General features: G+C 53.7%; 4 protein-coding genes across 6 annotated transcripts in view; all 4 read left to right on the top strand.

Moving 5' to 3' along the window:
* Positions 1–2,016: 2,016 nt before the first annotated feature.
* On the top strand, positions 2,017–13,379 carry PER1 (period circadian regulator 1). Its single transcript, XM_081109153.1, has 23 exons — positions 2,017–2,145; positions 3,688–4,112; positions 4,234–4,332; positions 4,426–4,580; positions 4,673–4,794; positions 4,887–5,088; positions 5,240–5,291; positions 5,420–5,562; positions 5,951–6,029; positions 6,106–6,212; positions 6,359–6,512; positions 6,600–6,708; positions 6,798–6,929; positions 7,154–7,262; positions 7,364–7,541; positions 7,630–7,766; positions 7,962–8,138; positions 8,702–8,932; positions 10,036–10,646; positions 11,079–11,265; positions 11,458–11,647; positions 11,965–12,115; positions 12,482–13,379. Exons 2-23 carry the CDS (start codon positions 3,838–3,840, stop codon positions 12,749–12,751), a joined length of 3,870 nt encoding a protein of 1,289 aa, XP_080965279.1. The 5' UTR covers positions 2,017–2,145; positions 3,688–3,837; the 3' UTR covers positions 12,752–13,379.
* Positions 13,380–23,359: 9,980 nt separating this feature from the next.
* Positions 23,360–28,761, top strand: HES7 (hes family bHLH transcription factor 7). Of its 2 annotated transcripts, none has more exons than XM_081110709.1 (4): positions 23,360–23,496; positions 26,725–26,820; positions 27,398–27,485; positions 27,800–28,761. In XM_081110709.1, the coding sequence occupies exons 2-4, from the start codon at positions 26,725–26,727 to the stop codon at positions 28,249–28,251; spliced, it is 636 nt and encodes a 211-aa protein (XP_080966835.1). In that variant the 5' UTR covers positions 23,360–23,496; the 3' UTR covers positions 28,252–28,761. The 2 variants fall into 2 exon arrangements, with proteins under 2 accessions (XP_080966835.1, XP_080966834.1); XM_081110708.1 differs by lacking the exon at positions 23,360–23,496 and adding an exon at positions 25,786–25,842.
* A 3,289-nt stretch (positions 28,762–32,050) lies between these two features.
* On the top strand, positions 32,051–53,694 carry LOC308531771 (hydroperoxide isomerase ALOXE3; the record flags this gene model as incomplete). Of its 2 annotated transcripts, none has more annotated exons than XM_081108875.1 (15): positions 32,051–32,197; positions 32,808–33,012; positions 34,050–34,131; positions 34,646–34,765; positions 35,097–35,222; positions 37,914–38,017; positions 38,173–38,345; positions 38,759–38,902; positions 38,992–39,195; positions 39,282–39,368; positions 40,100–40,269; positions 40,896–41,017; positions 45,833–45,933; positions 46,524–46,694; positions 52,852–53,694. In XM_081108875.1, 15 exons carry the CDS (start codon positions 32,051–32,053, stop codon positions 53,029–53,031), a joined length of 2,136 nt encoding a protein of 711 aa, XP_080965001.1. In that variant the 3' UTR covers positions 53,032–53,694. The 2 variants fall into 2 exon arrangements, with proteins under 2 accessions (XP_080965001.1, XP_080965002.1); XM_081108876.1 differs by having other exon boundaries at positions 35,100–35,222.
* Positions 53,695–61,307: 7,613 nt separating this feature from the next.
* Positions 61,308–68,215, top strand: part of LOC308532509 (arachidonate 12-lipoxygenase, 12R-type) — a gene marked incomplete at both ends in the record, with an annotated part of 11,825 nt that continues 4,917 nt past the window's right edge. The window contains 8 exons of the mRNA XM_081110036.1: positions 61,308–61,454; positions 63,254–63,458; positions 66,520–66,601; positions 66,705–66,791; positions 66,893–67,015; positions 67,319–67,422; positions 67,720–67,892; positions 68,155–68,215. The exon at positions 68,155–68,215 is cut by the window's right edge and continues 83 nt beyond it. Coding sequence (XP_080966162.1) covers positions 61,308–61,454; positions 63,254–63,458; positions 66,520–66,601; positions 66,705–66,791; positions 66,893–67,015; positions 67,319–67,422; positions 67,720–67,892; positions 68,155–68,215 — 982 coding nt within the window. The remainder of the gene's footprint in view (positions 61,455–63,253; positions 63,459–66,519; positions 66,602–66,704; positions 66,792–66,892; positions 67,016–67,318; positions 67,423–67,719; positions 67,893–68,154) is intronic.

A 68,215-nucleotide genomic window follows, 5' to 3' on the forward strand; every position in this document is an offset into this window, starting at 1 on the left:
TTGTGATTGGGCCAGCATATGTGTACAGTTTGGGAGAGGGGAAAGCCAGTGCCAGGAGCTGTAGGAACAAGCCCGGGGCGGGCGATGCGTGTCTGGGAAAGAGCAGGGGAAGGGGGCCCCTTCTAATCCTCTCTCCAGGAATCCCTGGCTGTGGGACAGGACGGCTGTCGTTGGGTTGTGGGAGGCGCGCGGGCTTGGTGCATGTCCTGGGCCACCAGCCAAAAGAACATGATGTTCCCAAGTGCGCTGGCCGCCGCCCTCTCGGTCTGGCCGCCATCCAAACCGCTGCCTCCCCAGCCTCCCTGCCCCACATTCCCCGGCTTCCTCGCCCCGCCCCGTTCCTCCGCTTTGACGTCACCGCTGCCTCCCGCCCCCTCTCCTCCATTGACGGCAGCAGGGCCTGGTTACTGTGGGGACCATGAGCTGGACAACCAGGGCTGTGGGAGCCGGTGAGGTCTGCTGGAGCACGGGGCCCTTTTGTCTATGCAAAAAATAAATATGGAAGTGTAGGGGGGGAGAGCAAGGACTGTCGGTGTCAGGAGAGATTGCACCTTTACCCTGAGGAGAGCCGGGGTGGAAGAAAAATGTTTTCAGAGAAGAGAGGGCCACAATTTGTGAGTTGGGGGGTACACTTTCAAGTAGAGAAGACAAAATCCAGGTGCTTCCTGTGTTTTCTTGCTTTGGTTTTTCTAGGTTATTTTATATCCTCCCAGCTTTTCCACAGAGCCTTCCCCCTGGCACCCAATGGGGAACAGTGTTGTTAAGGAAAGCTTAGGCCTGTGACAGCGAGGAGAGTGATTATGTCAGCATCAGCTGGGGGCGGGGGCTCTTCACTTGCCACCCACATCTTCAGGGAGCCCTGAGAGGAACTACTCATCACAGTCCTGGATGGAGGGATCCTGTGTAGCTGCAGCTCTCCTGGGCCTAGCCCGGTGCTTTATTCCCCCAATCAGGCCTCTGTTCTGTTTTTAGGACTCAGTGTTCTGCTCCTCCTTCTTTTAAAAAGTTGTAATTTTCAGTCCCTCTCCGGTGCTGAGTCCCTTTCCCCTCCCCCATCATTGTTAACAACAAAACCATGGTTTCTATTGATCACCTGCCATGTGTCAGGTTCTGTCCTAGGGTCTGGAATACAGTGAAGTAGAGAGATGATGTCCTTGGCTTTCTCTTTTCCTCATGGGGGAGCTCTGAAGCCCTTGCCACCAGACGTTTTTCTCTCTAGGTCCCAGTTGGTCTTTTTTCTCAGGTATCCCTTTTCTTTCCCTGTAACCCTGGGTTTCTAGCCCCCCACTTTTGGGGCAGCCCTAACTGTGGGTGGCTGCATCCTGAGTAAAGAAGCACTAGTCACCATGTAGGCTGCCTAGGGTAGGCCCTAGAGACCTTTTCTCTGGCCACAGAAGCCCCTACCATTGTTTCCCTTCACACCTCCTATTGGCTCGGGCTGCCCACTGTATTGTTTGTATCCTCCACCACCACCACCACACTTCCTAATATAATATCTGGATTCTCAATTGCCTTCCTCTTAGCTGTGTAAGGATTTGAAATGTCAGAGGAAGGAGTGGGGTAAAACAGCTTTATTACAATGACAAGGCTGAGAAAGGGAACCCAGGAGAAGTCAAGCCGGGTTTCTGTTTGGCCCCCTCCTCTCGGGGACCAGCCATCTCATCCGGTTTGATCCTCCTCCCAGGGTCCGCATACGTTTCTCCCACCCCTAGCAAGGCTGAGGGGTCCGGCAAGGCTGATCAGTTCAGTTGGTGAACATCTCTTAAATACCTAATGTGGCCTGGGCATGTTCCCGGAAGAGGAGCAGCTGACTCCCCTTCCTTTCAGTATTCACTGCAGAAGGCGTCCCGCGCCCATTGGCTGGTCGGTAACGTCTGGGGCCCTTCAGCTCAGTGCCAGCACCCAGATCCACGTGCACCCGCGTGTGTGACACAGCCCTGACCTCAGTGGGGGCCAGTAGCCAATCAGGTGCCAGGACGAGATCCTCAGCCAATCGGGGGCGGGGCCTGTGGCTCCGCCGGCAGGAGGCCAATGAGGGGCAGTGCCTGGCATTATGCAACCCACCTCCTGGCCCCGCGGAGCTTCCATTCGGCTGCGGGCTGCAACGGCGGCAGGCAGGCGGCTGAAGGACGCTCGCGCGGACAGGTAGGCGTCTCCGTGGCTCCCCCTCCCCCCGGGAGCCGGTCACCAGCTCCAAATCGGATCGCCCCTACTTTCAGCCTGATATGCTGTTTCCGGCCCAGGAGTTCAGACAGCACACCAATAATCCACCTTCCTTTACCGCTGTCCACGCCCTCTCAGTCCCCCTGGGGGCCAGGTGTGGTTCCTTGCAACCCTGCACCGGCTGTCCGTACTCATGACCCTCTTACCTTACCTTACCTCCCGCTTTGCCCCCCCCCTCCCCGCTCCGCTCCCAGCTCTTCCGGTCGCACGCCCGACCCTCAGCAGGCACGACCCCTGCCGTCTTTCTTGTCACTCGGGGGTCCTCGGTTTTGCCGCGGTCCCAGGACCCCTTCTGGGTTTCTGTGCTCTCCGCACTCCCCCCTCAACCCCTGGCCCAGCGCCGGCCGTGATGTCAGGCCGTTTCGGCTGGAACATCCCGTTCCCGGTGCTAGTTCTTGCTGTTGGCCACAGCCTTCCCTTTGCTCCTGGCGCTCAGAAAATGCTTGGGGCTTGGGGGTGTGGTTGGACCGGGAGTAGGGGAAGAAATATCCGCTGGCTATGTGCATCCCGTGCTCAGAGCTGAGTGTGTCTGCCTCGGATGGGCGGGGGCGGGGGGTGGCGGGGGGGTTGGGGGGGGGGACGGTAGGTGTCTAGAAAATTCGCGGGCTCAAGTGAAAGGATTCTTGAGTCCCTGACAATGGCAGGTGCCAGCTTCGGTTTGTGCGGTTGGATGAGGGTGTAGGGGCCAGAGAATGTAAGGCTGAGTGGTCTTGACCAGAATGAGTGGGATCCAGGCGAGTGCCAGGCTGTGGGGAGGGCAGTGGCAGTTGTGTTGTGCCCTGGGGAGCAGGCCAGCCTGCGGAGTCCCGATAGGCTACATCTCTCAGGAAACTGGGGCTGTGCTAGAGGTGGGCGAACCCTGGCCACACTCGCCTGTGTGCCTGTGTGGGAGTAGGTCCATCCCCTGCTTCCGCTGGGAAATGGGGGAGGGTCGCCCTTCCCGCCCTCCTGTGGTCCCTCCAGCAACCGCTGAGCTCAGCTGCTGACGTCGGTTTCCCTGGTGACCGCGGTGGTGGCGGAAGCGCCGTGGTGGGGCTGTGCAGGTCTCCGCGCATGTGCAGCGGAGGTGGCACCGCCCACTGATAAAATTAGCCGGGAGACCTAAATATAGGAGGCGACGGGCTCACCGGGTGCCCAAAGGCCTTGGAGTCTTAGGCAGAGTGGGAGCCAGATGGGAATTTGGGGCTGGAAGGTGTCCAGTTTGGCCCACAGCGTGGTTTTGGTAGACTGCCCAGCCTCTACTTACCCAGGCCACGCTGGCAAGAGTCGTGGGGAAGGCCAAAGAAAGGTCCCTTCCCACCTCCCACCCCCTACCAGGACAAGAAACAGAATTTACCTAACTTCCTACTAGAAGCCCGGGTCCCAGGAGCCTGGGGGCAGGCACGGGGAGGATCTGAGTGTAGGGGTTACTGTCAAGTTTACAGCCCAGCTTTCTCAGCCCTCCTTTCTGGTCTTCCTCTTCAGGTGCTGACTGTGACCTGTGACGGAACTTCTCAATCCTCAGAGACTTGAGTCTCCCACTTCACTCCCTAGCCAGGCCTCCTGGCCCCTTGTGCATCCGTGGTGGCCTCTCCATCATCGCTGTTTTCCACCTGCCTTCCCCATGACCCAGACATGAGTAGCTCCCCAGAAGGGGCTGATGGGGGAGGGGACCCCAGGCCAGGAGAATCCATTTGTTCTGGAGGGGCGCCTTCCCCTGGGCCTCCACAGCACAGGTCGTGCCCTGGCCCCAGCTTGGCTGATGACACAGATGCCAACAGCAATGGCTCAAGTGGCAATGAGTCGAACGGGCATGAGTCCAGGGGTGCATCTCAGCGGAGCTCACATAGCTCCTCCTCTGGCAATGGCAAGGACTCAGCCCTGCTGGAGACCACTGAGAGCAGCAAGAGGTGTGTATAGATGTGTGTTACGTACGGTCTGGGAGTGGTCTTGTGAACAGGCTGAGCTAGGAGAAAGGCCCATACTACTAGTGACTTTCTCCTCAACTTGGGCCTATTGCTTTTCCCTTAGCACAAACTCTCAGAGCCCATCCCCACCCAGCAGTTCCGTTGCCTACAGCCTCCTGAGTGCCAGCTCAGAACAGGACAACCCATCTACCAGTGGCTGCAGGTTAGTGGGGGGAAGGCTGGGGAAGAGGCTGGGGGGTTGGGCCACGCTTTGAGGCTAATGTCTATACCCCCTCCCTTCCTCTGGCCCTTGCAGCAGCGAACAATCAGCCCGTGCAAGAACCCAGAAGGAACTCATGACGGCCCTGCGGGAGCTCAAGCTTCGGCTCCCGCCAGAACGCCGGGGCAAGGGCCGCTCTGGGACCCTGGCCACACTGCAGTATGCACTAGCCTGTGTCAAGCAGGTGCAGGGTGAGTGGTGCTTCCTAGGAGGATAGTGGCCAGGTCCTGGGTTACTATGGTGGGGCCATCTCACTGAATGTCCCACTGCCCTCACCTTGTAGCCAACCAGGAATACTACCAGCAGTGGAGCCTGGAGGAAGGTGAGCCATGTGCCATGGACATGTCCACCTACACTTTGGAGGAGCTGGAGCACATCACGTCTGAGTACACACTTCGCAACCAGGTCAGCTGCAGCCCTGCCTCTCCCTCCTAACTCACCCTCATTCCCACTCCTATGGCTTCTGAATCCACTCTTGTCTTCACTTTCCTGCCCAGGATACCTTCTCCGTGGCTGTCTCCTTCCTGACAGGCCGAATCGTCTACATTTCGGAGCAGGCAGGTATCCTGCTGCACTGCAAGCAGGACGTGTTCCGGGGTGCCCGCTTCTCAGAGCTCCTGGCTCCCCAGGATGTGGGCGTCTTCTATGGTTCCACGGCCCCATCTCGTCTGCCTACCTGGGGCCTGGGGGCTTCGGCAGGTGAGGTCCCCAGGTGCTTGGGGGACGGATGAGCAGTTGCAGGAAGCTCATTCTGTGAGGAACCAGAAGCCCAAGATTTTCCTTACTGGGTTCTTCCCAGCCCAGGAAGGGTCTGGGGGCCTGTGCTCACCTCTCTCCTGGTCTCTCTCAGGTTCAGGCTTCAAGGACTTCACCCAGGAGAAGTCTGTCTTTTGCCGTATCAGGTAGGTGGGAGCAGACCCCTTCCACCTCCCACACATATTCCTTCTTTACTGTGTGAATCCTGACTTCGAGGTGGAGGGTGGGTGGCCCTTCATTGATAGTCACTAATGCCTTTTTTCTCCCTTGCCAGAGGAGGTCCTGACCGGGACCCAGTGCCGCGGTACCAACCATTTCGCCTAACCCCATATGTGACCAAAATCCGGGTATCAGAAGGGGCTCCCGCACAGCCATGCTGCCTGCTCATTGCAGAGCGAATCCACTCGGGTTATGAAGGTGGGCAGGCCAGGAGCCTAGCCTGGTGGGGGTGGAAGGGAGGGTACCCTCTCTGGTTTGGGGATGAGGCAGGATGAGTTTGGGAGGCATGGCTCAGCCCCTTGGAATTTTGGAACAGAGAAGGTATAATAAAGATGAGGGTTTGTAGCCTCCTTTAGGGATAGAGTTGGCTAAGAGCCCCAAACCAGGAGAGGGCAAAGCAGTGTGCTTGTTCTCGTCCATTACTAGTGTGGGTCACAGAATGGTCCAGACCGTCTTTGTAGGCCAGACGGCCTAGGGCAGAGCTGTGGGGAGGATTGCCAATCAGCCTGGGCCCCAGGCAGCACGGAGGGCTGGGGACCTGGACCATTTTGGATGAAACCCATTGGCCCACATTTTCTGTGCTCAGCTCCCCGGATACCGCCCGACAAGAGGATCTTCACTACACGGCACACACCCAGCTGCCTCTTTCAGGATGTGGATGAAAGGTGAGGTCAGGACCTGAGGAAAAGTGGGTGGCCAGGGCTGAGGCCAGGGCCAGACTCATGCCTCCTCCCGTTTCAGGGCTGCCCCACTGCTGGGCTACCTCCCCCAGGATCTCCTGGGGGCCCCAGTGCTCCTGTTCCTGCATCCTGAGGACCGACCCCTCATGCTGGCCATCCACAAGAAGAGTGAGTCCTCACCCTGCTCTTCCTTCCGGCTGCCTCCAAGGCTTCTTAACAGATGCCAGTCTCGGTGCCTTGCTCTCCTGAGTCTCCAGCGGGGTGGCTTTCGCCTTAGCTCCCCCTCCTGCTGACCCCACCTTATTTCCCTTCAGTCCTGCAGCTGGCTGGCCAGCCCTTTGACCACTCTCCCATTCGTTTCTGCGCACGTAATGGGGAGTATGTTACCATGGACAGCAGCTGGGCCGGCTTCGTGCACCCCTGGAGCCGCAAGGTGGCCTTTGTGCTGGGTCGCCACAAAGTCCGCACGTAAGTGGGCCGTGAGCCAGAGCTGGCACTGGGAGGTGAGAGGCTTTGGAGGGGGTAGGGTTTGACTCGCCCTTCCTCATCCCACAGGGCACCCCTGAATGAGGACGTATTCACTCCTCCAGTCCCCAACCCTGCTCTTTCCCTGGACCCTGATATCCAGGAGCTATCTGAGCAAATCCATCGGCTGCTGTTACAGGTGAGAGCTGAGGAGAGGAGGCTTGGGAGAGGAGGAAGGGGTGGGCTGTGCGGCTATAGACACCTAACCTGTTCCTCTCTCTACCTCAGCCTGTGCACAGCCCCAGTGCCGTGGGGCTCTGTGGAGTCGGCCCTGTGACTTCCCCAGGCCCTCTCTTCAGCCCTGGCTCGTCTAGTGACAGCAACGGGGGTGATGCCGAGGGGCCTGGGCCCCCTGCCCCGGTGAGTGTTCTTTTCCCACTACACCCTCTAGTCTCCCAGTCCCCTTGCTTTTTGGAATCAGCATGGCCAGTCCCAGAGGAGCTCTGCCTCGTTCCCCCTCCTTTCTTCTGCTCTCGTCATGGCCTCCATGCTTCCCCGCTGGTATCTCTTGTTGCACTGTGCCCTGCACCCTGACACTGGCCAGGCCTGCCTAATGCTGCCCACTGCCCTGCTCTGTCCCACAGGTGACCTTCCAGCAGATCTGTAAGGATGTGCATCTGGTGAAGCACCAGGGGCAGCAGCTTTTTATCGAGTCCCGGGCTCGGCCTCCTCTTCCCCGGCCCCACTTCCCTGGTGAGTTGGCAGGGGTGTGGGTGTAGGTGAGGAATGAGACTGCTGGTCTCCTGACCTTCATCCCAACCCAGAGAAGCTTTATTCTCTTTTTTTTCTCCTAGGCCCAGCTGTAGACACAGTCAAGGCCAAGACCCTTTACTGCCAGTCCCCAGACCCAGCGCTGGAGGCAGACCCTGCTCTAGTCCAGGCCCCACCAGCCGTGGCCCCTGAGGAGGCTGTGAGGAAAGAAGCCTCCAGTTGCTCCTACCAGCAGATCAACTGCCTGGACAGCATCCTCAGGTAAGGCTAGTCTGGCACCTACTTCCACGTGGACACTGGTCTTGCCCCACTCTAGGCCCTGCCCCCATGTCCTCTTGTGCGTTGCCAGGTACCTGGAGAGCTGCAACATCCCAGGCACGATCAAGCGTAAATGTGCCTCCTCCTCCTCCTCCTCTGGTACCGCCTCCTCGGCCTCTGATGAAGACAAGCAGGGGACAGGTCCTGTCCCTGTGGGGACCAGGAAAGGTAAAGACCAGTGCATGTCCCGCTCCCACTGCCCTGTGCTGGCCCGCTGGCCCTGTGTCTCCCCCCTTCTGCCTGTCCCCCTCCCAGCCTCCAGATCTCCAGATCCTCCCTACCATCCATCCCCCCCTCCTCCCTGGGATTCCTCTCCTGATTGGTGGGGCAAGTGGTGGTAACTGGTGCCATCTCTCTGCACAGATCAATCGGCAGTGCTGTCGGGGGAGGGGGCCACCCCTCGGAAGGAGCCGGTGGTGGGAGGCACCCTGACCCCGCTCGCCCTGGCCAATAAGGCGGAGAGCGTGGTGTCCGTCACCAGTCAGTGTAGCTTCAGCTCCACCATCGTCCATGTGGGAGACAAGAAGCCCCCGGAGTCGGGTATGGGCTTGGGCTTGGAGTCAGGGGGAGGACCCCGCTCCCTTTGGTCCCCTAGTCAGAGTTCCCTTCCACCTGCCTTTTCCGCCCCCTCTGCCCTAATGGAGAGGAGCCTCCGTCTCAGCATGGGCTGCCGCTCCTTGCCTCCATCCCGCCAGCCTTTGCTGCTTTGTCTTTCCCCCTCCCTGCTTCCTCTGTCTTACTGTCAGTTCACAAAGTATGGGGTGGGCGCCATCCCCAAGGTGCTGACCACAGAGGGTCAGAAGGCAAGGACTTGAAAAACCCTGAAGGACACCGGCCTGGGAAATGTGGAAGAGAAGCGCAAGGGGTGGGCTTCCCTCTGAGAGTCGTGGAGGGCGTCATCCTCTGTCCTCCCGGGACAGCTTTGCATAGAGAAGAGGGCCCAGAGCTAGTCCCAGCGGGGAGGAGGCGGAGAGGTACACACAGGGCCCAGGTTCATGGGGCAGAGGCCAGGGGTTGGCTAAGCTATTGGGCAGGGACGGTGTGGTGTGGTGTTAACCCTTGAGGTGATTCTGATGATCTTTCTCCCATCTCGCCTTCCTCAGACATCGTCATGATGGAGGACCTGCCTGGCCTGGCTCCATGCCCAGCCCCCAGCCCCACAGTAGCCCCTGACCCAGCCCCAGATGCCTACCGCCCCGTGGGCCTGACCAAGGCCTTGCTGTCTCTGCACACACAGAAGGAGGAGCAGGCCTTCCTCAGCCGCTTCCGGGACCTCGGCCGGCTGCGAGGACTCAATGGCTCCTCCATGGCTCCCTCGGCCCCTGGAGAGCGAGGTAGCCAACCTTTACCTCTCTGAGCTGCCCTCTGCTAGTCTAGGATCAGACTGTTGCGGGGAGGGGATTTTTGAGGGGGATGTTCCTGCTCCAGAGACCCAGGTTGCTGTTGCCCAGGCCCTGGGCCCTGCCTGGGGATGGGCCCTTCGCTAGCGTCTCCCCACTAGGCCAGGGAACCAGGCTGCAGCCAGAGGAGGGCAGGCTGGGGGGCTGGCACTGAGCCAGGCGGGCAGAAGTGCTCTGCTTCAGGTAAGCTACTTCAGGTCCAGCCAGGGGGCAGGGGCAGAAAGTGTGCCCCCTTAGACGCAGTTGTCACTGATTAAGAGATGTATACAGGCCCTGGCAGTGTGGCTCAGTTGGTTGAATGTTATCCTGTGCACCACAAAGTCGCTAGTTCAATTCCTGATCAGGTCACATGCCCAGGTTGCAGATTTGGTCCTAGTCAGGTGCATATAGGAGGCAACTGATCAATATTTCTCCCACATCGATGTTTCTCTCTCTCTCAAATCAATAAAAACATATTTTAAAAGAGAGAGAGAGAGATCTATACAGACTCAGGGCCAAATCTAGACAAGGATGGCTGGGACCACTCCAGGTGGGGTCAGGCTTCAAGGGGCAGGCGACAGTCCAGCAGATGCCCGAGGGAGGCCGCCTGTAGGCAGACACAGGGCTCAGGACCCGGCTTTCCTGCCCATCTCTTCGCTTCATCAAGAGCTAGGCAGAGCATGGCCTTGACTGGCAGAAGGAGCGCCAACACTGGCAGTGCCTGAGGGAGTTTGACGCATGGACCGAAGCCTCCCACCCATTCGTTTATGGACCACCCTGCTCCTCCCATCTGCACACCCCCAGCTCAACCCCTCAACCCCTCATGTACCCTTTCCTTTCCCCGCTCCTTTCTCAATAAACCCCCCTGTCCCTGCCTCCTGTGATTCTTGCCTGGAGGCTCCCACCTCCCCAGAGTCCCCTCTGTTCTGTGCAGGCTGAGAAGCCAAACTCTCTAGGGCCTTCGCCTGCCCTCTCCCTGGTTAGAATGGCAGGGCAGTAAGTGGCAGGAGCGCTAAACCTAGGTTGAGGCCCTTGCTAACCCTAGTCTCTCCCTACAGGCTGCCACCATGGCCGCACCCCCCCCAGCCGCCGATACCACTGCCGGTCTAAAGCCAAGCGCTCACGTCACCACCAGATCCCTCGGGTGGAAGCCCCCTGCTATGTGTCCCACCCCTCATCTGTCCCACCCTCTGCCCCCTGGCCCCCCCCACCAGCCGCTACTCCCTTCCCAGCCGTGGTACAGCCCTATCCCCTCCCAGTATTCTCCCCCCGAGATGGCCCCCAGCCTCTTTCCCCGGCCCCCACATCTGTGTCCCCTGCAGCGTTTCCTGCCCCCCTGGTGACCCCAGTTGTAGCCTTGGTGCTACCTAACTATCTGTTCCCTACGCCACCCAGCTATCCCTATGGGGTACCTCAGACTCCTGCCGAGGGTCCTCCTACTCCTGTGTCCCACTCCCCTTCTCCATCCCTGCCCCCCTTAGCCCCCAGCCCTCCCCACCGCCCAGACTCTCCACTATTCAACTCGAGGTGCAGCTCCCCACTCCAGCTAAATCTGCTGCAGCTTGAGGAGTCCCTCCGTGTTGAGGGGGGTGCTGCTGCAGGGGGCCCCGGGAGCAATGCTGGGCCCCTGCCTCCCAGTGAGGAGACTGCTGAGCCAGAGGCCAGACTGGTGAGCACGGGTCCCCCCGCATCCTCTTGCAGCCCCACACAGCCCTTCTCCCCTTGCGCCTCCTCTGCCTTGTGCTGCTGCCTGCCCTCTGCCTGCCTGCACCTCATCTCCAGAAGGTGGTGTGGCGGGTGGGAGACCCCAGCTGAATTTCTGAATAAGGCAGAAACCAGCTGCCTATCTATGAGGGGGACAGTCCTGTTTGTCTGACAGGTGGTGCGGACATCCCAGTAACTTCTGAGAGTGCATCTGCCACTTGGAAATGGTTCAGCATCATGTCCCTACTCTTCGCCAGCTCTCTGCTCCCTCATTCTGGTCCCAGTGTCATGGAGTAGGATCAGAGACCGCTTGGGTTGGGTGTGCTCTCCAACCAGTGGAAGCAGTTGAAGGGAAAGCCAGGTGTTGATCCCTTAATTTTCCCGGTCCCCCCACCAGGTGGAGGTAACTGAGTCCTCCAATCAGGATGCACTTTCGGGCTCCAGTGACCTCCTGGAATTGTTGCTGCAAGAAGACTCTCGCTCGGGCACAGGCTCTGCTGCCTCAGGCTCCTTGGGCTCTGGCTTGGGCTCTGGGTCTGGTTCAGGCTCCCATGAGGGGGGCAGCACCTCAGCCAGCATCACACGTGAGTGCTCCCCACCAGTACCCCCTAAGGTAGAACAGTGACTGGGGAGTTAAGAGTCCAGGCCCCACGGTAGCTGAGCAGCCTGGGCCATGCCCTGCTTAGGTTCCTGAGGCCAGTGGGCTGGATATGTGGCCTTGAGGGAGGTGGGAGTACCAGCTGGCCTGACTTCGTTGGCTGGCACCTGCTTTATAGGAAGCAGTCAGAGTAGCCACACAAGCAAGTACTTCGGCAGCATCGACTCCTCTGAAGCTGAGGCGGGGGCTGCCCAGGCCAAGGCTGAGCCCGGGGACCAGGTCATTAAGTACGTGCTCCAGGACCCCATCTGGCTGCTCATGGCCAATGCTGACCAGCGCGTCATGATGACCTACCAGGTGCCCTCCAGGTGAGGAGTCTGAGGCCGCCTTGGCACCCTTGCAAAGAAGTGGAGAGGCTGGCCCAGCCTCACTTCCCAGCCAGCTTGGGGTTTTCTTTTCTGGGGCTGGCTCTCCCCTGTGGCTTTCTGTCCCACCCCTGCCTGGTGGAGCCTCTCATTAGTTTCTCCCAGGCTGAGGGCAGCTCTCCTGGTCTCGCAGGCCCTGAACGCCTCAGGGGAGGGGCATGAGGCAGTGGGTGGGGAGCTGTGGTAGAGGAAGAATGCCAGCCTCATGGGCCCTGCTCCCACCTCCCAGCTTTTACCGTCTGCACCCCTTCCCTGGGCAGGGACATGGCCTCTGTGCTGAAGCAGGACCGGGAGCGGCTCCGGGCCATGCAAAAGCAGCAGCCTCGCTTTTCGGAGGACCAGCGGAGGGAACTGGGTGCCGTGCACTCCTGGGTCCGGAAGGGCCAGCTGCCTCGGGTCCTTGATGTGATGGTGAGAGGAGAATTCTGGGGTAGGAGGGAGAAGAAAGAATTGAACTCAGGTCAAGAGGATAGAGGCTAAGGGCTGATTCCCTTTACTGTCATTGGATTATTCTAAAGGATCTTAATTTTACTGAGTTTGCTGCTGGTTTATATAGTGTTAAACCGCATGAGTTTTTGTAGTCATGCTAATGAACATTGTGACTATCCCATAGTGAGGTCTGGATACAGGGCACAGTGGATTTTCCAATCTTGGCCCACATGCATCGATGTGGACTAGTGTTTTCTCGGAGTACATTTTGGGAAGTACTCAGGGAGCTGGGGCAGTGGGTCATCGGTGGGAGAACCATGCCTGACTCACCCCCTCTTTCTCTCCAAGGCCTGTGTGGACTGCGCTAGTAGCACCCAAAACCTTGGCCACCCTGAAGACCCACTCTTCTCAGGACTGGATGGATTGGGGCTGGAGCCCATGGAGGAGGGTGGAGGCGAAGGTGGCGGTGGCAGTTGTGAGGATGAGGGCAGAGATGAGGCCCAGGCCCAAGCTGGGGCTGGGGTCTCAAGCTTTCAGGACCTGGCCATGGAGGAGGAGGAGCAAGGTGGGAGCTCATCCAGTCCAGCCTTACCTGCCACAGGAAATGGCACCAGCTAAACTACATCTGGAGGCCACCTCTAGGAGTACATGAGAAGCTTCTTCCACATCCAACTCTCAGAACTCAGATGTGGCTGGACCAACCAATAGCAAACTGTCCCAGCTTCTCCCGCTGCGGGGGCTGGACCCCCGTCACCATCCCGCCCAGATCCAGGGGCTGCCTCTGGCCTCTAGGGCACAAAGGGTGGAACTCTCCAGAGAAGCCGCAGCTCCCACCCTTGTTGAGTCCTTTCTTCCCTGGACAGGGTTGCTGACAGGCTGCTGACGTGGCCTCTCCAAGTCCCAGCTGAGCCCTAGTCTTGGGAACTAAGGGTGGGGGCTGCACTTATTTATTGGGGGAGGCAGTCCTCTCCTACCTCTTCCCCAGGTGGGAGAAGAAGGGCCCCGGGCTCAAGCAGGAGCCAGTGGTCCAAACCTCTAGCTGCTCCAGGGTGGGGGAGGGTGGTGGGCCACGGGGTCCCTGGTGCTGCCCCTCAGGGTGGGGGAGGTTGGTGGACCATGGGGTCCCTGGTGCTGCCCCTCAGGTGGGACCCAGGCGTTCTCAGCTGTACCCTCTACCTAAGACGTTTGTGTTTTTGATATTGTGTCTGTTAATATTTTTAATACAAAAAATAAAAATTAAACCCAGGGCTTTGTGGAATAAAGTTTGGGGTTGGGTAAGAGGAGGTCTTTGTGAGGAGGTGTGGCTCTGCTTCCAGGAAGGTTGTAGTGAGAGTGAGCAGTTCCTGTCCCTCTTCTCCCACACCCGTTCCCGCTAAAGGGCTGTGCTGAGCCTGCTAAATCTTCACCTAATTCAAACCCTGCTCTCACCGCTAGCGTTACCTCGGCTGCCTTTGTCCACGGAAGGAGACATGAGAAGCAACCTGTGGCTGGGGGCTTGGCCAAGCACCACCGTGGGTCAGCCCCTGAGACAAGGGGAGACTCAACCTGCCGGTGTCCTGAAGCAGTTGAGGATTCTGACCTCTGTCACCACACAGGAGAAGGCCTGAAGGTGTTAGGTGGCTAAGGGAGGAGGAGTCACGCACCCATGCCTGGTCAAGTTGGCCCCTAAAAGTGTGGAAGGAGGAGGGGCGGAGCATTAGCTTTAAGGTTCAAATCACAAAACCTTTGGGAAGGGAAACCTTTGAAAGGGCTGAGTCACTGCGTACCTGAAACAGCCATTGTTCTGCAATTAGTTTTCGCTATTTCCCACATGAATAGCTGCACAGGTACCAGCTTGGCATCGCGCCACGGCCTAGCTGGTTAAAGCTCCGGTCCCGCTCTGGCTGGGTAGCGCGGTTAGAGCATCATCCGGGCACACCAAAGTTGCCCTTGGATACCTAGTTAGGGCACATACAAGAATCAACAAATGAACGCATAAATAAGTGGAACAACAAATCAATGTGTCTCGCTCTTCCTCTCTAAAATCAATAAAGTGACTGCGCCAAAAGGAGATCCTGGATTCGAATCCCAGCGGTACCCGGCCCAGTTGCCAGTAGTAGATTATCGCTGAGGGGCGAGCGCATTTCCGCCTCCTCCAAAAGGCTTCTCGCAATCGGGCATCCCTTTGCTTTCAAGGGTTTGGGGCCGATTTGGGCTTATTTTGATGGAGCCATACTTGGCTCCGTGCGAGGAAGGAGAAAAGGAAAGTTGCGCCCACAGGGCTGCTAATGCCTGATGCAAAGCAGGCGCGGCCAGCAGCATCCAGTCCAGGTCCATATGCAAAATATCTCGAGATAACCGGGTGGGAGCGGGGCGGGATCGGCCAGGGGCAAACCTCTTTATAGACAGCTATAGTTGTGCAGAGGCAGGGCCCCTTGTGGCTGTGATGGCCGAGTGGTTAAGGCGTTGGACTCGAAATCCAATGGGGTCTCCCCGCGCAGGTTCGAATCCTGCTCACAGCGCCAGTAGTTTTGGGAATGTGAATACTGCCTTCAGAAGAGGAGTAATTTGTTTTCCCAGTCATTTCTTTCCTTGGAGAAGATCCTGCATTTATTCTCGAACTCAGAGACTCAATCACCCGTGGCCACCCCATGAACGCCCTCTTGCAGGCTTTAGAGTCCTTCCTACATTTCCGAAGGTTGTGTCCTGCAGAAGCCTTTTAACTGCCAATTTGAATTCGTAATTCCACCAAACTCAGGTGATTCCTCAAGTCCATTGATCAATCGTATTATACATTTCCGTAATTCATTCACCTTGCAACCCTTCTATACTACTTTGTTTCCTTTCCTTTCACTACATAAATCCCTGCATCCCCCCTCAATTTTATTTCCTGTTTCACCGAGAAAATAAGGCATTCTGAAGAGATTTTACCATCGGTATCCACAATCGCACCTACCTGCCTACTTACCTACCTACCTGTCTGTGGCCACAGACCCTTCCTTCCTTTCCCTCAGCACTGTAGATGAATCCTTCCACTCACCACCAACCTCTACCCTTACTAAGTAGATCTCCATTTCCCTCTGACCCACAAGGGCTCACGAACATTGCTCTCTTCCCCATACCATCAGATTTTCCCTCTCTAACTGGATTATTCCCACCAGCCTACAGACTAAAATGTATTCCAATTTAGAATAAGCAAGACAACAAAAGCTATCTTGACCTCATGCTCCCCCTTCGTCTATCCCTCCATTTCTCTGTTCCCCTCTCCTGCAACATGTTATACCCACTGCCTCCAATTCCATTTTCCCAGTCTCCTTCGAACTCTCTCCAGTCAGGTGCTCCTGCCCCCATTCATCAAAGCTGCCTTCCTGAAGGTTACCAAATGACCAATTGACACAGATGCTTACTCCCTCTGAGAAACTTCTCTTCCCTTCCCTCCCAAGACACCACACTCTTCTGATATTCCTTCTAGGCCATTAGCGGTTCATTCACAGGCTCCTTTGCTGACTCATCATCTCCTGGATCTCTAAATGTTGGCTTGTTTCTGAGGCTCAATTTTCCAACCTCTTTTGTATCTGTACTCACTCCTTTAGTGATCTCCAGTCTCAGGGATTTACATATCAACTAGTAATACATTCATACATCCAACATTCTCTTCTCTAGCTCCAGCACTGTTCCCTGAGTTACAGATGCATTGCATATATAGTATTGCCTACATATCATTTCCACTTGAACATCTAGTTGGCAATAACAAACTTAAAATGTCCAAACCAAACTCCTGATGTGTCTCCTAAAACCTGCTCCACCTGTAGTCTTTCCACCTGGGTTAATGGACATTCCATTTCTTCAGTTGGTCAGACGAAAAACCGTAGGATCCTCTCTGATTCTTCTCTCACACACTGCACGTTGAATGTCAGCAACTTCTTATTTAAAATGTGTAAAAAAAAAAATTGACTACTTCACCACTCCACCCTGGCCCAAGTCACCCTCATCTTTCACCCCGATTATCTGCTCTTGTTTCTTGTTCCCTTACAGTCTATTCTGAACACATTGAGCAAAGTGATTTAAAAAAAAAAAAAAAGTTTTTTTGGTTAATCCTTACCCGAGGATATTTTTCCATTGGTTTTTAGAAAGAGTAGAAGGGAGGGAGGGAGAGAAACATAGATGTGAGAGAGACATATTAACTGGTTGCTCCCTCCCCCTGCACTTGCCAGTGGAACGGGGATTGAACCTTCAACCCAGGTACATGCTCTTGGCCGGGAATAGAACCCAAGACCTTTTGGTGTGTGGCCCGGTGCTCTAACCACTGAGCACCCAACCAGGGTCAAAGTGATTCTTTGTAAAAAATAAATGATTTTCATTCCTCTCTTCTTTCAATGGAGTATCTATGAATTTCTTGCTTTTAATATATAGATAAAGAAATAAACACAACCCTAGCCAGTTTGGCACAGTGGATAGAGCGTTGGCCTGTGGACTAAAGGGCCCTGGGTTCTATTGGTCCTGGGTTCAATTCCGGTCAAGGGCACATGCCTAGATTGCAGGCTCTATCCCCATGGGGGGTGTGCAGGAAGTAGCTGGTCAATGGTTCTCTCTCACCATTGTTGTTTCTATATCTCTCTCCCTCTCCCTTCCTCTCTTGAAATCAATAAAAATATATTTAAAAAAAAGAAATACATGCATTCACATACACACATACATATATTTCTTAGCTCTGCCCACTGGGAGAGCCTCAAAGGAATGATACACAACTAGTGATAGTGATAAGTACACCAAGTGTCCAGATCTTGATTACTGAATATCACGCTATTAAAATGAATCAGAGCTCCTTGGGGAAAAAGGCTGACTTCAGGGCTGGGGTTTCAAAATTATGAGATTATCTTTTAAACATTTTGTTGCCAGAAAGTAAAGAGATACTCAAAGAATATTGGGTATATATAAAAAAGACACAATAGCTAGGGACTGAAGTCAAAATCTGGGACAATCTGAGCATAAAATAAATAATGATTGTGGTGGATTACAAATCATTGAGTCAAATAAGAATCTAAAGTTCATATCAGTATAAATAAATAAAGGAGAGGAAAACTGAAAGTTCTTTTTACAGTAAATTGCCAACTAATAAATATAGAGGGAGTACTAAAGTTGGAAATCAACAATGGACACTAAATTAGTGGGTGAACTTTTTTGATGAGGCGTTAAGGAATCTCAAAGTATCTTCCCACAAATTACATGTTAATTACTACTAAAAGGAAATAGTTACTTTACGGTGAAGAACCCAGGCAAACACCACTTTAACCACATGATCGAAGACAATATCTCAATATTGGGACAAAAAAAAAAATATTGGGACAAACTGACACCTGTCTTCTGATGGAATGCTCTGAGAAAGACATAACATCACTTCTGGGTGACATTTCTGCCAAAAATGCACAAACTGAATAATTTGAATTTAACCACGGAGAACCATCTGACAAGCCAAACTGAAGGACATTCTACAAAATGACGATCCTGAACTCTGCAAAACTGTGACGCTCAAGAACAACAAAGAGTCTTCCAGATTAGAATTTGATAACCAAGCTATCAATTAAATTAGGTGAAGACATTTTCAGACATGTAATGTTTAAAAAGAAAAATCCCATCCATTCCTTCTCAAAGCAAACTAGAGACTGCATAACACCAAAACAGAGGAAGTAAGGCAAGAGGACATGACTTACAAGAAACCCAGAGCCTAACACACACAAAAAAAAGACGTGAAGGGAATTCTCAAGGTGGTGATGAAGAAAACCCCAGGAGCTGTGTAGCAAAGAGAAGCAGAAACCTGTCCAGGTGGAGCAGTATGCTGATCAGTGATTCTCTCTCATGATTGCTGCTTTAAATAATTGTTAAAGCTGAAATTGATGGGTTATGTGACCGGTTTGCTCACATTTGAGAGTTTAAGTTGAGCTTGGATAAAGAATTAATAATACATTATAGAAAACTAAAACAAACCAAAAAAACAAAGCAAGTATTGACTCTAAGAAAAAGGAAACTACACAATAAAATTTTGTCATTTTACTTAGACCTAAGTTTATAAAGTAAAACTTACGTCCCAAAGTTACTCACCTGCTAATCAATATTCCACTAAAATCTCCAGGTTCTAAAGTAAATAATTTTTCCTTGTTTGAAGAAAAGCATATGATTAAAATAATATTCTTTGGCCAGCACCGGTTTGGCTCAGTGGATAGAGCATCCATCGGCCTGCGGACTCGGGGGTCCCAGGTTCAATTCCGGTCAAGGGCATGTACCTTGGTTGCGGGCACATCCCCAGTAAGACATGTGCAGGAGGCAGCTGATCGATGTTTCTCTCTCATCGATGTTTCTAACTCTCTATCCCTTCCTCTCTGTAAAAAATCAATAAAATATATATATATATATATAAAAATAATATTCTTTAAATGTTAAAAAAATACATATTCTTCCAGATTAAATAAGACTGAAGAGGCATAATGACTAAATGCAACATGAGACCCTGGATTGGGAAAAGGAGCTTAAAGGATGTCATTGAAACACTTGAGGAAATCTGAATATGGATTGGGGATTAAATAATAGTATTATATTAATTTTCATCTCCTGATATTGATTTTTGTCCTATTACATACTATTATGCTAGAAATGTCCTTGTTCTTAGGAAACACACACTGAGTTTGTGTTCAGAAGACAAATATTTTCTATTTAGAGGGCAGTGATAAGGTGAAGGGGACAAATGTACATAGTTAATAGACCTGGGAAAGGAGTATACAGGCATTCTTGTATTATTATTATCACTTTTCTTAAAGTTTAAAATTATATAAAAAAAGCAAACAGAAAAAAAGCCCTTCACTGGCTTCTCATCTCACTGCGAGATCAGTGAGTCCTGACAAAGTCTTCTCGGGGCCTAGAGCAGTGATGGCGAACCTATGACACGCGTGTCAGAGGTGACACGCGAACTCCTTTTTCTGGTTGATTTTTCTTTGTTAAATGGCACTTAAATATATAAAATACATATCAAAAATATAAGTCTTTGTTTTACTATGGTTGCAAGTATCAAAAAATTTCTATATGTGACCCGGCACCAGGGTTAAGTTAGGGTTTTTCAAAATGCTGACACGCCGAGCTCAAAAGGTTCGCCGTCACTGGCCTAGTTGGTCCTTCATAACCAGCCTTCCCGTGATGGCTCCAATCTCACCTCCTACAACTGCTGCACTTGCTGCCTCCATTCCAACCATGCCTATGCAGGCCCTGCTGCTCCCTGTTCTTCTGACAAACCAGGCATGTTGCCCCTCAAGGCCTTTCTGTAGGCCAAACCCCTCTGCCTGGAGTGTTCTTCCCCCAGGCAGCCCTGTAGTTTGACCTCACCTTACATTTCACCTCAATGAGTCCTTCCTTGACCATACCGTCTAAAATTGCAGCTCTATCCTGATTCTTCCTTTGGCCCAGAGGCCTGGTCCTCCTACTTCCCAACCCCCAACCCCCAGGATCCAACCCTCTAGAGTCAGACACTCCCCCTACCCAGGACCCAGGGGGGTCCCAGGAAGCCAGCTTTCCTTTCGAAGAACAAAGAGGGAGGAGCTGAGCCTTGGAACCCAGGCCTGGGGAGGCATCCCAGCAGGGAGGGGAAGCTCAGACAACTGGACCAGCTCTGCTGTCTCAGTTCCTCCCTGCCCCCTGCCTCTCTATGGACCCAGCACGTGTGGGACACGAGCTCCTCTCTCCCAAGCCCAGTGGCCCAGTGTCAGGAAGAGGCTGGAGACCCAGATATTCATACACACGCCACGTGCACAGACACAAACAGACATACACATAGGCCCACACTGACATAGAGGCATGCCGGACCCACAGAGACCCTATCCAACACCCCCATAAATGCTGGGAATGGGGGTAGGAATGTCCTCAGAGCCACATCTGCACAGGAACAGTGGCTGGAGAAAAAAATCACTGGGCCCCAACAACTCCTCTCAGGTTTGGGGGGCCTGAAGTGAGTGTGTGTGTGTGTGTGTGTGTGTGTGTGTGTGTGTGTTTGGAGCGAGAAGGGCTTTTTTAAAAAAATATATATTTTATTGATTTTTTACAGAGAGGAAAGGAGAGGGATAGAGAGTTAGAAACATCGATGAGAGAGAAACATCTATCAGCCGCCTCCTGCACACCCGGGGATGTGCCTGCAACCAAGGTACAGGCCCTTGACTGGAATCGAACCCAGGACCCTTCAGTCCACAGGCCGACGCTCCATCCACTGAGCCTAACTGGTCAGAGTGAGAAGGGCTTTTTAGAAAAATATACAAAATTAGGTACAGAAAGTATTTAATATATTTTATTGATTTTTTTACAGAGAGGAGGGGAGAGGGATAGAGTTAGAAACATCGATGAGAGAGAAACATAGACCAGCTGCCTCCTGCACACCCCCTACTGGGGATGTGCCCGCAACCAAGGTTCATGCCCTTGGCCGGAATTGAACCTGGGACGCTGGAGTGCGCAGTCCGAAGCTCTATTCACTGAGCCAAACCGGTGGGCAATACAGAAAGTATTTAGAGTGAAACAAGAGATCACAACTCTATCCTGAATCTTGTTTCTCCTCTATTATCATATGTGCCCTCTGACTTTGCACCTTCACAGCACAAAGCCTGGTGAATGGGCACAGGCGATAGCATTCCTGGAAGCCATTCCTACACCAGGACGGCTAGGCTTACTTACCTGGATGTGGAATGACTGGGAACCATAGTAACACATCCCACAAAAATGTAAATCTTGGGTCTTTCCAACTCACCTTCTCCATACCTGGATCCCCCAAATGCCCACAGCTGTTCCAACACAGCGGGGGGCAGAGGGAATGTGACCGAGGGAAAGCAGAGTGGGAGGTGACAGTGGTCTTTACCTTTTGCAGTTAAAAATATCTTCAATTTGCAGATATGACAGAAGCATATGGCCATGTGAAGACGTTGCTAGGCCCTCCCAGAGGCCTGTGGAAGTGAGGGGTCCTGAAGCCTAAACTGCTTTAGCTTCACGGTGAATTGGCCTCTGCAACTCCAATGTTTGATCCCAAATCTCGGATGGATGCTCCACCTGCCTAGAAATCCTAGTCTCATCGCTGAGGCCTTAGAAGCTTTGCTTTCCTACTCTCCAAAATGAACACTTCACCCCTTTCTCTTCAAACAGCCTGTAGCTGTCTCCCCTCCAGAGGTGAGCTTGGTTCGTTCTTTGAGAAAATGAGCGCACCGGCGATAACTTGCCTCATCCTCCCCCACCCCGAGCGACCCCGGCCCTCTGCCTCCCCTACTAGCTGAGGCCGACTTCTCTGCCTGCCACGGGAGTCTACCTACCTCGCCTCCACCTTCCCCCACCACCCAGGACTTGGTTATTCCCACCCTCCCCAAACCCTTTCTAGCAAACCTCATCTACCTGCCACACATTGGTATGCTCACCATTCACAGCAAAACTTGTCAACGTCTGCTGTCCCTCTGCCCTCACTTCCCCTTCTTACCTCACCCCACTCATCGGGACGCGCAGCCACTCTCACCCCGGCCACCTGTGCTAAACCAGGTGCTCGCTCCTCTCTCTTCTGACTTGACTTCCCAATAGCTTAGCTAGAGCTGACTGCTCCCTCCTTCTTCATGCCCTCCCCTTTCTTGGTTTCCTAGACTCCCCACTCCCCTGGCTTTTCTGCTGTCTCTCTGATCACCTTTGACAATTCTCCCTCCTCAACTTGACCTCAAGTGTTAGGATGCCTCAGGGCTCCTTGCTAAGCCTCTTCTCTCTCCACATTCTCTCCCTAGGTATTCCCGGTCTCATAGCCTTAAAAACCATCCAATGACTCCCCTGTATTTACCCTCCAGCTCTGACCCCCAAACTTGTATATCCCTGGCCTACCTGTATTCTCCACTTGAATGTCTAAGGGGATCTCAACTAACCTGAGAGTAAATTAAAATGGTTATTTTCTCTTCCCAAACCTTTTCCGCGCCCCCACCCCCCGCCCCTTCCCATCTCAATAAAAGGCACCACCAACCTCCTGGTACTTCAGCCAAAAACCTAGGCGTTCACTTTCCCTCTCCACTGCCACCACCTCAGGGCAAGCCACAATCATATCTTGCTTAGATTTCTGCTCTGGCAACCAGATGATATCTCTGCTTCCGTCTTCCACACAGCAGACAAAGTGATCTTTTAATACAAAAGTCAGTGAATATAACTTTCCTATTAAAATTCTCCACCAGTTTCCCATTGCACTTAGACGAAAATCCATTCCTTCCATTTTTGCAGCTCAAAATTCTCCCTCCTGGGGACAAGGACCCTCTTTCTCTAGCTCCCACCAGCAAGCCCCTTTCCTGCCCCAGAGCCTTTGCACTGGCTGGGTTTCTTTTTTTTTTTTTTTTTTGCTGTTGTTGTTTGTTTGTTTTTGTGTGGGTTTTTTTTTTGTGTGTGTGTGTGTGTGTTGTTGTTTTTTTGCCTGGTCTCATGGCTGGCTAAAATGTCACCTCCTGATAGAGGCTGCCTCTGAACGCCCAGACTGAAAGTAGCACTTCCCTCACTCTCAAGTCATCGCCATATCCGGTGCTCCTCGCCCGCCGCAGCCTCATGGCATCTGGATTTATATTATTTTCTGCTTTCTTAGTTATTTTCTGTCTCCCCTGCCCACTGTAAGTTTCAGGGGAGACCAGATCCGATGTTCCCTCAAAGTCTAACCATAGCACTACAGGAGGCACTCCATAAACACCGGCTGTGCGCACAGACACACAGATGCTCAGACTGTTGTACAATTTCCTTCTGGGGGCCCCTGTCCCACCTTAGAATCGAGAAGAGAGCGTTGCCATTCACTGACACAGTCCAGAGACGAGAAAGACCCAGACCGGGCCCAGATGAAAAAGACAGCTGAGAGGGACCGGAGACAGACACCAGCGGCCGGGCCCCGGGCCCAGGCCGAGCTCCAGAGAGAGGGACCGAGGCGGACAGGCCGAGACGCAGCCTCCGCACAGCCTAGGCAGCTGCCGAGCCAGATCCAGGAGGAGGGGCGCGGAGGGGGGCCAAACCCGCCGGAAGACCTGAAACCCGCGCGGCCACGGGGGGACCCCGCCGCCCCGCCCCCGCTTAAGAGTGGCCGCGGCAGCTGGCGGGGGCGCCCGGCCTCCCGCGGGCCGACGCGTGCGGGATCAAAGCCCCCGGGAAGGGGCGGGCGGGGAGGTGGCAGGATCCCGGAGGTGTGAGCGAGCTTCCCAGGGGATGGAAGGAGCGTGGGAGCGCGGAGTGCGGGCAGGGGACAGAGACCCGGGGGAAGCCGAGCGATCCCAGAGACACCCAGCCACCGAGACGCAGACGCAGAGAGAGACGGAGAAGCTGGAGAGATCCCGGGTCAGAAACGCAGAGACAACTAAAGACCCAGAGAGGTGAGCGCAAAAGTTGCTAAGAGACCTGGAAAGAACGTGAAATATACAGTGACACAGACGCCGAGAGGTACGCAGCACAGAAAGACTGCAAGACGCCGAAGGCCGAGACCCTGGGACTTGGAAAAAGAAAGGGCGCTTCAGAGAGAGCAGGAGGTAGGACAGAGAGAGCGAGCGAGGCGGAGAGATGGAAAGAAGAGCAAGGGGATTAGATAGAGCGCACGGGGCGGGAAGACCTCGCCCCTCCCCCGCGGCGGGCCCAGAGGACCCCCGGGGCAGGGATCCGAGGGCGGTGCCCTTTCTCAGGGTCACGCCTGCGGAGGTGCGGGGGCTGGGGGCGAAGGGAGTGGTGGGCAAGGCAGCAGGACCCCCTGGTTGGGAGGATGGACGTGTGAGAAGGTATGGAATCAAGATCTCCACCAGAGCCTCAAACCCTTCAGTAGAGTAAAAAGTAATATTTAATATGTGGTGAAAATATTAATGAAAGGTGCTTCTCAGAGAAATATCAAAGTTCTTTCAGTTTTTGTTGTGAAAAAGAAAAAAAAAGCAGTGTTGCATTGGCCGGGAATCGAACCCGGGCCTCCCGCGTGGCAGGCGAGAATTCTACCACTGAACCACCAATGCGCGCTCTAGCCAAGCTTCACCAGAGCTTATAAGAGGTCAACCTAGCGGTGATCAGGCGCGTTGTGTCAGCGAGGGACCTAGCGAAAGAGTGGGTCTGAATAGTTCAGGTGGGTGGAGCAACCCAGCCATCCTTCCTCTCTCCCGGATACGGCCACTGGGCCATAAAGTCGCCCCATATGGCCAGGGGCGGCCCCACACCCGGGTGCGAACAGCCCGGGGCCCCCAAACCTCGCGTGCAGGTGAGAAAAACCCAGCCTGAGCCCAGGTTCCCAAGGAGGGGGGCGGCGGGGGCTACTGGGGCCACACATCTGCGTTCCCATTTGGCCCAGGTACGGGGAGGTGGGATTGCTGGGGGCCCTGAACCCAAATGGGAGCGCCCTCCCCAAGGTCTGCGTCCCTTCGGGCTCGGGCTTTGGCAGGGTAGGCTCCGTGAAGAATATCAAGTTGTGGAGGGGCACGGGGAGGGCCAGGCGGAGTCCCATCCGCTCCCTACTCCGCGTCAATCTTCCGACTTGGTCTCCAACCTTGTCTTGACGTCTCCCTGTCGCTAGCACTCTTGCTGTCCTGTTAAATCTCTGATTTTACCTCATCGATCGTTTCCCCCTGAAGTCGCACCATTCTGCAGAGGGTCATGGTCTTGGTTTGGGGTGGGTGTAGGTCCCTTTTTTGTATCCCTTTCTTGTCCCTTTAAGAAAACCGCCTGCTCCCTGCTCCCCTATAGTTACCAGGAGGTTCCTGGGAGCGAGCACACTCGTGTCAGGTGTCCTGGCAGCCACACGCCCGAATCTCCCACCTTTTTAAAATCAAATACTTGTAAATGGAAAGATCTCTCCACTCCTGCCCGTGCTTTGCTTCCTCTTCCCTGAGGTTCCCCTCGCCCCAGTCCAGACACCCCTCAGGACGGGCTTCTTCCCGGTTACCTACTTTGATTCTGTAACAGCTACTTGATAACACGCGTGGTTCCCCCACTAGATCCTGCAGGGATGAGCTGGACCTCGAGCGCATACCTCAGCGCAAACGGCCCAGGCCTAGACCAGTGCGCCCGAGCGCGGGCTCCCGCCGCCCCTCCGGACTCGGGTGCGGCCCCGGTTCCCCCCCCCCCCCAACCCGCCCCGTTGGGGAATTAAATACGACCGCCTTGGATCTCACAGCGCGTCTCTTCCCCCTCCAGGCAGAACCCAGCTGAATTAGGTAGATCCGCCTCCCACCCGTTAGGTCTCTTCTTATTTTAAGCAGGATCATTGGGGTGAAGATGTGTAAGATCCAGCCTAGGGGCCGAGGGGTGCTCACTTCTTTTTTACTGTCAGCGGGGGTACGGTGACCGCCCGAACAAGCTGCGATTCTGGTGGCAAATTCTGACCCCAAATCACCTGAACTCTCTCCCCCCGCCCCCTAATAACCTCCTCCCTTCAGCTGGGCCCGCCTCATTATACAGCCTTATGGTCCTTAAAACAGCTGGTGCTCCGCTGACCCCTCATTTCCCACACTCCAGGCCCGTTCCGCGCCTTCCCCTCCCCCTAGCGCCCCTCCCCTTTCCGGGAGCCTCGTGCCTGGGGCCCAGCCGGAGGGATCCGGGTGCCGAAGAGGGCGGGTCCTGGTCCCCCCCCCCCCGCCCCCGGGAGCCTGAGGGATATAAGGCGCAACGGGAGCAGGGGCTCGTCCACACCAGGGTCCGGAGGAGCGATGGTCACCCGGGATCGAGCCGAGAATAGGGACGGCCCCAAGGTGAGCGGCGGGAGAAGAGGGAGCCGAGATCCCTGGTCCGGGCAGGGGACCGAGTCTCTGAGAGCTGGGCTGCAGGGGGGCGATATGCTCGGGAGACCCGCGGAGCCAGGAGCTGGGGAGCAAGCTGCAAAGCCTGAAGGAGGGGGACAGGGTCAGGCAGGACCTGCGTGGGCGGCAGAAGCACCAGGCTGGGGGGTTGGGTCACGGGAGTTGGCGGCTTGCGGTCGCGGGGACGCGGGCGGGGGCTGGTGTTGGCGTGAAACCGCCGAGAGGAGCACAGCGCTCGGGGAGGAGGGGAGAGGGAGGAGGGCGGGAAGCAGAGGCGAGACGCGCACTTGCTCCGCGCGGGCTGGCCCGGGGGGCACGGGCTCCAGGGGCCCGAGGCGGGGTGGAGGGTGTTAGAACCAGTTGCGAAGGGTGACCGCTCAGACGGGTTAGGGGGAGAAGAGGAGGTGCGGTCGCGCTGGGTATCTCCCTTTCTGCACTCAGGGCCGCCAGCTCTGAGTCCGGCACCTTGTGGCCCACGTGTCTGGGCGCAAAGAGGGCCCTCAAAGTTCTCCACTGAGACAGAGAGACACTGCACGATGCGGAGAAGTAGAGAGAAAAGAGGAGGAGAGACACAGAGAGGGGAGGAGGGAGGACGAGACTGAGAGAGGAGAATCAGAAGACCCGGGAGAGAGAGGAGGCGAGCTTCAGAAATGGACCCCTAGGGGCGCCGGGAGGGGGAGCGGAGAGGGGTCGAGCGGGTCGGGCCCCAGGCTCTCAGGAGTCTTGGGGAAGGGGGTGGAGGCCGGGCTGTCCCAGCGGCGGGGTCCCCACGCCCGCGCGGCCGCGCTGAGTCTTGGTCCCGTCGGCCCGCTCTCCCTTTCCTGCTGGTCCCAGATGCTGAAGCCGCTCGTGGAGAAGCGGCGCCGAGATCGCATCAACCGCAGCCTAGAGGAGCTGAGGCTGCTGCTGCTGGAGCGGACCCGGGACCAGGTCAGTCCTTCCGGACCCCCAGGCACCCCGTCCTCGCGTCCCAGGGCTTCCCACTTGGGTGGGGACAAATGCTGGCTGCATTGGCGACCCTGGCCCCGAGGCACCCTCGCCTGAGTCCCGCCCTGGGAATCCCATCCCAGACCCCTTCTTGCTCTCAGAACGCGATCTTCGTGGCCGCCTCTCGGGCCTGTAAGTTTCACACCTTGCTCTGTACATTTCCCTCCAGGGTGGGTCTGTTTCAACCTCCGGGTCTGCAAATTCGTCCTCCTCCTGCCCTCTCCGCCCCCAACAGCCAGCAGGGTGGTTCATTTCACCCACTGGGTTTGCTACGTTAAATGCCCTCCTCCCAACGCGGGGTGGGTTTCCTCCCCTCGGGCCGGACAGTTTCCTCGCAGGGCGGGTGAGGACCATTCTCGGTCATCTCCACCCCGCATTCGGGAGCGCGCCCTGCGGTCAGCGCGCACACGCGATCCGGGGGCACCCCCAGCCCCTGCCCCCCTCCCTCCTTTCTTCCCCCTGCCACTTTCCCCCTCTCTCCCCACCCCTCTGTCTTTGCGCCCTCCCCTCCTGCCTGTAGAACCTCCGGAACCCGAAGCTGGAGAAAGCAGAGATACTGGAGTTCGCCGTGGGCTACTTGAGGGAGCGAAGCCGGGTGGAGCCCCCGGGTACAGCGCGGGGGTGGGGCAGCGGAGGGGAGGGGGGAATCACCGAGGTCCGGGCCGGGGTAGGTGGGGCGGACTCTGCCGTGGACGGTGGGCTTGGGGAGTGGCAGGTTCTGCTCTGAGGCGAGGTTAATAACACCCGCGCGTGTCTGTCTCTGTGTCTCCCTCATTTTCTCTCTGTCCGTCCATTTGGTCTCCTGTCTCTGTGCGCCTGTCCGGCCTTGGTACTTCTGCGCCCCGCCCCTTCCTTTACCCCTGCCGGGCCCCTGCCCTGACCGCCCGTCCTCCCGTCGGCCGCACCCGCCCCGCGGCTCCAGGGGTCCCCCGGTTCCCAGCCCAGGACGCCGAGGCGCTCGCCAGCTGCTACTTGTCGGGTTTCCGGGAGTGCCTGCTTCGCCTGGCGGCTTTCGCGCACGACGCCAGCCCGGCCGCCCGTGCCCAGCTCTTCTCCGCGCTGCATGTCTACCTGCGCCCCAAGCCGCCCCGGCCGGAACCCATCGACCCGAGGCCCCAAGCATCGCGCCCACCGCTGGACCCCGCCGCCCCGGCGCCTGGCCCCGCGCTGCACCAGCGCCCCCCAGTGCACCCGGGCTCCCCTAGCCCTGGTTGCGCCTGGTCCCCGTCCCCTTGCTCCCCCCACGCTGGGGATTCCGGCGAGCCGGCACCCCTCACCGGACTGCAGCCGCCGCCTCCGCCTCCTTACAGACAAGACGGGGCGCCCAAGGCCCCGCCGCTCCCGCCGCCCGCTTTCTGGAGACCTTGGCCCTAAGCTTTGGGGGGTGGGGGCGGGGCTGGGGGTAGGGTAGAGACTCCAGCCTGAGGGCAGCAGAGGGATCCGGGAGTCGGGGCGAGGAGGTGTTGGGGAGGGCAGCGGGGCGCGCGGGCGCAGCGCGCGGGTGAGATGTGGTCTATATTAGAGTATCTATATAAATATATATTTTCCTGGTTCCTGTCCCTTTCCCCTGCCCCCCGCTTGCGTCTAGGATTGTACCCTCTCTGTCCCAGCCCAGCCCCAACCCCTTCTCGAGTCCCTAGTGCATGGAATAAAGTGGTTATTAAATCCCCGTGTGTCCCAAAGCCAGGGGCCTGCCTTTATCTCGGCGTCCACGCCTGCTTTCCCTCCCCTTCTGTCTCCCGTCCCCCCAGTCCTGCTCTCCGAGGCCCAAGTCCCAGGGCAGACAGGTAAGTAAAGAAGAGTGCAGAGCAGAGACTGAGGCTGGAACTGAAAACAGACAGAAAACAGAGTTAGGATAGGGGGAGAGGGACGGGACCTTTAGGGAAAAAAAAAAAAGGAAAGAAAATAAAAGTTGGAATAAAACCGACTCTGGTGGGATTCGAACCCACAACCTTTGAATCGCTCTTTCGTCACTAGAAGTCCAATGCGCTATCCATTGCGCCACAGAGCCCGCTATCCAGCGACGGCGTCTGACGGCATACGGGAGCTGGATGGGGGAGGGGGAGAGGGAGGGGCGTACCAAGAGCTCGCGGTTGGGACCTGAGGCCTGCCAGGGAGAGGTAGCGGGCGCAGAGCAGGGGAGCCAGGTGGGAGTGCGGGAGCACAGGGGTGGAGGAGATCGGGAGAGAGAGCAACAGGAGTGCGGGGACGAGCAGAGCTCCAGCTGCCTGCTTGGGGGATGATGCTTCCAGCCCAGGCGCACCCCACTCCCAGATGTGCCCCACTCATCAAAATAAACTTATTTCGTTGTAAATTTCTGTGTGTCTTTGTTTCCTTGGGCCTACCTGCTTTGCTATCCGCTGCTCTGCAGTTCTAAATCTAGATGGTTTCCAAAGAAGACCAGCCGATTTAATACAACCATTTCTAGCTTACTTTTCTATAGTCTCTTAGGAGGAGTGTGGAGGAACTCTTACTTCACGCAGGTAGCGTGGCCGAGCGGTCTAAGGCGCTGGATTTAGGCTCCAGTCTCTCCGGAGGCGTGGGTTCGAATCCCACCGCTGCCAAACTAGAGTTTTTTCCCCCCCACTCGTGGTTCATGAATCCTGTAACAATTCATGCAGGACCTTGTGGGATCTTCCTCAATTTTATAAGGACTCCTGATAGAGGTCTCACCACTGTTATCCCTCTTTGGTATTCAAGACATATCCTATCTAGATCTGCATCCCAGCCCCAAAACAAAACCTGATGGACACTGCCGAAGTAACCTTTTCTTAGTAACTCATCTCCCCATTAACATGTTCTCAAATAACATTCTTATCTCTCAAAATTAGCGCAACACGTGTTCATATACATATTCAAGTGATTGACTGTGTTTTCCTCAGAGTGTGCTAGGGGCTTCAATTGCCTAGTGTGAAAGCTCAAAGAACAGAACTGTAGTTTTTCTTTTTAAATACTCTTCATAAAAGAACCTCATACATAAAACCAATACATAATGGAACATATTGACGATTGTGAAAAACAAAACTTAAGGTTCCACCGAGATTTGAACTCGGATCGCTGGATTCAGAGTCCAGAGTGCTAACCATTACACCATGGAACCAACTGATATGAGTCTCTTCTGAATATTTATATAATTGTAAACTCTGTTCTTATTGCCCTGCACTCTACTATTTACAGAAGACAAAACAACACAAAAACAATTGTTGGATAAGGTAGATGCCGTTATCAAGCATCTAAAATATGAATTGAAATGTACTGTCAATGTAAAATGGAAACCGTACATAGAAGACTTAGTACAGAAAAAGTTATAATTTCATTAACATTAAAATATTGATTATATGTTAAAATGCTCAGATTTTGGATACTTGGGGTTAAATAAAATATGTTATTAAAATTAATTTCAACTGTTGCTTTTTACTCTTTTAAAGAAAATGACAGATTTTATTTCTTAGAGCAGTTTTAGGTTTACAGAAAAATTGAACAGAAAGTACAGAGATCTCCCATGTACTCCTGTTACCCCCTGGTTTCTTTTTCTATTATTATTATTCCATTTTTAGTTTTATTGAAGTATAATTGATATACAAAACTGCACACACTTAATGTATACACATCTTGATTAAACTTTTTATTCTTTTTAATGTGGCTACTAGAAAATTTAAGTTAGCATATATGACTCGTATATGTGCTACTCTAAAGCATCTCTACTTTCCTTCCCATTATTCGTTCTATCTTCTGAAAACTAAAAACTTGGCGTTTTACCACTTCCTTTTAAATACTACTTCCTTTTAAAACTAATTAAGAGAATTTTTGTTATTCCTTTGTTTTGTTTAAAGGCATACAAATATTAATTGTACTTAGGAAATGAGTGTTTAGGTAGAAAAAAGTTGAACGCCCGAACAGGGACTTGAACCCTGGACCCTCAGATTAAAAGTCTGATGCTCTACCGACTGAGCTATCCGGGCTCTCAGGCTTTTCCTACTCTGGCATCTTTAAGAGTATTAGTCCTGTAAAATTTCACGCTCGCAAAAGCGACGGGGAATTGTATGCAAGTGCTCGGAGGATGCCGGCACAGACCCTACGGAAGCTGGAGCACCGGGCAACTGCTGACCGCGCTTCTTACCGGCTTCCCTCGAGTAGTTTCCGCCGTTCGGTTAGCTAGGGCTGGAGGCCCGGGGGCTGGGACAGCGCGGTGCCGGGACTTGCCGCGCGGGGCCGCTGCCGGCTGCGGGCTTTCCTCGCCGGGAGGTTTCTCCAGGGTATGAATGACCTCAATCTTAGGCACTCGGGCACCCCCGCTCCCGCCCACCGGCCCGAAGGTCGAGGGCGGGCCCGAATGCCACATGGGACCTTCAGATACTGTGCGCCGGGAGTCCACTTCGATACCCTGACGAGCTCCATTCCAAGGGAGAGATTGAGATCTGGCATGCCAAAGACAGGGGTCACGGAGGGCCGGGCGTGGGAGGGCGGTGCAGAGTGTGGGGTGACAGGAGAGCTGTTTCTGACCCTCACGCGAGGTGCAGGAATGCGCGTGAGACTCACCTGCGTGTGGCGGAAGGCGCGTGTGATTTCTGGCTGAGTGTGTCTCACTCCTGTACAGTGATTCACGTGGATGATTCACAAGTAGGAATGTGGGTGCTTGGTCCCCGGTTGTGGCTGAGAGATGAGGAAAGGGTCTTGGGGAGGGGGAATTCGGGAGTGGCCGGGCGGACAAGGGCCCAGGAGCATCTGGAGGGCCCCTGACCAGGAGGAGGACCATGTCCCAATCATACAGGCGTCACCTACTCGCTGTCTCTTTCTGAGCATTTGGTCCCTCCCTTCCCAGTGAGGCTGGGACTCCTGATATCCATCTGGGTGAGCCCTGTCCTGCCAGCCAGAGAGACCGGCTGCGCCAGAGGCAAGCAAACAACTATTAGAAGACAGGTGTGGGCGGGGAGAGGGAGCCGGCACTGAGCAGAGGCCCGGGCAGAGGCCGGGAGCTTCAGGACAGAGAAAGCATCTCGGAGGGAGCTGGGCCTTTCCTCCAAGGCCCTTCCCCCTACCCCCCACCCCCCAGACCTCCCATCCAGCGGCTCAGCATCACAGCCGTCCAGTCCTGCTCGGCCTGCTGCTCACCTCCAGGCCGGCCGCTGCTGGGGCTCACCTTGTCGGGAGGCATCCCTCCTTCCCTCCCATCATGGCCGTGTACCGCGTGTGTGTGACCACGGGTGCCTACCTGGGGGCAGGCACACTGGACAACATCTCCGTCACTCTGGTGGGCATGTATGGTGAGAGCCCCAAGCAGCTGCTGGATCGCGTGGGCAGGGACTTTGCCCCTGGATCGGTGAGTAGAGACGAGAGAGGGAGGAGCACCCCTGAGGGGCAGGGCCAGCAGGGACCCTGAAGGAGGGTACCGTCTTCCTTCAGGGCTCATCACCTCCTGCAGAACTCTGGCTGCTGGCTCTGACCTCCTCCCCATCCCTGTTCTGTCTGGTTCCTGTCTTTCCTGGGGATGATAAACTCTACCCCGGCGGGGCTGTGAAGGAGTCCTGGGCAAGGGGGCAGAATTCCAATGGCTTTCCAGCTTCTCCTCTCATAACTGAAGGTGGGCTCTGGGCAAGTCGCTTGAACACCCAGAGTCTGGCTTTCTTCTTCTCTGGAGGGCATCCACCTGCCTCTACCAGGCCCAGGATTGTTTGTTGGTGGGTCTTAGGGAGAAGTTGGCCACCAAGGGGGCTAGTGCAACCCAGAACCTACTCTGCCTGTGGTAGCTGTGGTTGCTTCTGCCTGGTGAAGGGGTGCTTTTGTTCTAATTCATACGAAATCCTCACATGGGTTAGCGGCAGCTCAGGTTTCTATGCCAGAATAGGTGTCGGTTTAGATGCACCTTGCAAGGTGCAGGACAGCTCCGGCAGTTCTTGCCTCTCACCTGCTTCCTCTGTTGGTCCCCTCAGGTGCAGAAGTACAAAGTGCGCTGCTCAGCAGAGCTGGGTGAGCTCTTGCTGCTTCGTCTACACAAGGAGCGCTATGCTTATTTCCGCAAGGACTCCTGGTACTGCAGCCACATCTGTGTCACTGCCCCCAATGGTACCCTTTTCCACTTCCCCTGCTACCAGTGGATTGAGGGCTTCTGCACTGTAGAGCTGCGACCAGGAACAGGTGGGCCAGAGGCAGGGGCTGGCCTTGTGCTGCAGAACGCACCTTTTGGGATTAGGAGTGGGGTCTCCCAGAGCCCAGGGTGCAGGGAACAGGGCTGGGGTTAGTGTCACAAGTTCAGGGCTCCAAGTAGATGCTTTCTGGGAAAGGTGAGCCTGTAGAGCCCTGAAATGCAGGGGCGTCTCGGACAGTATCTACCCCTCTGGAGACCGACAGAGACTAGACCCACACTGTGTACACTCACACCACCCAGACACCGACACACACACACACAGAGGCAGTTTGCTCTCCGCTGACTCCCTCTGCACTTCCCCTAAGTGAATTCCTCCCGAACCCCAAAAGGAGCTATCCTGCAAGCTGAGTAACTGCATTTCACCAGGTGGAGAAGGCCTGAGTGTTGAGCTGGAAAGGCCCTGTCCACCACTCCTGGCTTTTCCAGTGTGGCTGAAGTCCCTGTGGACTGCTGTTAGGATTTCTCTTTGAATTTGGATGACCTTTCAAGAATGCCGCGGTCTAACTCCCTCAGCCTCTGACCCGCCACATCTCCTGAGCTGTCTGATCTCGAAAAGCATGACTAGTTTGAGATGAGTCTTAGGGATGAGAGATGCTGTTCTAGGTCAAGGTAAAATAAGTGAACATGACCCCTTGGCCCATAGTGAGTTCTTCATAGACCTCACTCTGAACCCCATCTATCATCATAGCAATCTATCCACCACGTTACAAAATATATGTGCTCATCTCATTTATCAAATGCATGCTCTGTGCACCATGCCAGATGCTGGGACTAAAAATGAATACAATGTGATTTCTGCTCAGAAAGAGTTTATAGTCTTGGAAAGGAAACAAACATGCAAGCTATAAGGAAGGTTGTTAGGATCTGGGGGCGACGTTGTCCTGAATCTCTGGTGAATGCACAAAGAACATGGGGTGTCCACATTACTGAGGGGTTGGGTGCAAGGGTTAGGGGCTCAGGCAAGCTTTGATGGAGAAGTTGTTGTTTAAAAAAGGACTTAAACGATGAGTAATTTCATTCCCCACAGCGAGAACTATTTGTCAAGACTCCCTTCCCCTCCTTCTGGACCACAGGAAACGGGAACTCCAGGCCCGACAGGATTGCTACCGGTGAGGGTGACCTAACTTCACTTCTTTCCCCATTTTTATTCTGACTTCAGAATTAATCACACTGTTACTAACTCTGACCTCTGTCACCACCTTGGGGCCCAACTCCAATCAGGGCCACTATTTAAACCTAATGGCAACCTACTATTGACCTGGAGTCCAGACCCAGAACACCAGTACCAATCATTGTCCCGAACCCATCAGTGAATCCACACTCAGACCCTGATGTGACTGTGGTACTGACAGATCTCAGCCTATCCTCAACCTCACCCCCAAACGGGCCGTGATCTTAATCTCAGCATAAACCCGACTCTCACCCAGCCTGGACATTCATGTCACCCCCAAATGCTACCCTGATCTGAAGCCCAGTGCCTTGGGGAGAAAATCCCAATTCTTTGTCACTTACCCAGAAAGTGGGAGTTTTGGGGCCTTTTAATTTCAAGGCATGTCTTTAGAAGCTAAAGTTTCTGTGTACCCTAAGTTTGACTCACCATCTCTAACCTCTTTCCCCCGGAAGTTGGAAGGTCTATGCCCCTGGTTTCCCAGGCATCGTGGACGTCAGCAGCTTTGAGCAGATGGAGTCAGACAAGAAATTTACCTTGACCAGGACAACAACGCGTGCGAATCAGGACGACAGGTGAGGAAGGACCCAGGCATCAGAAGAAGGTGGAGGGCTGTGAAGAGAAGGGCCTGTTGAGAGGGTTGCCCAGACAGCCTGGAAAGAGAAGTTGTGAACTACAAGGGCAATTTAATTCAAGTGCCCGGAGCAGAGTAGGCAGGGGTGGCCCCCGGGATATGGCAGAGAGGAGGAGGTGGCTTCAGGCCTGATGGGAGAGGGCAGGGGAGGAGCCCAGAGTGAGGGGAGGCCTACGAAGTCTGGGGGAAGAGAGAGGGAAGGAATTAGAGAGGTGAGCTGTAGGCCTTTCTGACTGTCCTCTGTTCTGCCCCCACCTTCTCCTATTCCCTAGCAGTGGGAATCGGTACCTGCCTGGCTTCCCCATGAAAATTGACATCCCCTCCTTGCTGCACATGGAGCCCAATATCAGATACTCGGCCACCAAGACGACCTCGCTGATCTTCAATGCCATCCCTGCGTGAGGCACCTGAACTCCTGCTCGCTCTTCCGTCTGCCTCTGCCCCTCGATGCACAGCCACATCTCTGCCTCACTTTCCCTTCTCCCTGCCCTCTTCGCTCTCTTTGTCCCCTGTCTCCCCTCTCCCTGCCCCAGTCTATGGCCCCTTCTATGGCCCCAGTCTCTTCTCTCTGCCCCTCAGGCTCCTCTCTCTCTCCTTAGACTCCTCCATGCCCTATATGCCCGTGGGCTCCTCTTTGCTCCTTAGTCATCCGTTCTTTTCCATCCCTCCGACTAATACAATGAATTGTGCACAGCCTGGTTCCAGGCACTGCTGGGATCTTGTTGAGTAGAAAAGAGAGGTCTGGCTCTTAAGCTTTAAGAAAGTGGTCAGACCACGTCAGTTTCAATTCCCAAAACCAATACTTTCTAGCTGGGTGACCTTGATTTTCACTTAGCCTCTAAGTCAGCAGTTCTCAACCTGTGGGTTGCGACCCCTTTGGCGGTTGAATGACCCTTTCACAGGGGTCGCCTAAGACCATCCTGCATATCAGATATTTACATTACGATCCATAACAGTAGCAACATGACAGTTATGAAGTAGCAACGAAAATAATTTTATGGTTGGGTCCCAACATGAGGAACTGCATTAAAAGGGCCAGAAGGTTGAGAACCACTGCTCTAAATGGTTTCCTCATCTATAAAATGACAATAATATTCATGCCTACCTTAAAGGTTTGGGAGAGAATTTAATGAAGTAACACCCAGCACAAAATAATGTCTCAGTAGATGCTAGTAGTGTTAGGATATACTCTTGGCAGGGAGGAACTCAGTATCATTAGGGAACAGAGTTAATTAGCCATCGAAGCAGCTCAAGGCAACAGCTGAAGCTGTGAGTGACATGGTGGGAGGGGTACAGTGGACACGCGGGTGTCTAGAGGAGGCAGAGGCTGGGGGGGGGGGGGGCGGGAAGTGGCTCCTGGAGTGGCAGGTGGGATGGAAGCAGGCTTTGAGCCAGGGAGACAAGGAGAGGGGAGGGAAAGCGGCGGGGGGGGGGGGGGGGGTGCGTTCTGGGCAAACCTGGGTAGGTTTGGCAGGAGAGAGAGGCTCAGCGAGCCCTTTGTGCAGTGGCTGCTCTAAGAGGCCCAGCGGAGGCCAGAACAGTAAGCTGGCTCCTCATGTCTAGGTCTCTGAGCCAGAATGATGCTTTTGGAGAAGGACCGGCGGAGGGTGAGAAGGTGGGGTGGGGCTCCAGAAGGTCTGTGGGGGCTGGGGCAGGCAGGCCGCACAGGCGGCTCAGGACAAGGGCCCTGGCAGGGGACCTCTGCCAGGGACCAGAGGGGCTTTCGGGAAGGTAGAGGCACCCGAGTTGCTCCCCAAATGGCTATGTGGGTCTAGGCAGGGGACGTCCCAGGAGACCACAGGACAGCTGGCATGGGGCTCAGAGAAGGCTTGTGGGAAGAGGGAGCTGGCAGTTGGCAGCTCAGCTGCTCATGGAGAGGAGAGGACAGTGCGGGGCTGTGAGTGCGGGGTTACTGCAGGGTGTTATGGAAAGGCCTGCGGCAGGCCCTTGGAAAGAGGGAGGCCTTTTCTTTCTCCTTTATCGCCTCCTCCCACCCAGTTTTTCCCATCTCTGGGCCTGGCGGGCAGGCACTCAGCAAGCACATGTGGCAGGCGGAGGAGTGTCCTGGGCTTGTCAGGCCACTGCTGCCCCCTGCCCCCTCTGCCTTCAGTTATCCACACCAGCGCCCTTACAGAGCCTACCTACTGACCAGCTGCCACAAACCTGCCTGATCTGTGCTGTATTCCCTTCTTTGGGACTTGGCCCAGGGAGCGAGTGATTATTATGAACCGGGTATGTCAGGGCCGTCAGAGCCAAGTCACAGCCCTAAGAGCCCATGGTACAATGGGAGATGCTATGAGTGAGTACACTGTATTCACAAGGGAGTGACGAGCGTTTGGGAAAGATACGGAAAGGCGTGTGTTTGGAGACAAATCGGGTATGCTTCAGAAAGGATGTTGCATCTAAAATGCACACAGAAGAACAGATGGGTTTGGTGCTCGGTGGAGATGTAGGAGATGGCTTTCTGGGAGAGGTGTAGTTGAATGAAAGCGCTGGACAGGGGGGAAAGCAGACTTCATTTCAAGCACGTTCCCCCCCCCCCCCCCCCGATTATAAAATAACATATGCTCATTGTAAAAAATATCCAAACAGTACAGACATCCACAAAGTGGAACGTGCACGCCCCTCAGGTTGCCAAGCCCACCTTTATCAGTCCTGTGCACAAAATATAGTTTTGGTGGTGTTAGCTGCGTTGACTTTCTCTAGTGCCCCTGGTAGGAGAAAAAACTGCACAGGTTGACAGAAACCGGCCGGTGGGGCGTTTCCTAGCCTGCCTTCGCAGTTGGGGCTTTGTCCTGTAGGAAGAGGGGTGCCAGTGAATGTCTGCGACGAGATGGAAGCTTGCAGAAAGCAGGCCCCAAACACCAGTGAAGACGACTTGCCTGCACCACGTGCGCCACCTTTGCATCCACATATGGAGTCACCCCTACAAAGCCTCAGCTGGCCATTGGGCGTTTCTTCCATGAGGATTGTTAGGCACCTCTGCTCTGGACATTGATCTTGTCAGTTCCCTCCAGACCTCTAGGCTGGGACACAGGGCCCCTGGCAGCCCCAGACACCATCTCCCCCCCCTCCCCGCCCCCCTCCAGGTCCTTGGGCATGAAGCTTCGAGGGCTGCTGGACCGAAAGGGCTCCTGGAAGAAGCTGGATGACATGCGGAATATCTTCTGGTGCCATAAGACCTTCACTTCAGGTGTGCAGAGCCAGGCAGGAGCTGTCCCCCCTCCACCCTGTCCCATGCTCAGGCCCGCGGGCCCCTCTGGGAAAGCCCCTCCAGCGCTCAGAGAGCAGGCTTCTCGGGGGAAGCAGTTTCCAGACCAACCAGTTCCTCCCCCTCCTGCTCCCTAGAGTATGTCACGGAGCACTGGTGCGAGGACTCCTTCTTTGGGTACCAGTACCTGAATGGCGTCAATCCTGTCATGCTGCACTGCCTCTCCAGCTTGCCCAGCAAGCTGCCTGTCACCAATGACATGGTGGCCCCCTTGCTGGGCCCTGGCACCTGCCTGCAGACAGAGCTACAGGTGGGTGAGTTGCCCCCAGGGACAAAGGATGGGTGTGAAGGGTAAGGAGGAGATGGCCAGGAACAGTCATGGAGAACTAGGAGCTTCGCAGCCACGGCCTCAGGTCTCCCCCAGAAGGCTGCGGTGGTTGGGGATTTTGCTTTTCTTGGTTGCACCGAGGTCATCTGCATTAAAGCAGGAAGGAGCGGGTACGGGGAGAAGGGAGAGGATGCTGGCTTATCCAAGCTGGGAAGCCAGGTGAAAGGCTGCAAAAGGAGGGACTCTGCTGGACCTCATGCTGGACATTCTGGGATGGGTGGGGTACCCCACATTGACCATTGAGGCCAGAGGTGAGGGGAGAGTGGGCAGAGAACGGGGAGAAAGGCGGCGCGCCGGGGGGAAGTGTATTCTGAGGCTCTGTGCACCTTCCCCAGAGGGGGAACCTCTTCCTAGCCGACTACTGGATCCTGGCGGAGGCCCCGGTCCACTGCCTCAACGGCCGCCAGCAGTACGTGGCCGCCCCGCTCTGCCTGTTGTGGCTCAACCCCCAGGGGGCGCTAATGCCCTTGGCCATCCAGGTGAGCCCGGGGCCGGGCTTTGGGGGGTGGGGCCCCCAGGGACACACCAGCAGGCTGGAGCCTCACCCACTTATGATTCCTGGACGCAGCTCAGCCAGACCCCCGGGCCGGATAGCCCCATCTTCCTCCCCACGGACTCCGACTGGGATTGGCTGCTGGCCAAGACGTGGGTGCGCAACTCCGAGTTCCTGGTGCACGAGAACAACACGCACTTCTTGTGCACGCACTTGCTGTGCGAGGCCTTTGCCATGGCCACGCTGCGTCAGCTGCCGCTCTGCCACCCCGTCTACAAGGTCGGTGCGACCCCTGGGCCGGGCCAGAGGGGGCGGGGCCAGGCGGCCTCCTCCCCTCGGCTCCCGGGACCTCATTCCGTTCGCAGCTCCTGCTCCCCCACACTCGGTACACGCTGCAGGTGAACACCATCGCCCGCGCCACGCTGCTCAACCCTGAGGGCCTGGTGGACCAGGTGCGGCCCCCCGCCTCCCGCCCCTGCCCCGCGCCCCTGCCCCGCGCCCTCCCTGAGGCCCCGCCCCCGCCCCTGCCCCCGCCCCTGCCCCGCCCCCGCCCCCTCTGAGGCCCCGCCCCTGCCCCTGCCCCGCGCCCCTGCCCCGCGCCCTCTCTGAGGCCCCGCCCCCGCCCCGCCCCGCCCTCTCTGAGGCCCCGCCCCCGGCCCACCGCCCCCTCTGAGGCCCCGCCCCGGAAGACGCTTTTCCCCGCCTACAAGCTCGTTGGGCGTCCAATCTCATTCCACGGTTCCTGCCAGCCCCTCCCCTCCAGTCTCCTACTTGCCCCGCCCACAAACCCGGTCTCCGCCCACCCATCCCACCCACGGGCCCACCCCCTCAGACCAAGTTCCAGATGCTCCTTGCGGTGGGTGGGGTACCCCACCCCCATCTAAGCACAGCCCCTCGCTAACCCTGCGCCGAGCCCTGCTCTCGCCTCCCTGCCTCCGTAGCAGCAGTTCATTCTTTTTTAGTTACTAAATACCTAAGGATTATCTCCTGTGCACATAGTAGGGCCGCAACCTGCGCCGCCAATGTCGGGCCCCTCATGGGGGTTTTGATCCGTGGTCTTGGGCTGCTTGATTAACTGAAAAATCTCCTCCGCTGCGTCACTAGCCACGTTTGGTCCCCAGGCCCTGGGGGAGGAGGGGTGGAATGGGGGAGGGCCGGGAGCTGAGCTGTGATGTGTCCTCAGGTCACCTCCATCGGAAGGCAAGGCCTCCTCTACCTCATGAGCACGGGCCTGGCCCACTTCACCTACACCAATTTCTGCTTTCCGGACAGCCTGCGGGCCCGCGGGGTTTTGGCTATCCCCAACTACCATTACCGGGATGACGGCCTGAAGATCTGGGCCGCCATTGAGAGGTGTGGGCCTGGGACCCTGAAGCCAGCCTGGCCCCTCGGGGCCTCCTAGTCCAGGGGCAGTGTGGGTCCCTACGTTCATGCAGGCTGGGGCGCTGGGTGCGGGGACTTCCAGGTGTTCTCAGGCCCAAGCATGGGGCACTCGGAGGGTGAGAGTTGGGGTTGGGGTCCCCTATGAAATGGCTGATAGCTTTGGGCTGGGAGAGGTTGGGCTGTGTATGAACACAGTGGAGGAGGGGAAGGACAGGGTGTCCAGAGAAGGTGAGACATCCAGGTGTAGGCTGGGGCCTCTAGGCAGGCAGGCCTTCCTGTCTGTTGGGTGCTGAGTGGGGAGGAGATGCAGCATGAGCCTGGCTCTCCTCTGTGTACCCGCCCCCCCCCCCCCCCCCAGCCCTCTGTGCAGGAAGGAGGCCCAGAGCAGCCGTGACTCAGGAGTGGAGGGCGAGACTTGAGGGGAGCCTGGGTACTTGGGTTCCAACTGCATCTGGTGGGAGGGGGGTCTCCACTGAACCCCCATGGGCTCTTGTGGACTCTGGCCAGCTGGCTCCCCCCTCAGCAATGGACCTTGGTTTTCTGGTCAGGCCTGAGCCCAAGGTCACTGCCATGGCATGGGCATCTTTTTCCTGCAGCTTTGTCTCAGAAATTGTGGGCTGCTACTATCCCAGCGACGCGTCTGTGCAGCAGGATTCGGAACTGCAGGCCTGGGTCGGCGAGATTTTTGCTTGGGCGTTCCTGAGCCGGGAAAGCTCAGGTATTCCTTCTCCATCCCCCACCCACAGGCTCCCAGGGACCCAGTGCTCCCCCCGGCCCCACCATTAACCAGTTCCTATTTACTGATCAACTGTTGGAGTGCATCCTACTAGCCCCACTGAACAGATGAGGAATAGGCAGAGAGAAGGTTATACAATAAGTGGCAGGAGCAGGACCCAGAGCCAGCTCCTCTGGTCTGCAAAGCCCTTGCTTTCAACTACTACCCTGTGCCCATCTAGTCCCTTCTAGACCTTTCCATGAGCCTGAGCCCACCCATTCACTTCTCTTTGCTGAGCTGTATGGATGTTCGCATCATGTAGGGGGAGTAATCTTTGGCTTCAAACACAAAGGATTCTGGAACCTTCTCTCACACTCTCTTATGACTGTGCTGCCAGGTGGCCCCTCCAGCCCTCAACCTCTCTCACTTCCTTTGGCTTCAAAGGGTGAGTTGGTCCTGCTGCTGCCTAATTCCCCCTTATTTACTCCAATTACCTAACCCTAACTCCTCCCTCTCTTCTGACACTGCCTAAGAGGCCTCTGGGACCCGCCAACCCCTCCGTAGACCTCCGCTTAACCTCAGCGCCAAGCAGATGCCTAGCACACCCTCCCTTCCTTAGAGTCTTCCCTTAGCTCTCGGGAGAACATGTCCTTCTGAACCTCCCGCTTCTTCCCAGGTCCCTGCTGCTGGCGTATCCTGGATCTCTGCCTCCTCTCTACCCCTCCCTTTTGAAGGATCTTGTCTCCTGTTTCTCCTCTGTAGCTGATTCCAGGCTTGGAAATCCTCCACCCGCCTTTCCGGAAGGACTTTCCTTGTTGGCTCTTTCATTGTCACTCTTGAGACCCAAACATGAAACGATGTCATTCCAAAGGATCTCTGGCCTCCCCCGGGTTATATGCCCCATTGCTACTCTTCAAAGCAGGGTTCCTCAAACTACGGCCCGCGGGCCACATGCAAATACAAATATTGTATTTGTTCCCGTTTTTTTTTGTTTTTTTTTTTACTTCAAAATAAGATATGTGCAGTGTGCATAGGAATTTGTTCATAGTTTTTTTTTTTTTTAAACTATAGTCCGGCCCTCCAATGGTCTGAGGGACAGTGAATTGGCCCCCTGTTTAAAAAGTTTGAGGACCCCCTGCTTCAAAGCCTGTTTCCCTGGTGCCGCTGTATTATGGTCTGTACGTCAGCATTGGAAAATGGAGAGGAGCCTTCTATATCTGGGTATAGTGGAAGAGAAGGCAAAGCTCAAAGCAGCACAGATGTCCATCTTCCAGTGCCCCCAGCCCTGGCCTGAGTGGGGAAGACTCTCGCTGCACAGGACGTCTCCTCTCAGCAGGGATGTGGCTTTCAGCTGACTTAGAACTTCCAGCGGCCGCCCGAAGAGGTTCCTGTGTGTGTGTGTGTGTGTGTGTGTGTGTGTGTGTGTGTGTGTGGACCCAGGGAGGAGGAATGGTCTCACATCACCCACAAATAGAATGAGCAGCTCTTGCAGCTTCAAGGCTTTAAAAAAATCCTCCTGAAGGTATGTTTTTATTGGAGAGAGAGAGAGAGAGAGAGAGAGAGAGAGAGAGAGAGAGAGAGAAACAACTGTGTGAGAGAGAAAGGTCCTGAAACTCCCAGTAACCTAGGTATGTGCCCTGACCAGTAATCAAACCCACAACCTTTCGGTGTATGGAATGATGCTCCAACCATCCGAGCCACCCAGCCAGGGCCTGAGGCTTTTTTAAAACACAACATTTTAAGCATAGAAAAGTAGAGAGTATAATGTAATGAACACCCATTTACTTACCACCCAGATTCAGCAATTGTTAACATCTTTGCTATATTTGATTAATCTGTTGCTTTGTTTATTGGCAAAATCTTTTAGAGCAAATATATATCTTTCATATTTCACCCCAATCAATAAGCCTCCTCTAAAAATGATGATGTTTTCTACACAACTACAATACTGTCATCTCACTAACAAAATTGATAGTAATCTCCAATATCACCCTTTTCTCTAGTCCATATTCAAATTTCCTCACTTGTCCCATTTCCCCTTATTTGATCCTGTTGATTCTGGAGCCAGTCAAGGGCCCCATGTACATTTGTTTTGACTCTAAAGTGTCTTAATTTAAGACCACACTCCCCTCCTTTTTAATAAAATCACAGGGCATCTGACAAAGACTACTGAATAAGCCAGAAGCAGTTTTGCACAATGTCTCACCTTCTGAGTTTATCTAGTTGCTGCCTCATGCTGTCATTCAGCTGGTTCCTCTATCCCCTCTAATAACTAAAGGCTAAATATTTTTTGGCAAGAATACTTCTCAGGTGATGCTGTGGTCTCCTCGTTGCATCATCTTGGGAGGCTCATCATGCCAGGCTGTCTCACCATTAGTGAGGCCTAGAGTGAGTTCTGAGTAAAGGTAGTGACAGCCAGATTGCCTTGGGATTTTTCAAGGGCGACGCCTCCCCGAGCTTTGCCAGCCTGCTGTCAATCCGGGGCAGCCCTGGTTCAGATTGCTCCTCTTCCGGGAGGCAGTTTCCCTTTGGGATTATCTAATTCCTAGTTAAGACCCAGAGGGGGATATAATTACTGTTCGCTCAACTCTCCTCTCTTACTTTATTAAACTCTCTGATTTAATACATCAGAACATTCTTCAGACTGGCAAACAGCTCTCCTGACAAACTTATTCTAGATTCATATGTTTTAAGGTGAAGGCTCATTCATTGACCTCCGTCAGTATGCCTTTTGTTCCATAGTTCAAGGGTGGGAAATAACCAGTATGAGCTGCAGAAAAATTCCCATAGATAATCTGCTTTATTTTTATTTTTTTAAATAGCTTTATTTTTTTTTTCAGTCCTCAAGGTTAGACTATCAACCAGGAACTGAACATTCAGAAAATTCCCACACACTCCCAGGCAGATACCAGGCCTCCCTCCAAACCTCTCTGTCTGCTCTGTTGCATTAGTCTCTCTCCAGTCATCCTGACTCCAAACCTCGGATCCATCTTTGACTCATGTCCCCTCTGCCTTCCTCTTCACCTAAATCCAGTTGGGTAGCTAACCCTATTGTCCCCATCATTTCCCACTGTCACCACCCTAGTCCCAATCCTCACATTGTTTCTGCATTGTGGCAGCTGCTTCTCAACCAGACCCACCTCTCCCAGCCTTTTATGCTTGCCCGCCAAGCCTGTGGGGCGCCACCCCGGTAATCCTCTGAAATAGCGCCCAGAAACCACCTGGCCTGGCGCACTGCTGCAGCCCCACCCCCCTAACCCTTCACCTTGCTTACACCCCATTTCTTTCCACTCTGGCTTCTTACCCTCTCATGTATTCACTTCATTCAACCAGTCATTACTGGGCTGCTAATATGCGTTAACTATTGTTCTAGGTGCTGGGGTTTAGCAGTGAACGTGACAGACAAAAGCCCCAGCCTTCATGGAGCTTAACATTCTTGTGGGGAGACACAGATAACAAAAAATTATGTCAGGTGGTTACGAATGGTAAGGAGAATGAAACAGCATCCGAAATCACTAGTGTGTCGAGGTGGGGGGATAATTTTAGATAGGTGGTCAGGGAAGGCTTCCCCGAGGAGGTGATGTTTGAGTAGGGGTGTGAGGAAGTGAGAGAGCTGGTTCTGTGGGTAGCCGGCGTAAGAGTGTGCGGGCAGAGGTGAGAGGACAAGGCCCTGAGGTGGGAGCATGCTGGGAGTTTTGAGGAATATAAGGAAGGCCTGCATGGCTGGAGTAGAGTAAGTGAGAGGGAGAAGAGTTGGAAAGGAACTGAAGTCCGAGAACAAGCCAGAGCCAGATCAAGTAAGATCACGGCGAGGTAAGTGAGATGGGAAGCCCGTAGAGGGTTTGGGCCAGTAGTGACATAACTGAATTTAGGATTCTAAAGGATCACTTACTCTAGCTGTCAGGGTCATGGCAGAAGCAGGTAGATTCATCCAGGAGTGAGAGGATGGATAGTGAGTAGTGTTGGAGACAAGGTGGTGAGACCATTGGCTTCTGGGAGTGTTCCTGATATGTGTGGGGCGAGATAAAAAGAGTCAGTGTACAGGACAAAGAGTATCCACATGGGATGACTGTGGGAAGCACAGGCTTGGGGAGTGTGTAGGGTAGGGAGTCAAGCATTAGGTTGTACAGATGGGAAGTTTGAGTCTAGAGTTCAGGGGCCAGTGGGAGCCAGCCAGAGATGTGAACGTAGGAGTTGTCAGCCGGGGGAGGTGGTTAAACCAAGGACTTGGATAAGACCAGTGACGTACAGAGAGAAGAGGGCCAGGGGCTGAAATGCTTCCTCTGTCATCTTCTTTCTATTCAAAGCTCACCCACTCACTCAGGGAGGCCTCTTCCCCAATGATGTGCCCTCTGTGCCTTGCCTGCCTGCCCCTGAGAGCTTCCTTCCGCTTCCATCTCTGTGAGCTTATTAGTAGCACATTCTAAGCCCAGTGGCAGATGACAGGCTACTGGGTGCTTGCTTGGACAAATCTCAGTGAACTGGGCAGAATTAAATCATTGAATGCTAATATAGGCTGCAGACAGAGGCGCCTTGGTGGTCTGCTTGAACCTGGCTCTTCCGCGGTGAGCTCTGCTGACGGGGCATTTTCTGGTCTGACCCCAGTTCCCAGCTCCTATCCTGACCCCCTTCAGAGACCACAAACCTTGGTGATGGCCATCCCTAACCTCGGCCTAACCCTAACCCTAGTCTAAAGACCGTGGTGGCCAAATGTTCAGCCCTCCCTTTCTTACTCCCCCCCTATGCTGAGCCCCAGCCCCGAGCTGCCCCTAGGAATCCAGTCCCCTCCACACTCTCTCCTCTCCCTCCTGTACCCAGGCTTCCCGTGCCAGCTGCGCACCCGGCAGGAGTTGCTGAAGTTCCTCACAGCAATCATCTTCAACTGTTCCGCCCAGCACGCTGCTGTCAACAGTGGGCAGGTGAGGCTGCAGAGGGCAGGCCAGTGGGCAATTTGGCCAGGAAAGGTTAGGCTCAGCAATGCGGCTGAGGCCAGAGTTCCCGATGAGAGCATGGGTGGGATGGGTTTATCACTAGGGATGGGATTGGAGTGGTGACTAGGTGGAGTGAAGGACTGGTGTTGTGTGCTGACTGGGGTGGAGTTGGGTCCAAGGCTATAATGTTGACTTGAGTTGGTGTTGCACAGGGAGTAGAACTTGTGGATTTCTGTCATGGTTAGGATGCAGTCAAGTGGAGTTTCAGGTTGCTGTGTTTGGCATGCTAGCCCCAGGCCCATTTCTAGGGTTACCTCCTCTCTGAGTCCTCCTTGTTCCTTGGTGATTCACTCCACCCAGTCCTGGAACATTGGGTGGAGAGTAATAAGGGTTGAGGCAGGCTCCTGCCTCACTTCTGGAACTTTCTGTCCTATATCACTCCCCCGCCTCCCTTTCCACAATCCCTCATTTCCCAAATGCAAGACCTGGGATGGTAGGGGGCAGGATCAGGAATTATGATAAAGAAGCTGGTCCTCTCCCTCTGGCCAGTTGACTCAACTGGGGCGGGGTCTCCACAGCATGACTTTGGGGCCTGGATGCCCAATGCTCCATCATCCATGAGGCAGCCCCCACCACAGACCAAGGGGACGACCACCCTGAAGAGTTACCTGGAGACCCTCCCAGAAGTGAACATCACCTGTAACAACCTTCTCCTCTTCTGGTTGGTCAGCCAAGAGCCCAAGGACCAGGTTTGTGTGGGGGGTGTTTTTCGGTGGTGGATAGAGGTTTGCAGGGCCTGGGCAGTGGAGGTGATGGTAGCTGTCCCAGGGGGACTTGGGGAATGACTGCTGGCATTTATGTCTACTACTGAATTGCCCTGGGTTCTTTAGTTTCTTCAGGAAATGATACTTGATCCCAAGAGACATATATTGAAGCAAATACCTGTTAGTGGCTGGGATACAACATCCATCCAATTCACCAGTTTACCAGACCACCCATCCATCCAACCATTTATTCTTCCATCCATCAGCCATTCATCTATCAACCACTCATCCATTCATCAAAGATTCAACAGACATTTTTTGAATACCTCCCATGTGTCAACACAGTGTTGGGCACCAGGCATATAAAGATGAGTCAGACCTGCCTACAGGAATCCTACTGTCTAGCTGAGGAGATACACAGATAAATGAAAAAGGGTACCACAGTGCTGTAGAAATTATTTAGGTATAATTCCTCCATTTGAACATGCACTTCTTGAGTGCCTGCCATGTGCCAGACACTGACGGGCAGATATGAGCCCTGTCCTCATGAGCTTGCTATAGTCTAATGGCAGAGGTGAAGACAGGGCCCTGTGGAACCTGACTGAGTCTGGGTGAACCCAGGGAAGCTTCTTGGAGGAAGGGACATCTAAGCTGAAATCTGTGAGACAAGCAGGAATTTGGCAGACATAGCAGGGGCAGGGTTAGTTTCTAGGCAGAGGGAAGGAGGAGACCAAGTGACATGAAGGGAAGCGAAGGCAAGAGTTCGTTGGCGTGTCTTGAGGATCCTAAAAGGTACAGTGTAGGCACAGTATTCATTCAGGATACAGTGGGGAGATCCTGAGGAGACTTAAGGCTGGGGTGACATGGCTAAATCTGTGTTTTAGCAAGAGTGCCTCTGTGGCTGTGTAGATAGATGGGAAGGGCTATTTTGGAGGCAGGAATGACAGGAAGGAGGCTGTTACTTAGGCTAGGTTTTATGTAGGGGAGCAGCCCTTTAATCACCAATTACCATAATCTTCATTTACACATTATCAGTCATGCCTCTGCCCTCCTGGCATTGTTCACAAATTCTCTGACATGACAAGAATACCCTCATTTATCATGCTGGACTCCATTTGGTGTAGCTCTTTTATCTCCTTAACAAGTTTTAACTTAACCATCTTATAGCCTTGGGATGCCAGAAACTCATGCCTGGATCCTAGACCCATTTGGTCCCATCTCCCAAGGATTTCAAGATGTTTGTTTCTGTCAATTTAAAGGAAAAACTCTCTCTTGTTTTTTGTCTACTCACAGAATAGTCTATTACTGCCCTCAGTCTCTCACTCAATGCTTCTGGCCACCAAATGCCTGGGATTGTTCCCACACCAAGCAATTCTCAGACTCTAGCTATACGTGCTGTAATTTAGCTCAGTTCTGACACCACCTGGAGACAGTGTCAGATCCCTTAGGTGAAGGGCTCCGACCCACAAGACTGCCACTGCCCCTCTTCAGGTGCCGATTGCCGAGCAAAAGTCCAGGTTGTCAGCTGTGTTTCTGACCAAACAACTATCAATCAGAAGTTTCTACAACCCCTTCCTCAGGGTCATTGATTTGCTGAGGCAGCTCACAGAACTCAGGAAAAACAGTTTACTAGATTACTGGTTTATTATAAGAGGTTGCAACTCAGGAGCTACCAGATGGAAGAAATGCACAGGGCAAGGCATGTGGGAGGGGTGCAGAGCTTTAATGCTCTGGGTATGCCACCCTCTCAGCATCTCCACACTTCCCCAACCTGGAGGCTCTCCAAACCTGCATTTTAGGGATTTTGATGAAGGCTTTGTTACACAGGAATAATTGATTAAATTATTAGCCATTGGGGACTAATTTAACCACCAGCTCCTCTCCCCTCCCCAGAGGTTCAGAGGTGGGACTAAAAGTTTCAAGTCTCTAATCAGTTGGTTGATTCCCATGTATCCCATCCTTAGGGGCTTTCCAGAACTCACCTCATTAACATAAACCGAGGTATGGTTGAAAAGGGCTTATTTTGAATAACCAAAGATATCTTAACACTCTATCATGAAATTATAAGGGTTTTAGAAGCTCTGTGCCAGGAATGGGAGGAAGACCAAATATATATTTCTTTTTTTTTTAAAAAAAATGATTTTATTGATGTTAGAGAGAGAGACGGAGGGAGTGGGAGAGAGAAACATGAGTCAGCTGCCTCCTGCAAGACAGCTTGGCCAGGGATCTAACTGGTAACCTTTTGGTTCATGAGATGATACTCAACCAACTGAGCCACTCCAGCCAGGCAAAATCATATTTCTTATAAATCACAATATCACAGTGGAGAGGGATGAGTAGATAAGAGGATGAGGGTGAAGGATTCCCTCCCCAGGAAACAATGGGAAGTTTAACCTGGACAATTATAACCTCCACCACAATAATAGCAGCTAACTCTTCTTGAGGATCTGTCATATCTTAGTCATTAAATTAGATACCATATGTCCACCATTTTAATATACAAAATAAATGAGTAGCTATATTTAAAATGCTTAATACAGTGCCTAGTATATAGCTGTTCAGGAAATGGTAGTTTCATTTTATTTTTTATAAATATATTTTTACTGATTTCAGAGAGGTAGGGAGAGGGCTAGAGAGATAGAAACATCAATGATGAGAGAAAAGTCACTGATTGGCTGCCTCCAGCACACCCCTCACTGGGGATTGAGCCCGAAACCTGGGCATATGCCCTGACCCGGAATTGAACCGTGACTTCCTGGTTTATAGGTCGACGCTCAACCACTGAGCCACGCCGGCCGGGCAGTAGTTCCATGTTACAGGGGAGAAAGTGGAGATTTAGAGGCACTAAGCAATTAGTCCAAGGTCACATAGCCAGTGAAAGGGCTTTGAACCCAGTCTCCCGTACTTCTGGGTTCTGCTTTTTAAACAGCTAAACTATAGTTTTAGAAATCAGATGTCAGTTTAGTAAATAAGACATAAAATTGATTCTCTGAAAGGACCAATAAAAGCAAGAAAGCAGAAACAATTCTAATGAAGACAAAAAAGAAAGAATATAAATGTACAACATTAAGAATGGGAAGGGCATACAGCCACAAATACAGAGAAGACTGAAGAAATTAGAAAAAAATTCTAATTACAGTTTTATGTAAATAATGTGGAAATCTAGATGAAATAAATGATTTTCTAGGAAAACATAAACAAAACTTAACCCCAGAAAGCTACACATAAATGGAAATGGTTGTAAAAGATCTGAACCCCGTCCTTGCAAAGCGAGATTCTAATAAACCTCCAAAAAACAAGTAATTCCTAAATTATTCAAACTGCTTGAAGGTATAGAAAAAGTTTAAAGTTATAGAAAAAGTTGAAAGTTTCCAAAATTACTTTACTGGGTTCCGGTTTACTGGGGACCCTGATACAAGCATCTAGCAAATGTAGTGTTCTTAAGAGAGGTGGGCTCTGGCCAGTGTAGCTCAGTTGGTTGGGCATCGTCCCATGCACGGAAAGGTTTCAGGTTCGGTTTCCCATCAGGGCACATGCCCCAGTTTTGCGCTCACACTGATGTTTCTCTCTCTCTCTCCCTCTCCCTTCTTCTCTCTCTCTTAAAAAAAAAAAAAATCAATGACCTATTCTTTTTAAAAAAATATATTTTATTGATTATTTACAGAGAGGAAGGGAGAGGGATAGAGAGCTAGAAACATCTATGAGAGAGAAACATCGACCAGCTGCCTCCTACTGGGGATGTGCCCACAACCAAGGTACATGCCCTTGACCAGAATCGAACCTGGGACCCGTCAGTCCCCAGGCCGACGCTCTATCCACTGAGCCAAGCCGGTTAAGGTAATGACCTATTCTTAAAAAAATAAAAAAGAAGACAGGTGGGTCTCAGGTAGACATCACAGATCTACACCTCCCACCCATGTGAACTTGGCTATATAATTGGGCATCTCCAAACCTCAGTTCCTTCCTTCCTTCCTTCCTTCCTTCCTTCCTTCCTTCCTTCCTTCCTTCCTCCCTTCCTTCCCTCCTTCCTTCCTTCCTCCCTCCCTTCCTTCCCTCCTTCCTTCCTTCCTTCCTTCTTGCCTTCCTTACTTGCTTCTCCTTTTATTGAGTTTATTGCAGTGACACTGGTTAATAAAATTATACAGGTTTCAGGTGCTCAATTGCACACACACCATCTGCACACTGTATGGTGTGTTCACCACCCCAAGTCTCCCTCCATCACCATGTGTCCCCCATACTGCCCTCCCTTTCTCCCCGATCCAAGCCTCAGCTTCTTTATCTGTAAAATGATGATGATGAGAGGCCCTGTCTTACAGGATTATCGTGCCATTGTGATAGCCCATATAAAGTGCTTACAACATGTTAGCTGTAATTAAAAAAATAAAATTGTAAACTTGTTCCACTTAGCTGCAACAATCTTACAAATATATCATTAGGTCCTGACTGGTTTGGCTCTGTGGATAGAGCGTCGGCCTGCGGACTCAAGGGTCTCAGGTTCAATTCCAGTCAAGGGCATGTACCTTGGTTGCGAGCACGTCCCCAGTAGGGAGTGTGCAGGAGGCAGCTGATCAATGTTTCTCTCTCATCGATGTTTCTAACTTTCTATCCCTCTCCCTTCCACTCTGTGAAAAAATCAATAAAATATATTTAAAAATATATATATCATTAGCCAATGAAGGCCAATCATACACAGTAGAACAATAATACACCATGACGACATCTAGTGTATTCTAGGAATGAAAGATTGGCTCAACCTTATGAAATCTGACAATATAATTTTTACATTAATAAAGAAACTTACCATATAATCATCTCCATATAGTCCAAAAAAGCATTTGGTAAGTGTGAGCAGCCACTTACTAATAAAAACTCATGTAAAATGAAACTCCCTGATGCAGTTTTGATAAAAAGTATATTTTACAAAACAAAACATTGTCCTTATGGTATAACAACAGAGGCCTCCTTACTAAAGGCAGGGACAGTAAAACAATGCTCACTGTTACTGCTGCTACTTAGCACTGTTCTGGAAGGTTTACCAGTGCGATAAAGCAAGACAAAGAATTTTTTTAAAAAATATATTTTATTGGTGTTTTTACAGAGAGGAAGGGAGAGAGAAAGAGAATTAGAAACATCGATGAGAGAAAAACATCGATCAGCTGCCTCCTGCACATCTCCCACTGGGGATGTGCCCGCAACCCAGGTACATGCCCTTGACCGGAATCGAACCTGGGACCCTTCAGTCCGCAGGCCGACGCTCTATCCACTGAGCCGAACCGGTTTTGGCCACAGTATTTCTTTTTTTAAAAAAATCCATTTTTATTGTTTTTGAAAAATATGTTTTTATTGATTTCAGAGAGGAAGGAAGAGGGAGAGAGAGAGGAACATCAGTGATGAGAGAGAATCATTAATCGCTGCCTCCTGTAGGCCCCCTGTTGGGGACCGAGCCTGCAACCCAGGCATGTGCTCTTGGCAGGAATCAAAAACCCTGGGACCCTTCAGTCCACAGGCTGATGCTCTGGCCACTGAGCCAAGCCGGCCAGGGCGGCAATATTTCTTGATTGCAGTTGGCCATGCTGTGTAGTGTGACAGTGTGTGGTGATGGTGACTGTGTTGGCAAAAGTTCCATGGAGTTGGGTGATTGGGAAGACACCTCAGGCCTGGTTGTCTTCAGGGTCTGAATTTTGTTCAGTTGTGAGGTCATCGGTGTATAAATAGGCATGTTTGCTGGAGCGTGTGTACCTGGCTTTCGGCTGTGTTGCGAGTGTGGTTGCGTTCTTTTAGTTCACAGAACATTGGCCCAGGCCCTGGAAAGGACCTTTAAAGATTCTCTAGTCCAATCCATCCGTTTCCAGACGCAGAAAGAGCCAGGGTGCTAGGCAAGGAGTGACCAGCAGGGGGAGCACTAGCTTCAGGCTGGCGGGCTCCCAGGTCCCCTTTGGGCCCCGCACTCCCTGCGCGGTGAGCGTCCGTGTCCGGCTGCGGCTGCGGCTGCGGGGGGAGGTGGTTGCGGGATGTGGTGTGAAGGGCTTGAGCCTAGTGCATGCCCTTGGAAGCAGCCTCGACTGTGTTGGTTGGCAAATGTGGTCCATTATTCTCCGTGCTGCCCTGAGCATCAGCCTGACCCGCGCCTGGTTCCTCGCAGAGGCCCTTGGGCACCTACCCGGACGGGCACTTCACCGAGGAGGCCCCGCGGCGGAGCATCGCTGCGTTCCAGAGCCGCCTGGCCCAGATCTCCCAGGACATCCGGGAGCGCAACAAGGGCCTGGCCCTGCCCTACGCCTACCTGGACCCTCCCCTCATTGAGAACAGCGTCTCCATTTAATCCCCTCCTCCTCTCACCCTGGAAGAAGGGCCTAAGCAGGGGGAGGACCGGCTTCCCCGCGTCCGCCCTGCTGTCCATCAGCCTGAAACTTCCCCTGCAGGTGGGGCCTTTCCCTCCAAGATGGCTCTGGCGCCGTGTGAAGGGGCCCTGAGCTGCATCCAGGGCGACAAGCTGCTGGTTAAAGTCTAGTGCACAATAGACCCTCCAAGGAAGGAACCCCATCCCCCTCGCCCTACTTCGGGCAGCCTTCTACTTCCCTCTCCTGTCAAAATCTACCTCCTCCCACTGGGATCTTAAGCTCTCCTTCCCAGCCTCCCGCCATCCCAAAACTTGCTCCTACTTTGTCTCTTTGTTTCCACTTTCCTCTAAAGCTGGGACCAACGAATCCACCTTTTTCCCTGGCAGAGCCTGGAACCTGGGCTAGGAAGGATGTGCGCCTCGGACCTGCCATCGGGCCCCTCTGACCCCAGCATATTTCAGGGGAGGGTTAGAATCAGAGCCCCGCTCACCTGGGCCTCTAGCCGTAGTTCTCTGAGGGCCACGCTCAGCAGCCTGGATGTGTATGGAGACTCTCCCCAGCTCTCATTTTCCCATTGCCATCCCCCCCCTTTTGTTTGTCCTCGAGCCCAGTGAGTTCAATAAAAACCAACATATTTGACTCCCATTTCATTTTTGTTTTGATATATGTGTGTGCATATCGGTGGGTGGGGTAGCAGGGGATTGGAGAAGGATGGAGCCGCTCGGAGCCCCTGGATCATCTGTTCTGGAGACAGGAAACCTCCCAGTGCAACCCACCACCTAGCCAGGCCCTACATTCCTGCCTTCACCTCCCAGAGCATGTCATCCATCAGGAAGTGAAGGAATATCCACACTCAAGGGGCAGATGGGAAAAATGTAGGTATTTTGCAAAGCCTGCGGATCCAGCTTCGGGGTGTGGGCGTTACTAGTGTTGCCACTGAGATCTGGTTTCTCTTCGGACTCACTCACTGGAAGACTCAGCTTCTAGCGCTCCTGTGGGTGGGTGGAGTCATGGGTGAGTTTTGGCCAATGAGCTGTGAGCAGAAGTGATGCAGGTCACCCAAGGGCTGGCACGTTCATCACTGGCAGGAGCCCCCAGAGTTCTCTTCTCTTTGCCCCTGCTGTTCTAGAAGCACATGCTGTTCTAGAAGCACATGCTGTTCTAGAAGCACATGTTGAGATGGCCTTTCCGTCAGCTTCCTCCTCTGAGGGACAAGAGCAGAGCCCCCTGCTGACCTGAGTTGGACATGATGCTGAGAGAGGAATAAACTTTGGTTGGGTTAAGCCATTGAGATTTCAGGATTGTTTGTTGTTGCAGCATAACCTAGCCCAGTGGTCGGCAAACTGCGGCTCGAGAGCCACATACGGCTCTTTGGCCCCTTGAGTGTGCCTCTTCCGCAAAATACCACGCGTGGGCGCGCACGTACGGTGCGATTGAAACTTCGTGGCCGGTGCTCAGAAGTCGGTATTTTGTGGAAGAGCCACACTCAAGGGGCCAAAGAGCCGCACGTGGCTCTCGAGCCGCAGTTTGCCGACCACAGACCTAGCCCATCCTGACTGAAACAGATGGCAATCTGGGGAGTCTGATGTTCTCCCTTCGAAATAGATATTTGTATCTTTCTCATAGGCACTCAACACCTTCCTGTTTCCTGCTTCCCTGCACCTCGAATCCTGCCCCCTTTACCTGCTCTGCTTCTTGAGTCAAATTCTGTGCCTAATCAAACCCTGTCTCCGGCCGGAGACACAGTGCCGGGAGTGGGAGGTGGGAGGGGGAAGGAGTGTATGTGTGCATCTTTGGTTATGGCAAAGGTCAGATTTTCACATCTTGCGCCTGAGATCCTGAGAGATGATGATCCTATGTCATTGTGCATGAAGAAGTATGTTTGGAGATATCTCCCCTTGCAGATTCCAAGCTAAGAATTTAGTAAAAATCACCAGATTTTGTCCATTTTGGAACAAAATCATAGGACCAAGAAATATCCAGAGGCGTCCCTTGTGGCCAGTAAGACTGTGGCAGAGGCTGGATGTGCCCACCCTTTAAACCTGGGCTTTCACTTCGAACAGCAGGACCAGGATATGCTGGAAGGGTGTCAGGGCACCTTCAGGCAGCCTGTCCCTCCAAGAGGACGAATACTCCTTGGTGTGTGTGCACCAAAGTTAGAATGAGGCATGCCCTTCCTAAAAATGCCCCTGAGCCAGAGAGGGAGGGAGCAGGGCGGATCACTAGAATCTGATTTTCCAGAAAACCAGTTTGGAGGGAGATTCATTGACGAGACACCGCCAGCTGCACGTAGGATTCTGCCCAGGCTCTGGGCGTCTCTGGGGAAGGGGCTCAGGTAAAGTTCGAGGCCTGTCCGATAGGAAGCTTCCTCTAGTGTGCACTCTGGACCCTTCTGTGCTTTTGGTCAGCCTGGAAGGTGATAGCGAGAAGCACACCAGCCCTCTTTTCCCGGCTGGCCTTGAGCAAGCCCTTCAGCCTCAGTGGCCCAAATATGTCAGATGCATGGGAGGGACAAGCAGACTTGAAAAGTCCCTCCAGCATTGACATCCTAGGATCTGCTTGCCTCATGGCTCGCGTCTCCCTAGACACTGTTTGAGACACTGGAGAAGCAGCTGTCAACTCCCCTGGTACCATCCTACCTCTACTGGCTTACAGGGAAACAGACAGCAAACACATACATAATCACACAAGCAAATCAGTTCTTTCAGATGGTTGTAGTGTAGTTGGGAGATAAAACCAGGTGGGGTGTGAGCCTGATGGGAGGTGGGAGTGGGGGAGAAACATTAGGTCTGGTGGTCAGGGAAGGCCTCTCTGAGGAGTGGCCGTTGAGTTGAGATCTGGATGAGAAGAACAGAACACTCGGACAGCTTGGGGAAAAGGTGTCACAGACCAGGGACACGTCAAGTGCTGGGTCCCTGAAGGGCATGTGTTTGTGGAGTGAGGAGAACGCCAGAGGGGCTGGAGGAAGGTGGCTGAAGGATGGACAGAAGCTGGGCCATGCATTGTCCTTGGTCTTGATTCTAAGGGCAACACCATTCTAAGCTCTGGTGAGTTTTAAGCGGAGAAGTGACCCGATTTGATTTTTGTCTCTGTGTCCTAGGCGTGTGGGGACCTAAGGGTTGCTCCCTGACTTGCAGGGCTAGAGGTGAGGCAAGATGAGGAGGGGGGTGCCCCAGCAGTGAAGACTGGGCTTCCTGTGTGGGCGGCCCACTGTGAGCCAGCCGTGCAAGCTTACATCCTTCCCAGAGGCCTCTCCTGCTCTCCGGGTCCACCCCGGTCCAGGAGAACCAGTTCTTCAGCCCAATGAGCACCTACCCAGAGTCATGCGTCCACGTCTTGGTCGTAACTGGGGAGTGCCCCAGTGACATCCTCATGCCTAATCCCGTCCATGTCCCCAGCTGCATTCCCATCCCCACCATCCCCACTTCCATCTCTGTTTCCCTCAGGACCCTAAACCCCACTCCAGACTTCAGCCGCCACCACTCCTGCTTTGTTGGGAGAGAGCGAGTGGCTGAGGGGAGACCTACTGAGAGTGGGTTATGCCTTGAGGAGGCAGCCTTCGGGGGATGGAGGTAGAACCCTACCAAACTCTTCTACACCCACGGCTCCCTTTCCCATTCGCCAAGGTCCCCTCCTACCCTACCTTCCCGTCACCTGTGTGCCCCTGCTTCCTCCCCACCCCCCACTGAGTGATTTTTCCACCAGGTCAGAGAGTCGGGCTGGGCCTCTCACCCCTGTGCCCCAGAGGAACCTGAGGTGCAGTTTCCCAAGTCCCCGAGCCTCGAGCCTCAATTACCACTCCACCCCACCCTGCTCCTCACCAAGCCTTAGCAGCCCCCTGGGGACACAGTCTCCAGGGGAGAGGAGTGGCTAGAAGGAAGGAGGCTGGGAGAGGTTGCAAGGAATTTGCATCTTAAGATGCAAATTTGCATCATCAGGCTTCTAGCATTCCTCAAGAGTCATGGGGTAGCTGAGAGGGCGGGCCTGACCTGCCTGACAGCTCCTATCCTCCGTGGGGACAAGATGGTGCCAGGTGGATGAGACAGCCCTGCCAGTCACCCAGGGCGGGGGCATGACCTTCATCTTCAGCCTTCTCCCCCATCCTGTCTCCATCTCCTTAACCCATTCCCCACCCCCCCTACACACACCTCCCCCTGCCCCTCACCTCACCATTACCCCAATCTACCTCAGTTCTCTGAATCTTCACCCTAATTCCAACTCTATTGCTGATGCAGTTCCTAACCTTGACCTTGTTCTTATCGCTAATCCATCCAACCATTGAGAATTGTTTCGCCCTGGCCAGTGTTCTCCGTGGTTAGGATGTCAGCCCCACACACTGAAGGGTCACAGGGTTGATTCCTGGACAAGGGCACACAGCTTGGTTGCAGGTTCTACCCCTGGCCCCTGTCAGGGTTCAGGCAACCAATCAAAATGACTCACATTGATGTTCTCTCTTTCTCTCTTTCTCCTTCCTCTCTTTCACTCTCTCTAAATATCAATGGAAAATATTCTCGGGTGAGGATTAATAATAAAAAAAAGGAATTCTGTTTCAAGAGTTTCCAAGGTATCAGGTACTGTGCCTGGAGTTGGGGAGAAAAGCAAAGCAAATGACAGTTTAATCTTTTGGGGAAGTCAGACATTAATAAAAAAAATGTTAACTACCTCCCAGCTGGACGTGCTTAGCGGTCGAGCATTGACCTCTGAACCAGGAAGTCACGGTGTGAGGTGTGATTCCGGATGGGCTTGATCCCCAGTGGGGGGCATGCAGGTGGCAACCAATCCATGATTCTCTCTCATCATTGATGGCCCTATCTCTCTCCCTCTCCTTTCCTCTCTGAAATCAATAAAACATTAAAATAAAATAATTTAATAAAAGTTAACTATCACGCTAGGAGAGCCATTACTAGTTAAATTTGGCCTTCCTTGATGAAGCAATTGTCAAGCTAAGATGAGAAGAGGAAACATTAATCACATTAATCAGGTCCAAAAGTTAGAGTGCAAGGGCCCCGTGGTTGGAAGGGACTGGCCTCACTTCCTTCATGTGTTTACTCCAGCCGTGGGCAAACTACGGCCCGCGGGCCAGATCCGGCACGTTTGAAATGAATAAAACTATTGAAAAAAGACCATACCCTTTTATTTATTTATTTATTTTTAAATATATTTTATTGATTTTTTACAGAGAGGAAGGGAGAGAGATAGAGAGTTAGAAACATCGATGAGAGAGAAACATCAATCAGCTGCCTCCTGCACATCTCCCACTGCGGATGTGCCCTCAACCCAGGTACATGCCCTTGACCGGAATCGAACCTAGGACCCTTCAGTCCGCAAGCCAACGCTCCATCCACTGAGCCAAACCGGTTTCGGCAAAAAAAAAGACCGTACCCTTTTATGTAATGATGTTTACTTTGAATTTATATTAGTTCACACAAACACTCCATCCATGCTTTTGTTCCGGCCCTCCGGTCCAGTTTAAGAACCCATTGTGGCCCTCGAGTCAAAAAGTTTGCCCACCCCTGGTTACTCAAAAGTCCCTTCTCAAAGAGCTCTTCCTCGGCCACTCTATGTCTAAAATTTGCTCCCTTATCTATAATAATAAAAGGGTAATATGCTAATTATACCAGATGTCCTTCCAGACATCCTTCCGGACGACCTTCCGGACGGAGCCAGGGCTATGAGGGAAGCCGATGCCGGCAGCTGGGAGAAGGAAGGCCTCCTCTTACATGAATTTCATGCATTGGGCCTCTAGTACTTTATATTATCCTTCTCTGCTTTGTTTTTTCTCTTTGGCACTTATCACTGTTTAACAGAGTATTTAACTTACTTGGTTATAAGGTAATATTGTCTGTTCCTACACCAGAATGTAAGCTCCAGGAGAAAGGGCAGGGACTTGCCTTGGGTACGTTGTATTCTTAGGCTCTGACACAGTGCCAGGCACAGATCTTCTGCAGCTGAGGAAAGAAGGGCACCTGGTCCCGCACAGAAGAGGGCACCGGGGCTGTGGTGGAGGACGAGCTGCCTGCAGGAGGCCGGGGAGTCCTGTGAGGGGACGATGTCCTCATTTCAAAGGCAGGAAGGAGCCCTGCCAGGCCTGATCTGGGGTTGGAGGGATGGGGGTGGCATGAGCAGATTTGGGTATTAAAAAGGTCATTTCACTCCCTAACTCCAACCACACCCCTATCTCTAAGCTCAACCTGAACCTACCAGAACCTTCTCTCCATCTCAGAATCCCAGCTCCCCGGGGCCCTAACGTGGGCTGGGCACCGTTTGACCTTCCCTCGATGGTTTCAGAAGGTGCCACTAGGGAGGAAACCTGGTTGGTGCTTCCTGGTTGGCAGGAGCTGCCCTGCGAGGCAGAAGGGGAGAGGGCAGGCCCGAAAAGGGGGATGGGAATGTGACTCTTCTCACTCTCCCTGGGTCTCAAATGCTGGCTGTTGAGAGTAAAACTCGGGGCTTCTCACTTCCTTCATGTGTTCTTATGTGTATGTGGGGAGCATAGAATCTTAGTCCCAACACCTTCCTAAATTTGGGCCTATCCCAGGCCCTGCCCCACCCAGTCCTCGTGGCTCCCTTTCCACTCCAGACTTATTTTCTTCAGAGCACCTGCTGGCTAAGCCTACGGCAAAGAAATTGCTCACTGTTTCTTGTCCTTCTCTACAGCTCCAGGAAGCTCTGTGTGTATTTTATTTCTTCTTTGTATCTGCGGTGCCTAGAAAAGTCCCTGGAACACGGTGTGTACCCTTTAAACATCTCCCGAATGAATGAAGGCATGGAGGAATGAATGACCGGGTTCCCGACAAACCCAATTCCACTGGAACCCATCCCTGATTCCAACCCTCTTTCTAACTTCATTCTTTCTGTTCCTATTTTGGGGGTAGGTGGGAGGTGGAGTGAGTACTTTATAAAATTGAGGGATAACACAGATAGAATAAAGTGTTTATAGTGTCATATATGTCACCCAGATCAAGACATAGAACATTTCTAGCTCCTTACATGGCTCTCCCAGGCCAGAGCTACTCACTGGTCTGACTTTTTAAAGAATCGCTTGGTTTTGCCTGTCCTTGAACCTCATATAATGGAATGATAGAGCATGTGCTCTTCTATGTGTGGCTTCTTTCATGCAACATCATTGTTATGAGATTAATTCATGTCATAGTTCCTTCTTATTTTTAATTGCTGGGTAGAGTTCTGTTATGATTTTACTACAAATTACATATTTATTTATTTATTTAAATATATATTTTATTGATTTTTTTACAGAGAGGGAGAGGGATGGAGAGTTAGAAACATCAATCAGCTGCCTCCTGCACACCCCCTACTGGGGATGTACCAGCAACCAAGGTACATGCCCCTGACCGGAATCGAACCTGGGACCCTTCAGTCCGCAGGCCGACGCTCTATCCACTGAGCCAAACCAGTTAGGGCTACATATTTATTCTTTAGCTTAGAACTTGCATCCCAAATGTAACCGTCTTCTATTTTTGTAGTCAACCCTCATCCCTCCTCAGCTGACCCTGGCTCAGCAGGAAGCAACACATCCCCTCCTCTCCCATCCCTGATCATCTCTCCCTGGAGCCTCTCTAGGGTCCCTGAGCTCCAGCCTCATCACCCAACGCCTTCCTCTGGTGGCTCTGGGCCCTGGCAGGACGGGCCAGCTTCCTGCTGAGGCCACTGCCTGTCCCATTTCCCAGAGAGGAATGGCCAGGAAGCAGGCCAGCTGCACCCTTTCCCCTAACCCCCACCCACTGGGGGCCCCAGAACCAACGCAGGTAACTGACTGGCCATGGCTCTGCTCAGCAGGGTGCCCAGCTCTGCAGCCCAGGGGCGGGCTGAAGGAAGGAGCTTATTAGGACGATAATGATCTGGAGGCCCGCCCAGGCCCCTCCCCCAACTTCCCTGGGGCCCTGGCTCAGGCTGGACTGGCTCCCCCACCCAGGAGTCTTCTTCATCTAAGGCATCTTCCACCCGCCCTCTCAGAGGCAGGCCCGGGCCCTGCCTCCCCGCCAGCTCCCAGAGGGCTTGCAGCCCAGACACCTGCTCAACAGCCAGGAGCACGGCCTCACCCAGCCTTCCTGGCTCTCATCCTGCCGCCGAGGGCAGCAGCTTCTCCGGGATCTGGGCTGCGGGGGGCCGGTCCTCCTTGCCTCGCCTGGCCACCTCGGGAGGCTGGCCTGTCCACTCCTCTCTGTGTCTGGCTTCCCCTGCAGCTCTCCACAGTGTTTGGGATTCAGCTCCCCCTCCTGCCTCCTGAAGAGCAGCCATGGCCACCTACAAAGTCAAGGTGGCCACTGGTGACGACTTCTTGTCAGGGACAATGGACTCCATCTCACTGACCATTGTGGGGACCGAAGGGGAGAGCCATAAGCAGCGGCTGAACCATTTTGGGAGAGACTTTGCAACCGGGGCGGTAAGTGTGTGTGTGTGTGTGTGTGTGTGTGTATGTGTACGTGTGAGTGTATGTGTGATGTATATGAGAGTGTGGTGTGTGTACATGTGAGTGTATGTGTGATGTATATGTGAGTGTGGTGTGTGTGTGTGTGTGAGTGTGTGTGTGTACGTGTGAATGTATGTATGATGTATATGTGAGTGGGGTGTGTGTGTGTGTGTGTGTGTATGTGTGATGTATATGTGAGTGTGGTGTGTGTGTGTACATGTGAGTGTATGTGTGATGTATATGTGAGTGTGGTGTGTGTGTGTACGTGTGAGTGTATGTGTGACGTATATGTGAGTGTGGTGTGTGTGTGTACGTGTGAGTGTATGTGTGATGTATATGTGAGTGTGGTGTGTGTGTGTACGTGTGAGTGTATGTATGATGTATATGTGAGTGTGGTGTGTGTGTGTACGTGTGAGTGTATGTATGATGTATATGTGAGTGTGGTGTGTGTGTGTGTACGTGTGAGTGTATGTATGATGTGTATGTGAGTGTGGTGTGTGTATGTGATTGTGTGTGGTGCGTGTGTATATGTATGTCAGTGTGTGTGGTGTGCTGGTATTTGTGTGTGGTATATGTAGATGTGTGATGTGTATATATATGTGTGTTTGGTGTGTGTATGTATGTGTGTGTGTTTGGTCTATATGTGAGTGTGTGCAGGTATTTGTGTTGTGGGATATGTATGTATAGATGTGTGTGTGTGAGTGTGTGTGGTACATGTGTGAGTCTGCGTTTGGTATATGTGTATGTGTGAGTGTGTGTATGTATATGTGGTGTGTGTATATGTGTGTGTAACTGGGGAGCATAAGGAGGGAAGTAGGGGTGCAGCGGAGGGAGACAGCTTGGCCAGCAGGGGTTGGGGAGCCCTGGGACAGGTCTGAAAGCAGTGGGGCTGCCAGGGTGACTCTGGGTGCCCCTCACCACAGACCTGACTCCCAGCCTCCCCTGGTCTTTGGGCCATCCTTCCTCCCTGGTCTTCACCTCTCCTCCCTTTTTGGTCATTCCTCACCTCTTCCCCTCCCCTTCCTCACCTCTCTCCTCCTCCTCCTCCTCTCGCATCACTCACCCCACATCCCTCATCTCTCAGCCCTCTCCTGCTCCCTTTATCTCTCTCTCCTCCCTTTTCCACTCCTTCCCTCATCCTTTCCCACTTCCTCTCTTCCCCTCTCCCTCACTCTTCCTAAGTTAAGGTGCCTCAGAACCAGCTTAAATTCACATGGGAGTCCCTGCGACTTCAGGTGACATCAGAGCAGCCTCTCTGCTGGGGCCTGACCTCTCCATGGCGGCAGGCACCGCGTGCTGGGCCCTCAGCCCTCAGCCCTCAGCCCTGATTCGGAGTCTGGTTCAGGAACTTGCTGCTATGTGACCTTACTAGGTCACTGTCTGTGTGGCCTCTTTTGAATTTCCGCATCTTCATTGTTCAGTGGGAGGAAAGGGGGCTGGCCACTTCTGCCCACTCTAAGACTGTAAGGGTCTTGGGGGCCCCGGTCCCTTTATACAACAGCCCCGGAGGTCTGCATGGCTCCTGCAGCCTCCGATGACTGGGGAGGTGGGTGAGAGGATGGGCCCTCAGGAACTGGGAGTGGAGAAAGGGAGGGTGGGTGGGCCCAGCCGGGGGCAGTCAGGCTGGAGGGGTGGGAGGAGAGCCCAAGATCAGGTCACCCCAGTTCAGGAAGGTGAGCTGCATGCGCCAGCTGGGTGAGGAGCCAGACCAGTGGGAACCCGAGCAGCCGGGGCTGAGGCCTGCGTGCTCAGCCGGCCCTGTGCCCCGCCAGGTGGATGAGTACACTGTGCAGTGCCAGCGGGACCTGGGGGAGCTCATCATCATCCGCCTGCACAAGGAGCGGTACTCCATCTTCCCTAAGAACCCCTGGTACTGCAACTACGTGCAGATCTGTGCACCCGACGGCCGCATCTACCACTTCCCCGCCTACCAGTGGATGGATGGCTACGAGACCCTGGCTCTGCGGGAGGCTACAGGCAAGCTCTCACCAGCCCGGCCCGTGCCCTGAGGCCCCTTGCTCTAGCTAGGCCGCTCCAGCGTGGCCACTGTACACGCTAGCCAGGTGCCGGCCCCACGGGGACTCCTGGGAACTCCTGCCCCTGTTACGTATTCCTCTTAGTCATCGCTGCTGCGCTGGGCCCGGCGCGGGCTACACCCTGAGGAACAGAGGTGAATGAGGCGTGGGGCTGCCCCCAGGACCTCAGGCTCGCAGGTTCCCGCTGAAGACAAGCCTGCTGTCTGCTGCCTCTGCTGTCCTCCCCTCCCCTCCCCTCCCCTCCCCTCCCCTCCCGTGGCTGCCCAGCCACTCTAAAAAGACCCCCTGCTACTCTGGCTACAGGCCTCAGGATTCTGGTCGGACGCCCTATTGATCCCAAATAGCACGTCGTGCTAATCCGAAAAGACTCCCTGTGACCCAGCAGGTTCTGTTGCTACAACCGGATGCCTTGTTACTCTGGTCAGAAGCCCCGGTACTCCGGCGGCTGCCTCGTTTCATTACGGAGGCTGCCAGTTCAAGTTCTCCGCGGCGCCATAGCAGGAGGCCTTGTGCCTTACCATCATGCCCTGGGTTTCTTAAAGAGCATTTTTTTAGACTGATGGGATGTTCTATTGCTCCAAAGGACTCCTTCTTACCCCAACAAGACACCTGATTTCTCTAACAGGCCTCACGGCTGCTCCCAAAGGTCCTCTTAATCCAGTGAGGCTCCCTCCGGCTCCAACAGGGTATACGTCTGGGCGTACGTCTCAACTCCGCTCAGCCTCATACAGACTGCTGGGTTTCCTTGGTGGCCCAGCTCCTTCCCCAGCAGCTTGGTTGCTCCCAGGGAAGAAGGACAGGACCCGAGGGCCTGCGCTCCTCATGTCCACCCCTGCCAGAGCCCTTGTCTACCCTTGGGCCAGCTTCCTCATATGTGGCTGCTACATGGCACTGCAGCTTGTCCTCTGCCCTCTTCTGTCCCCCTGACTCCCCACTGAGCTTCTGCTGGCCGCCCTCAAGCTGGGTCAGAGGGGAGGACAGCGCGGAGGGGGCCTGCGGCTTGGAGCTCTATCAGCCCTGCAGCTGACCATCCCGTTTCATCCATTGCCCTGTGGCGAGAACCTCTTCCGGGGAGGCGGGGACCGCGCCTGAGCTGGGGAAAGGAGAGGCAGGGCCCGGGGGAAGCAGGTTTGGGGGAGGATGGGGAAGCCAAAGGGAGGGTTTTATGGGAGATTCGAAGCATTTCCCCACAGTGATAAGGCTGAGTGGCATGGAAGCTGGGGACAGGCAGGGTGACACTGGGCGGCAGGGTGTAGGAATGGGGTTGGGTGGGGCAGCTGTCAAACACACCAGGGCAGGGAGGCTTGAGTCACCTGCTGGGGCCTTGAAGGAGTGAGGTTCCCACTCTGGGACGAGGCTGAGCAAGGGCTCTGTGTTACACAACTCCAGGGGGTGCCATGCTCCCAGAATACAGCATACGCTGAGGAAGAGGGAGGAGGGAGCAGCTAACGAAGAGGACCTTGAAGGAAAGTGATGGGGCTGCAGGGAGAGGCTCTTGCCAGGCTGTGGCTTCCAGCCAGGATGCTGGAGGAAGCTCGGCCCGGATTTGGATCTCAGCTTCGCCTGGATACTCAGCTGGACGTCTGGGTATTCTTCTCAATTCTGCTAAGCCTCAGTGAACTCGTCTGTGAAATGGAGCTAACAGCAGAACTAACTTCATAGGGTTGATGTGAGAATCCAATGAGACCATCTCTAAAAGGAATTTTGAAAAGGCTTAACAACTATTGGTGGTTGTTAGCGGATAGTGGGTTAGTGATCAGAAGGAGACTGCCTTGGTTCAAATCCCAGCTCACTGTTTTCTCGCTGTGTAATATTGAGTGTTTTTTCCTTGTGAAATGAGCATGGCAATATTGTCCCTTAGCTGAAACTGTGGGGGCCAGACATGTTTTAAAATGTAGATTTTATTTAGAAGAGATATAGAAATGTGATGCACACATATCTTTATCTCTATATCTCCATATATATGTATGTTTGTGTGTGTGTATATATATACACACACACACACCCCATATGTTATATGGTATATTCACCAGGGAACTCCCTAATCAAATATACCAATATTTCTGTGGCAAAAACTATGACGTTACACCAAGTGAGTTGAATAAGGCTGTTTATGGTCTCAGGTAAATTTTGAGCAGATTTTTTCCAACCAAGGAATTTGCACTTAAATAGTGGAAAACCAAACCAACCCAATTTGTATAGCCTGTTGGGTTTTGGAATTGTGGAGAAGAGGCCATGAGCCTATAACCGTACTCACCTGCCTTATAAGGTTGTGCTTGTGCAGATCAAAGTATTAATATAAAGAAAGTGTTTAGAAGGTGCCCTGTACTTAGTAAGTGCTAAGTCACTGTTATTAAGACTTCAGTGGGTCTGAAAGAAGGCCATCCCTGTAGCAGCAGGGCCCAGCTGGAGGGGGTGAAGCAAGGGGGAGGGTGATCCCTGATCCTTTTTTTTTTTTTAAATGTATTTTTAAAATGTATTTCAGAGAGGAAGGGAGAGGGAGAGAGAGATAGAAACATCAATGATGAGAGAATATCATTGATTGGCTGCCTCCTGCACACCCCCTACTGTGGATGGAGCCTGCAACCCAGGCATGTGCCCTTGGCTGGAATCGAACCTGGGACCCCTCAGCCCGCAGGCTGACACTCTATCCACTGAACCAAACCAGCTCGGGCTCCTGATCCTTTTAAAAAAAATCCTTACCCAAAGATAGTGAAATAGCCCTTATGTACCCAACTGAGCCGTGAATCAAACCCACAACCTTTCAGTATAGGGGATGATGCTCTAACCAACTGGCCACACTGGCCAAAGTGGTTCCTGGTCCTTTTATCTCAGTTTTTGGGAGGAGAAACACCCTCCCTCTCCCATCCTTGATAGTGATGGGACCCCAGAGCCAACCTGGGAGGCAGAAGCTGAATTCTGATCCCTGAAATGGGTGGGGGTGGGCAGATATCAGGGCTGACCTTGAGGCCCCCCCCCCCACCTCTTTGCTCTCCCTACAGGAAAGACAACAGCCGACGACTGCCTCCCAATCCTTCTGGAGCACCGCAGGGAGGAGATCCGAGCCAAGCAGGACTTCTACCGGTGCGGGGAGGATGGCAAGGGCCGCGGGAGGCCGCGGGGCCAGGGATGGCTTTGCCCTCTGGTGCATGGGCATCGGGCTCACGATTTCAGCTTCTCTTTGCAGCTGGAGGGTCTTCGTGCCCGGCCTGCCCAACTACGTGCACATCCCCAGTTACCGCCCTCCTGCCCGGAGAAACCCCAACCGGCCTGAGTAAGGACCTGAGGCTGCCCTGGGTGGGCCTCTGGGCTCTGCCCCTTCCTCCATCCCCGGACCCCGGGTGTCCCGCCTCAGACCTACGTTCCCTCCTGCAGGTGGAATGGCTATATCCCCGGCTTCCCGATTCTCATCAACTTCAAGGCCACCAGGTTCCTGGACTTAAATCTGCGCTATTCCTTCATCAAGACAGCCTCCTTCTTTTTCCGCCTGGGGCCCATGTGAGTGTGTGTGAGTGAGAGGGGGCGGAGGGCTCCCTCTGCTCCATGCCCACCTCCACCACAGCCCCGGAGGTTAGCATGGCCAGGAAGGTAGATGGAGCTGATCAGAAAGGCCAGGGAGCCTGAGAGGTGACACTCAGGCGGAGGCCTAGAAAGACCTTGGGCTATGGGCCCGGGGACCCTGAGACCCAGAGAGAGAGAGCAGAGAATTGGAGACTCAGAGACCTCGGTGGGGTGGGGCAGACGGGCCTGGCAGCCTCTCTGACAGCCTCCCCCCCCCCCCCCCCAACCTCATCTCCTAAGGGCGCTGAGGTTCAAACTCCGAGGCTTCGTGGACTGCAAACGGTCGTGGAAGAGACTGAAGGACATTAAGAAAGTTTTCCCTGCCTACAAGACTACCATCTCCGGTAGGGGGTGGGGCATCCGAATGGGACTCGGGGAGCCCAGCGATCTCTGGCGGAAGGACAGTCCAGGAGGCAGGACCCTCACGTCGGGGAAGCTGGGTGGGAGGAGTGGCGAGCTGGGTGAGCGCGCCCTCTGGCGGCATGTTGGGAACCGTCGCCCTAGGCCCCTCAGGGGAGGCTGGGGGTTTCATCTTCCTCTGGGGTGCCCATAGCCTTCCTCGGTCCCGGGCCGTGGCCCCATGCCTCTCTGTCCCTGGTGGGGACCGGGCATCGCCGTGACGCTCCGCACCATCCTCCCAGAATACGTAGCCGAGCACTGGGCAGAGGACAGCTTCTTTGGGTACCAGTACCTCAACGGCATCAACCCCAGCGTGATCCGCCGCTGCACGCGGATTCCAGACAAGTTCCCCGTCACAGACGACATGGTGGCCCCGTTCCTGGGCGAAGGAACGTGCCTGCAAGCGGAGCTGGAGGTGAGGCCTGGTCCGGCGGAGACGCTCACAGCCTCTGGCTTTGCTCGGTCCTGGGCATCCCCTCCCCCCCCCCCCCCCCCCCCCCCCGCCTCTGCTGCCTGCGGAGTTCCCACCCCCTCAGCTCTGCCCCGCGATCACCATCACTCCCTCTTGGTCCCTGGCCAACCCCAGCATCTGGGGGGCAAGAGCACTCGGTACCCAAGGTGTGGGCATGGGTGCCCCGTGCTGCTGCGACCTGCCCGCCCATGGCGCTCCCTTCCAGAAGGGGAACATTTACCTGGCCGACTACAGGATCCTGGAGGGCATCCCCACCGTGGAGCTCA

The sequence above is a fragment of the Myotis nattereri genome, assembly GCF_964212035.1.
Source record: "Myotis nattereri genome assembly, chromosome: 16".
NCBI lineage: Eukaryota > Metazoa > Chordata > Mammalia > Chiroptera > Vespertilionidae > Myotis > Myotis nattereri.

What these genes read in the sequence shown, in the direction of transcription:
- HES7 (XM_081110708.1), top strand. Translation starts at nt 25,801, where the DNA reads ATGGTCACCCGGGATCGAGCCGAGAATAGGGACGGCCCCAAG. An exon ending in TGGAGCGGACCCGGGACCAG is followed by an intron (nt 26,821 to 27,397) that starts GTCAGTCCTTCC and finishes TCCTGCCTGTAG; the next exon opens with AACCTCCGGAACCCGAAGCT. An exon ending in AAGCCGGGTGGAGCCCCCGG is followed by an intron (nt 27,486 to 27,799) that starts GTACAGCGCGGG and finishes CCGCGGCTCCAG; the next exon opens with GGGTCCCCCGGTTCCCAGCC.
- PER1 (XM_081109153.1), top strand. Translation starts at nt 3,838, where the DNA reads ATGAGTAGCTCCCCAGAAGGGGCTGATGGGGGAGGGGACCCCAGGCCA. An exon ending in GGGCCTGGGGGCTTCGGCAG is followed by an intron (nt 5,089 to 5,239) that starts GTGAGGTCCCCA and finishes GGTCTCTCTCAG; the next exon opens with GTTCAGGCTTCAAGGACTTC. An exon ending in TCCATCGGCTGCTGTTACAG is followed by an intron (nt 6,709 to 6,797) that starts GTGAGAGCTGAG and finishes TCTCTACCTCAG; the next exon opens with CCTGTGCACAGCCCCAGTGC.